Here is a 71,495-nt window from a genome sequence, read left to right as displayed (position 1 = left end):
GTCATTACTGATAGAACTAGAGGGAATGTTTTCAAGCTGCGGCAGGAGAGGTTCAGGCTGAACATTAGGAAATATTACTTCTCAGAAAGAGTGGCCAGGCACTGGAATGGACTGCCCAGGGAGGTGGTGGAGTCACCCACCCTGGGGGTGTTCAAGGAACGTCTGCAGAAATCCCTGCTGAAATCCTGACCTCTGCCACAGGTGGCTGAGTGACACAAAAGCTGTGTCCTTGGTTCCCGGCCTTACCTTCACATGCTGTTCATCTTGCTCTGCAGCTCCTGTTCTGAATAGTCTTCTTATATTCCCATGTGATGTACCCTGAAATACATCATTTAGTGAGTCTGAACAAAACCTAAGACATTAATTGGAACTGTGAAGAAATGCTTTTTGCACTTTACTTGGAGGATGTTACATGCTATACCTTCTTTTCTCAATTGTAACACATGATTTTTTATAAAAAGAAACATAGCAAGTCAGCTCTTCAGTGTGCACATTGATGAAACTTGGTGAAATACAACTTTAGAAAAAGGTAATTTGAAAATTTAAATATTCTTATCAGAATCTCTGCTATTAGTTACCGTTCCAATGTTCTGATTTGATGATGATTCTCTCAGAGCTGTTTTGTCACTCTCCACCTCAAATGCACTTCAAGTGCTTTAGGAGCATCACTGGAATTTTGAATAAACTCGATATATTTTAGGAAAGCTGCTACAGATGCACGACTGCAGTACTTTGGAAAAATATAATCTTGATTGAACGCTGAACAGTGTTATTTAATTATAATCCAGGTAATTAAATTAATTAAACCAAGGGAATCACCTCCCAGTCAGTCAGCTCCCACCAGGGAAATCGCTTCCCTGCCAAGCAGATGCAACCAACACAAGCTGCTACATCACTCTAGGGCCCCACTGAGTCTTCCCAAGGGGTCTCCAAAGGCTTCCCTGTTGACTTCTGGGAACCTGGAAACACTCACATGGAAACCAGTGCCCCCTAATGTGCCCCAGAGGTTTCTCAGGGCCCTGCAATTAGCTCTACAGACATCCAGACATGCCCCAGAGCAAGTATGTGTACTGTAGGGAGCCCAAGAGACATTCCAGAGTATGCTAGTACTCCTCAGTGCGCTCAAGGGTTCTTCACCTGTCTCTAAATATGCCATACTTGACTTTGTTTTCTCTTCTGGAGCTTAGTTCTCAGCTTTGCTTTCTCATGCCATTTATCATTCAGTTTAGAGATTATTTTAACTAAAATATTTTAATCCACCATATTTTCTGAAAACTAAGAATTGATCCCGCTCAAGGAAACAGAAGAGAAAAACATCACCCACAGGCTGCAGATATTTACCTCGACTTCTCTACATGCCATCCGCAGTGTGCTTTTCAACTCACCTTGCACAGTGACCCTGGCTTTTGTTTCAGAGTCCTCTGTCTCACAGGTGTACTCCCCGCTGTCCTTGGCGGTAGAGTCATGGATGATCAGAATGGCCCCAGTTCCCTCCTGCTGCAAGTCGTACTTCTGGCTTTTTCTGATTGCTTTGCCATCCTTGTACCACCTGATGTTCACATCTGGTTTCGACAGCTCACGGCTCAGGCTGATGTCCTGCCCTGCTGCTGCTGTCTTATCCTCCAGCTGTTTTGTTACCTCAGTAGGTTTTTCTGAAAGAAAACATGCTTTTTGAGTAACATACACTTAGGGTAGGATGCCTCTCTCAAAATACACGCATCTACATGCTGGAGATAAGTTAGAGAGGCACTTGCAACAGACGCCATCCTACAGCCAGCAGTAATCTGTAAAGTACAGACAATAGAATTCCAGGCACCATTAATTCTCTCTTAAATCTACCCCATTGAGGATGATGAACCATGTCTGAAAACTGCCTCTTCCTTCTCTCCACTGATCACACTGGGAGCCTCAGATAATGCTCTCAGATGCACATGTTCTAGATAGGAATTTGTTGTACAGCTAGATGATGTGAAGGCCATCCCTTCAGCTTATACTTAGAGGATATTGCTCCCACAGTTCCCTCAACAGATCATTCCTGATTTACTGTTAATGGAACAAGCTGTAGTGAGATGCCCATTTCCAACACTACCCCAGTGCTCTGGGTAGTTCTCACATTTGTGTCAAATGGTTCCTCCTTTTACTTATATTTAAGTGAAATTCTCAGTGCTTCAAGGTTCAAGTAGAAGGTTGCTATTCACTTTAACCATATTATTAGTTAGCTCTCATGACAATCTTATCAGAAGACAGTTGAAGGAATCAGACCCCAGAATCTCTCCCATCTCATTACCTTTCACAGACAGAGAGGCTTTGGAGGTTAGACCACGGGCAATAAAAACGACTTCCCCAGAGTCAGTAGGAGTCACACTTTTGATAAGGAGAGTCTCTTACCAACCCACGTTAGAAGCTTTAAATCGCCCACCACTTTCCACTCTGCTTCCATTCAGTGTCCACTTGAACTCATCAATGCTTTCATGGGACAGAATGCATTCAAAAGTGCCATCTTCTACCTCCTGGATTTCATTGTTTTTCAGCCGTTTGCTAATGCCAATATTCAGCTCTGGAAGATAAGAGATAGGTTAGTATGAGGTTTAGATGGAGAAAAGGCATTCGTGACCAATGTGAGTAGCAGCACTGGTGTTTGAACTCAGGATTTGCAGATCATGGCTGCGTTCCTCACTGATGTATTCTCTAAGACATTCTCCTCTCAGAATTACCAGAAAGCTATAAAAAAAAAAGAGACGTGAATCTCTTGGCTTTGCTCTGGAAGAACTACAAGGAGAGCAGCTCAGTCCATGGAGCACAATGAAGATTCAATGAGCTACAGAGGGAAAAACCTAACAGAGAGGACAACTCTAGGATGCTGCGTGAGAAAAAGGGTTTTGCCTACGACAAGACATTAAATGTTTCTATTAGCTAATTTGTTACCATCCTACCCCTACTGGTGTTCAAACCATTTCTCCATTTTAGGGATGTTTAGAAAGGAAACATTTCCAGGACATTCTTGACGTGTTTTGTGATTTTCATGGCAAAAGGAGATACATTTACTTCAAAAGCAATGGGAATTTTCCAGACATCACTGCGCTAAATTGCAGAAATACAGTTCTATTGTAGAAACTATTAAGGCTCGTGGGGGAATAGGTGTAAGACATAGTGACCACACTGAATGTGCTTTTAGCACTCCTTCACTTTCCACAGTACTTAGCCTGAACGCCGACATTTGACTTGGCAACATCAGTGCCAATATCACAGGTATAGAAACCTGCATCTGACTTCTCGAGGTCATGGAGAAGGAGACATAGGGTCTTCCCAGACTGTAGCAGCTCAAACTTGTTGCCAGAAGTGAGCACAACACCGTCCTTTTTCCACACTGGTTTGACCTTCTCTTTAGAGACTTCGCATTCCAATTTAATCACACCCCACTCCTCAACAAAAGCATCATTCAAACACTTCATGAAGACAGCAGGCTTCTCTGCAATTAAACAGGAAAAACAGAACAACGTGATACAGAAGTTGAGACATTTCCAGTTGTGTTCAGATTTTTAAAGAGGTATCAATAAATCTTTACCATTACTGACGACACCAATATAGAACGTAAAGTGGTTTCATGTCTGTTGACTGAATACGCTTTATGGAATTCTCAAGTATTCAGTAGGAGAATACAGGGAACAGGAGGGACAGCCTGCATTGCCGTGGGTGGGACTGATATCATATGAAAAAATTGGGATGTAGCTCTTCTAAAGCTGGAGAGCTGGCATTGCCCTCACGTGGAGCAGAGCTCATACAGCAGGCCACAGGATTAAGAGGATAAGCTGCTGAACACTTTTGATTTTCCTCTTTATTGACTCCTTTTATCTATCTTCTATTTCACACATCAGAGGTTTACACTGGGGAAAAAAGATCCACCAAATGCAAAAGAAAGGAGAAAGAGGAAATCCTTCAAACTCTGAGCGCGTAGAGTAAAAGAGCTTAATTACTGGGGAGAGCAGATTAGAATCACAGTATCCTTAGAATTGGAAGAGACCCTTAAAGGCCATCTAGCCCAGCTCCCCTGCAATAAACAGGGACATTCACAGCTAGATCGGGTTGCTCACAGCCTGGTCATTAGTCATTCCAGAGGCAAAACACACACTGAATGATCTCTCCCTGCAGTCATAAATCCTTGGAGACAACAGCATTGACACTGCATGGCACTGAAGCAGTAAAAAAATTTGCTCCTGTAACTCTCCTTGTGTTAAGTAAAATGATGATAAAAAGCAATGGAATGCTTTGGCAGGACACCAAAACCATCCTCCTTCGTTGATATCTGCTGCAATGGAACCTTCCACTGGAAGAAAGCCCCTGATGACTTGTCACCCCAGAGAGGTGAGCTTTAGAAGCAGGACTGCTGCACAACAGAATGAACTGGAGCTCCTTAGCATCTCTTACATCCAGGAGGGCTGTGATCAGACCCACCTCTCACCTTCAGGCACGCGCTTTCTGACACCTTGTCTGACTTCACTGTCACTGGGCCAGCATCCTCAGGCTTAACCTGACTCATTGTCAGTGTGCAGCAGTTGCCAACGTTCTTGATGTCATTGTAATTGTTGGTGTAAAGGAGGTTGCCATTCAGGAACCATTCCACATCCTCGTCATCATGGGACAGCTCGCAGGAGAAGACAGCAGAGCTCTCTTCTTCAATTTCCACATCCTGCAGGTGCTTCCTTACTTCTACATCGTGGGCTGTAGGGAAACAAGGTGAACTGTTACCACTGTTACTATAAAGCATACTGGGATGTGGTAGAATGGCTGGACTAGATAATCTTTGTGTAATCTTCTCAGTGAAGTTTATACATTTGCAAAGTTAGCAGGAGAGAACGGCAGAAATCAACCTCAAGAAGAGAAATCTGAGGTGAAATAGGACATGGAAGAGGCCACCCTCCCTGCTCATACCTTCAGCTGTCAGCGTGGCCTCAGTCTCTGCAATTCCTGCCTTGCACTTGTACACACCAGCATCATTGAGCTTCAGCTTCAGAATCTGGAGCTCTGCTGAATGCTTATCCCTCTTGATCTTGTACTTCTCAGAGGGCTCGATGGGTGTGTGGCCCTTGAACCATTTCACAACCTTTGGAGAAGGCCTGAAGTCACAGGACAGGATGACAGAATGACATTCCAAAGCTGTCTTGTCCTCCGACTTCCTGGTGATTTGTATATGGTAATCTGAAAAGCAGGGGTGGAAGAGAAGAAAGGATGAGGACAATTGGAAGAAGAGGAAAGTCTCTTGCATCTATTCCATTCCAATTAATTTCATGTTCACAATGGTTCTTTGAACAACTCTAAAGATAAAACAAATGATTGTCTATAGGGAAGGCCATTGATTACATTTCTATAAAGTAATACTGTATAGTATCTACCAAATGCAAGCTCCAGCTCTTGCTCTGTGCTTATTAAATTGCTCCCAGTTGAGGCTTTTATTCAAATAAGAGTGACTTGAAAATATAATAAGTACTTTAGGATGTGAATGGAGACTCTTACACTGGGGACAACAGGAGATAAAAAGCCTGCAAATTTCTTTCAGATAAAATCAATGACAAACTGCATCAAATTTAGGTGCTACCAAACTTAAACTTGTCTACTTCAGAAATACAATTAATTTCACCTGATTTGACTTCTTTGGTATAGCCAAGGACAAAACCTCAGCTCTGTAGATCTGAATAGTAAGCACATCACAACTATTCATACAGATCTTTTACTGAGACGCAGCGGTCTCATTTAGTGTCCAATGACTTTGAACTGGAAATGGAGCAGAACCTCCAGACACACACACAATATTTCAAAGACCCCAGTGAAGGAAGACTGGACATTAATTAATTCTTCATCTTCATGATATAAACCAAGCCAGGATATGTTACCTCTAACAAGCAGATTGGCTGTGGATTTGGATCTGCCAATTGAGAACTGAATGGTGCCTGTCATATCAGTGGTGGTTTTCAGTATGGTCAGCCGGTGGATGGTGCCTTCTTGCTGCATAATCAAGTTTCCGCCAGCCTGTAAGACTTCCCACGTAGATACCACCTGCGAGGTTTCACAGAAGGAATGGATACCTCGCATTCAAATTTGGCTTCTTCAGGCTCAGTCACATCCTCATCACACAGCTCCTTTACTAGATTAATGGATTGCTCTTTAAGAAAGATGGAACAAGAGAAAGCAGAGATTTAGAAGGAATGTAAAAAACCCTTACATTATCACCCTACTTACTCATGTCAGCATTACTGCACATGAACACTACACCTATCAGCTCAAAATGCCTTAAAACATCATTAAAAAATACTAGAAAGAAAGGAATGTTGTTAAGAAGTCAGACAATAAGACTGACAACCTGAAGAGAGCCCAGATCTTTTGATTCTTACTCCAACATCCAAATCAAACCATGACCTTCCCATCCCGATATCAAACTCCTCGCATTACAAAATGGAAAAGAGGTTCAATGAAACACGGACATTGATAATTACTTTGGTTAAATACAGCAACTTAGCTCTGAACAAGTTTTCTCCTAGTAAAGGTCTCTGTAGCTCAAACGTAATGACTCTACTTAAGAGAAATTCATTTTCCAGAATGTTCTTGCCCTTATAATTGTAACAGTGGCAAAGCTGGGGACTGAACTCTTGAGTAGTGTGCTAACTCAAATGTCTCCCTTTTCTTTATCGCACTTAACATCATATATATACCCTAACATTGTATATATTAGAAAAAGAACCCTGTGCTCTTTTACAACAGACAGAAAAAATGAAGAAAAAGTCAAGCTATGTTTTTTATCCCTCAACGTTCAAACACAAATCTCAAGTCTAGAGGTAGAAAATCAACCTCCTAAGAAAATAATCTGTTTTACTTAGCAAAAGTAAATCCCAAAAGACAAGCTGGATACTTTGTGGGCAGAAAGGTAGGTAGGTAGGAGTTTTTATTTCTGTGAAAGGTCCTGGTGGTGTTTAATTTCTTAGACATTAAAGCAAAGGATGTTAGCTGGTTTATAATATAAGATAATTTAAGCAAAATCGTCATCAGAAGCTTAATTACCTTTAACTTTAAGATGGGCACGAGATTCTGCCTTTTCTGCTACAGATTTGATTTCTGCTGCATCCTTGACTTGGACACGTGTGTAAGTCAGAGAGCAGGTCTTTCCTGAAGCAGAGAACCACAGAGTCACTAAGGCTGGAAAAGACCACTAAGCTCATCTAGTCCAACCGCCAACTCATCCCTACCAAACTGTGCTCTTGAGAGCAAACCCACAACTACACTTGGCTTCCTTGAGCAAAGAGCTCTGAGGCACATGGCCAGGCAGAGCATCATCCAACTGGTTTCACAGCATCACTGCCTGTTCTCTCATGTCAATGAAACCACCCATTCCACCCCAACCACATCCCACCAAAGCTGCTTAGTGCTCCCAAAGCGAATGCTCACCAGTTGATTCCAACTTGAAGGTCATCTGGCCAGCAGCCTCGCAGATGTATTCTCCAGCATCTTTCTTCTCCAGCTGCTCCACAACCAGACGCCGTGTTTTGCCCACAGATTCCATTCTGAACTTTCTGGAGGAGGCAAGCAGTCTTCCATCCTTGTACCATTTTACTTCAGTTGGATCCTGTGCTACTTCACAGCTCAGGGAGGCACTTGCTGCCAGGGCAGCACTCACCTCTTTCTGCACCTTCTCCTGGTTTATAAACACAGGTTTTGGCTCTGAGGGATGAAAAGGAAAAGTATTGACTGAGGGACTGAAATGAGACCATCTTGCAGGTTTGTATGTACAGGTTGGAACAGGTTTAGGTTACCACTTGTGCCCAAACTAATAGCCTTCACTAGAGAATATCAGCTCTTCTGTTGAAACAAAGTGTCAAATCTAGGCAAGAAAGAACCCAGGAACTGAAGGAACCAAGAGGGTCCTTGAACACCAGTCCCATGGTTGCAAGTCACTATGCAAACATATTGAACCCAAAAGAACATCTGTCCTGCAGGCAACCAAAACCTGAGTTCCTTTTACTTAAGACCCACTGTGAAACATCAAAACACATAAACGTGTGATAGTCAAATCACTGGCTGCCTTTTCATGACCCAGAACAGTACTCCTGGCTTCCTGAACAGACTCCTCATGGCCTCTACCATTGCCACAACTGTGACTGTCAAAGGCACAAAGGAAATATGCTCACCAACGCAGTCCTTTCTTCTTTGTGTGTGATTTGCAGCTATCTATTTTGCTTTGAGCTCTGGGAATAGTCAGCTCTACCAGGTCTCTTACTGTGAGGAGCAGACTCACCTATCCAGATGCAGCCTCCAACATAAAGGCATAGTAAAATGTCAGTGTACTACTAGAAGTTCCTGCTTCTCCTGCCATGAAAGGCTGCACGTACAACATGCACTCCAGCCTCACTGCACATACTTAGCTTAGTCAAATGTTTCTGTGAACAGGAATTACAGTTTGGGATCTCAGGCACAGGAGAGATTTGAATAATATCTTGAATATTGCTTCCACTGTACATATATCAGTAATTATTATTCTACAGACAGACTGAAACAGCACTTTGTGCGAGACTAAAACCAAATACTTTCTACAAACCCAGGCAATCAAGTCTAGGGAAAAAACCTCAGCACAGACTACTGCAACTGGATCACTGTATAATAGAAACTAGATTTTACTTTACTGTTCTCTGCTGTATTTCAGACAACACCTGTCTCACCTGTGACATGAATCTTGAAGGTGAGTTTCTGGCCAGTAGCCTCGCAGCTGTACTCCCCTGCATCTTTCTTCTCCACCTGGCTCACCACCAGCCGACGCTGTTTGCCCTCTGACTCCACCTTGAACATCTTGCTCCAGGTGATCAGTTTCCCCTCCTTGTACCACTTCACCTCCGTCTTCTTCTGGGCCACCTCGCAGCTCAGCGTGGCATTTTGAGTCAGTACAGCCTTCCCCTCCTCTTGTACCTTGTCCTTGTTTGTAAACACGTCTTCTTTCTCTGCAGGGACATCACAACAGCCACACCGTTTTGCTGTAGTCTGCTGCAGAGCTTACTCCATTTCCCCATTTTCACTATACTTGCCCTTCACAGGGAGCATCGTGATGCCTCATTATGACAGGAAAACACTTTTCCCTCTATTTTGCCTTGGGAAATGATAGGCATATCATTTCATATCATTTCATATCATATCATATAATTTCATATCATTTCACATCATATCACAAAGCTAAAGATTTTGCAGTCTGACAGCAGATTTGGACATGAGATTTAGAACACCTGCATGCACTGCTGAACCTCCTCCCTTCTCTTTTTTTCTTCTCGTGTCTCTCTACATTTCCAGTAAATCAGAAGGGAACAGCCCTCTAGAACAGGTTGCCCAAGGAGACTGTGGATGCTCCATCCCTGCAGGCATTCAAGGCCAGGCTGGATGTGGTTCTGGGCAGCCTGGGCTGCTGCTTGGCAACCCTGCATAGGAAGAAGGGGGCTGGAACTGGATGAACACCGTGGGCCTTTGCAACCCAGGCCATTTATGAGTCTGATTATTGGCATTTTCCACCTCATTGTGTCATTCAAATTTTGTAACCAGATCTCTTCAACCACCTCCCCTTTTCTCACTCCTTGCATGCCTGGTGTGCTCTTGCACTGTAACCCTGCAGACACCAGATGACTACAAGAGCTGCACAAGTTACCCTCCTTGCCTATTGTTTGTTGCAGTAATTCATTCCTGGATGGAGAAGCACATGTAGAAAAGTGTTGCTATGACACTAGATGACAAAGAAAGTCCTATAGCCAAAATGTTTTGCACCAGAGAGGCTGTCAGTTGATCCTCCAAATGCAAGACACACAAAATGAACCGTTCCTTTCTCACTGGGATTCCAAACATTTTCTCACCTCTGACTTTCACTTGGAATGTTGCTTTGTCATCTTTTGTTTCACAGCTGTAGCTCCCTTGGTCTTTCAGGGTCACATTTTTGACCATGAGCTTGCGGTGCGTCCCCTGGGAGATGATGGTTGTCTTCTGGTCCTGATTCACCTCTGTTTGATCTTTCTACATACGACAGCTCCGCTTGCAGCTGACACCTCACACACCAGCTCCAGGTCTTCAGAAGGTCTGACTGATATTTCTGGAGTTGTTTTGGGCTTGTTGACAAAATTAATGGCTTCATCTGAAGAAAAAAAGAGAAAGTGGTTTACATCCTGACTCAGGCTTATTCAGCACAGCATGAAGATACAGTTAGAACTGACTGTAATGTCTCTGCTCATTACATTTGGGTGATCAAGTTTCACCTCTGGTGGTACTCACATACAAACGTCTGCTTGATTCTCCTGTGTAAGGAAAGAGTAAGTTCTATGCAGACAGTTCTTATTTCTTTTAATCAATTCTGTATTCTGCACACGTTCTTCTGAAGCTAAAATGAAGGCAGATAAGTAACGTGTTTGCAATGCATGAACAAACCTATTCAACACTTTGTCTCTAAGCTAACAAGCAGAGTTTGATGAGCACATAAGTATTTCATACCCTTCATTTCATCCAGACACAACCGGCCTGAGGGGCAAGCTGATGGCTGTCAGCTACAGGCAGACCTAGCTTAGTACTGCATTTCTTACAGCAACAACTGTTGCTTTCAGTCACTGAATATACCAAGGCCAATTGCTATGCCAGGCACATTTATGGCATCAGTGAACAAATAATGAGTTAAAAATTGTAATAGACAGGAGTCATCTATTCTTGTAAAACTAGGTGACCAAAGAAGAACAGTCCCTCTAGAGTCAAGCTGTGAAGAGCTAATAGCATCAATCAATATCACATAGATAGATTACTTCCCTGCCCTAAGACCATCTTGTGACCATTTGGTGCTCCTAATTAAGCCCTCTTGATGGCTTTTTTGTCTGAGCCATGTGACATTTTGTGATAGGAGTTACTGCTAGTGTTCCCTTCACCCTACACCAAAGTAGGAGGTATCCATTCTCAGGGAATCATGCAGGCTTCCTCTGTATTTGATGCTCAGAGACAGCCCCAGAACTTTTTAAATCTTAGCTTAGCTCTCATCCAATAATGTTCATCAAACAGTGCAACTTGTCCTTTGGGGATGCCTTTGTTCTGCATCAACCAGTTCCAACGGAGTCTTCTTGGCTTGTTTTAGAACAGTTTTTCAACAGATAAAGCCAGGGTCTTTGAATTACAAAGTGAAATTGCAGAATGCATGATTCTCAACCAAACAGAACGGGAGGTGGGATGCAGGGTGAATACCTGAGCCAACACCACCTGCAAGCAACCCTTCAATATCTTAGGAATCTCTAGCCATCCCAAATCCAGTGTTGTGCTTGATCTATCATCTCTGCTGAGTTTTTAGACTGCTGATGGTGAGCATCATGGTGGTGATGGGTGAGCAGTCGGACTAGAGGGTCTTAATCAACCTTAAGGATCCTGTGATCAGAGGAACGTGAATGTGCTGTTAAAGATCACAAGAGCTGCACTGCAGCATGAGCATACACAGCGAAAGGTTTTCAGTAGAGCTTCGGTTCATAAATGAGGACTGGGTTATGGAAAATAGGCTCAAGAAATAAACCAGAAAACAGATCTTAACGCCAGGTTCTGTGAATGCAGCCAGCTGAATTTCACAGATATTGAATTTCAATGACAATTTCTTGTGTTATTTTACCCACCAGCTCCACCCTGAACAGGAACATGTCAGTGACAAGCATTACTCCTCCAGGCTTGACCTGACAGTGCTTTACTTGCACTATGAGCTAATGGCTGTGCTTACAGCACCTCAGGGAGACACCTCAGAGATCACAACGTCCTTCGGGTACAGCAGGAGACACTCAACTCTCCAAATGTGGAGTTTAATTTGTCAAAAGAGGAGACAGGATTCCCATGCTAAGAACTTAGGACCATTTCAGTCATAGGTTTAAAGATGATGTAAGTGCTGAGGCAATAGATGAACTAGAAGAATGAAGCCCAGATGTCAGGGCTCAAGTCGTGACTCCAGCCCCAGCTGCAGCTAAGGCTGTCTTGAATTCATCACAACACAGTTACATTATTTGCTCATACTGTGGATTTGCATAGGAACAACAGGAAGGTCAGAATTGCTTCAATAGAGCTATGCAATCTTTGTCCTAAATACTGGAAACCCACAGGGTTGGACAAATCAAATGAATTAAGTCTGAAGTGCTTTACATGGATTGTGATCCCATGTTTGCCTCACAAACTTACCTGAGACTTTCCAATCAAAAATCAGAGTGTCATCTCCAGTTTTGCAGATGTATGTTTCCTCATCTTCTTTCGTTACAGGTGAAGCCAGAAGATTATGCAGTTTCCCTTTATCTTCCATTGTGAACTTGTTACTAGTCATGATTTCTTTGCCATTTTTGTACCACTTCACCAGGACATTGCAAACAAATTGAACCTAAAAGATGGAGATATCATTCAGGACCGAAAAGAAAAAAAGAATTCCTTTATGGAAATTAATTGGAGCGCAAAAGTTAGATGATGAAACTGGCCCCTATTAACACACACTGGAATAATTGACTTCAAAGATTCAAAATCTCACCACTGTCTTAGCCAAAAGTTTAAGCCTAAGGCCACGGTCCTATTTTACTGCGGGTAATGGAGTTTGTTTTCCAAATTCTTGTTAACATATCATTTCAAAACAGCGCACACAGCTGAGTTGGGTCTGTTGAGACAGCGCAGTCAGAGCTGCTAAAATCAAGTCCGGATTTTGCATGCATTTGTTCTGCAGTTGCAAGAACACGCATGGATAATACAAATTCAACAACATTCTACAGAACGCCTGTCTTTTAGGAGCTCGAGAGCCAGCTGATGGACACTGGGATCACTGAGATCCTAGCAATACATTTAACTCCATCCTATCATACTGTCAAATTTCATTCATTTTTTCAGGAACTGTCTCTTATCATTGTAGTCCCCTCACCACTGCTGGATGTGAGCCCAGCCACACAAAAGCAGCTGCTGGTTTTCACTGCAGATACTGCAGGAAGGAGAAACAGCCTCCGGACTGGACCAGCTGAGCGTGGTCCTACCAGGATTTGCTCCAAAGGTCTTATTACCAGTAGTGCTTCCTGATGAAATACATGGGGGTCCTCCTTTGATTCCAACCCCAACCCACCCCACCATGCCCCCTGATAACATCCATCAGGGCCACATCTCCACAGTTCCTGAAAACCTCCAGGGATCCCACCACCTCCCTGAGCAGCCTGTGCCGGTTAATTCTGGGGGCAGACCTGCCAGTATGAAATATTATGCTAACATGACAAAGAGAGAGAAGAAAAGCAAAATTAAAACTAGCTGACAAGCCTTGGCAGGAAGTTCTGCTCTCCATCAATTTAGTCCCTGTGACTCTTCACAGGTCTCTTCTACATTTTGGATCACTGCAACAAAAAGAGCTGTTGACATCATCTCTCATGGCCACCCTGAGAGAAGAGCAGGAAGGCTGGGATGCTCTTTTTCCTATCTTTCCCTTGACTTCCTCTATATCTTAGGGACGAATCACAGGACAGAACACAGAAATCAAATGGCTCTACAAAGCAGATTGGCCAGTTCAAGTCAAAACAGCCACTGAAAACACCCCAGATGCTGTCTGACAACAGCTGGACTGTCGGGGAGTCAGGTGAATGCAGTCTGCTGGCCCTGGGCAGGAAGAGGACAGCCCAGACTGTCACATACCTTTCACTGAAAGCTGATAGAGCATTTTATCCCCCTCACAGATGCACTGACAACTTCCAGCATCATCCATTGAGACGCTGTGAATTTTCAGGGTGTGTTTCTTCCCCACAATGTGCAGTTCCTATTTTTCACTGGCCTTGAGCTCCTTCCCATCCTTCATCCACTCCACAGTAGCGCCTGTGTCTGAAAGCTCAGCCTGCAGTTTGGCTTCCTCACGCAGCCGAGCGCAGATCTTTTCTACATCTTTGCTCTTATTGGCAAATCTCACTGCAGCACCTGTCAGGAGCAAAGGCCTCATTATTTCAATTTAGATCAGGCTAACGTGGTCAATGTTTGCTGCAAGATCCCTAAAAAAGTATCACCTTCTGTTCCTGCACTCATCATTGTGTCAGTGCTGAGCAATTCACGATATTTCATTTGGTCTTCTTGCCGGATTTACTAAGTAAAAATCAACCAAACATCTCCTTCTACTGATTAATAATGCTCTAAACATGCTTCTGCAGAGGTTTCCACCCAATGACAAACAGGTCCTCCCATCATGAATGTTTATTTGTTCTATTTGGTCATGCAAAGCTGATTGATAGAGATATTATTGGAATGATTGCTCCCCTACTTCTAAACTATTCCAGTGCAATCAGAAAGGCTGTCTGAACCTGGAGCTGAAAGTACTGCTCTATGGTGATGCAGTGGTAAACCTGCTGACTGAATGCACTGGCCAGTAGCTGTGAACTGCAGACATTCATCAGCTGGCATGAAGCAATCTGGTTCAGATACCAAGCAGCTGGGTAGACTGGCTTACCCTACACTCAGTGCTATCATGTTTAGGTCATTACCAGGACTCACATCAGTCCATGGGATGCAATTTCAGGTATTTGGTACAGGCAGTGAATGCCTGCAGCCCGAGTTCTAATCATCAGATCACAGCAACTATGCCTTGACTGTAAGAGGAAAGGAGAAGGATCAAGGCAAACACCTCTCACTCTCATCTTGGTGCTGACATCAACATTTTCGGCAACAAATTTCACTTCTGCTCCACCATCATTCTTGGTGATGTTCTTTATGATTAGGCTGTGAGTAGTTTGGGTTCTCTTGATGATGCAGGTCTCGCTTTCCTGTAAGACTTTACCAAGTGCTGCAACACATTGTTGTAAGATCAGTAGTAAACATGGCATCCCCTCCAGGTACAGCTTCACCAGTTGTTAGGGGGAATTTCACAACCAGGACTGGTCCTGAGGAAGAACATGGAATGCTCTTTAGATGCAAGTCTGGTATCTCATTTAGAGATGGAAGATTAAATCATAGCTACATTTCTACTTCTCCCTTTGCATGAGTGCTAGAAGAAGCACTTCTGTGCTTAAGATCTGTTACAGAAAGTTCTGCCTCTTGCACATGTGAGATATCAAAAGATAAGGATATTCATGTCTCTGTCACAGAAACAGAACTTGTATCACTTTAGTGGTAGCTGGAGGTTGATAGGAGATAGGAGAACTAGGAATAAAGGAAAGCCTTTGGTGTGTTAATGAACTGCTATCCTTAAAGTCAAAGGAAACATCTTTAGGGAACCAACACAGCTGCTCAGCACACACTGACCCATTTCCATTGGGGTTTTTGTGCTTACCAAGGTGCACGCTTCCTGGGAATTCCAGAGACGGGCTCTGTCCATGCGCATTGACTGCAGACACTCGGAACTGATCATCAGCCTCTTCAGACAGATTGCTCACCGTGAACTCTGCGACGGGGACATGAGACTCGTGGCACCTCACCCACGTGAAGCCAGTTAGTTTATTGCCTTCCACAATGTAGCCATCGATTGGAATGGGGCGGTGCATCTTCGGAGGGGACCATGCCAGCGTCACTGACGTTTCTGTTTTATTTTTCACCACGGGGTCAGCTGGGGGCTGGGTGGGAGGTTTTCTGGGAGCTGAACAGAAAGAAATACAGAAATATTAGCATAAGGTCATGTAGGCTGGAAAAGACCTTCAAGATCAGCAGACTCAACTTTCAGCATGACCTACTGAGTCCCACCATTAACTACTGTGCTACCTGAGGACATACATGACAAGCTTATTCCTGCAGGTATTTGCATAGTGAATATATTCACCCTCTGGTTGCTTTGGAACATTTTAGAGGTTAAAATCCCATCAGACTTTTTCACTGTGTGCAGCCACTGATACAGGCAGGAGGCTGGGAGTTACCTGATGGGCTCTAGTTACAGACTACTGACACAGTAAAGGATTGATTTCATTTCATTTTGGCCATCAAAAAGTTTGGAGTCTGGTTTAAGTCATCCATCTAGACTCCAATTATAATCATATGGAGAACAGCGCATTTAGGAGAACTCATCTCATCTTAATAAACCTGAATGAAATCACAGAATCATAGGATCACGGGAGGGCTTGGGTTGGAAGAAACCTTCAAGATCATTAAGTTCTAAACACCCTGCCATGGGCTGGCAGCCCACTAACCAGCTCAGGCTGCCCATCACCCATCCAACCTCGCCTTCAACACCAAGGACAGGCATCCACAGCTTCTCTGGGCAGCCTGAAATGGAAGCAATGAGCCACATGTTGAAGATACTCAAACATTCATGACTGTAGAGAGAGCCAAATACTCCATACATATTGCCTGCCTGGTCAATGGTATTAAAATGCCAACAACAGACTCATCCAGCTCATTGAAAATGGTGTGAACAAGGCGTACAGGATTCTTCCAGCAGCGAGTTAGATCTGCAAAGTGTAAAAATAGGAAATCTCAATGCAATGCAATTTTCCCTCATAACATAAATAGACACATAACTGTTTTGGGGTGCACTGTTACCAGCCTGTCAGTTGCTGTTGGTCAGTGCTAGATTCCAAAGGTCCCACTAACACAGCATGAAGCTGAAAGCTAGACGCTGGAATCAGATCTCCTGACCTTACCATCAGAAACTGAGATGTCATATTTTGCTCAGAGGTGCCTGCTTGTAGGAGGGACAGCTACCGAGCTTTTTCTGCACCAGGAACCAGCTCCAGCTTCAGGATTTAAACAGCAGTCAGAAATTAAACTGAGCTTTGTCACCTCCATCAAACAGAAGGAGTGGTTGGGTGGTACAGCTTTCCAAATCACTTAGAAACTGTCACAACAATCAGATGCCTACCTTTTCTTTTTGAACTTGTTAATACATAGAGCTTAATAGCATCAGAATGCCCCAAGCACTTCAGATAACACGACAGCTGTAAACCCTTCTTTAAGGATTCCTTTGTTTAACCACTGAGTAACTGTAATTCAGTGGTGCTGGTGGGAGAAGGGAAGTCCTAATCTTCCCAGATGGTGAATAGAGCTGATGTTCACATGCAGACTGGTGCTGCAGCACAGCCAGAAACCACTCATTTGGGAAACACAGCACCAAGAAAATAATGGGAATAGCTTCATAAAATCAGGCAGCTTCACCCAAATTTCATGTCAGGTCCATTATTCTTCCTATTTTCAGGAAGAAAGGTTTTCCCTTTTTCTTGTAGTTTCATTTTCTTTTCCTTTCATGCAAGCAGCTTTGTAGCTTAAAAAATTGTTTTCTAATCACCTCCTGGTGTGGACAAATCACACAGGTTCGACTCCATGTTTTACATAGTTAGCATTTTATATTTGTTCCAGTATGGAACTGTACAGCCATAGAATGGCCTGGGTTGAAAAGGATCTCAAAGATCATCCAGTTCCAACCCCCTGCTATGTGCAGGGTCGCCAACCACCAGACCAGGCTGCCCAGAGCCACAATCCAGCCTTTCCTCATAGGAGAGCTGCTCCAACCCTCTGATCATCACAGTGGCCCCTCCTCTGGACCCACCCCAACAGCACCACAACCTTATTGTCCACAGAAAGCATATAACCCTCATTCAATTGCCCTTCCACTCAGCTTAGAGCACTACTAAAACCAGCATCTTCACCTTAGCTCATCACACTGCTGCAGTTCCTTTTACAAGGATTTCACTGGCAAAAATTAAATCAAAGCCATCACAAGGGATTTAGCACAGTTACGTGTTACTGGCTACGAGAGCTGTCAGCACAGTCACCTGTCAGGCTTTGCTGCTGTTCTCTTTATGTAGAGGCACAACAAGGTTCAGACACCTCACAGTGCAATTCTCACTTGGACTGTAAAGAAAAAGGAGGCTTGAAAAGCAGCGTGTGGAAAACAAAGAAACAAGAATTAGAACAACAGTGGGGCCATGGCACTTGTAGGAATTGTTCTGCCTTTAACAGCAGAGCTTTTCAAGAAGTATGAGGGCATTGCAAACCAGACCAGTTTGGACAGATTAACAACTGCAAGTAGTGGGTTCCAAAATTCCAGACATGAAATCAAAGATAGAAAAACTCTTCACATTTTCATCTCTCAATTTTTCGTACATTGTGCATTACAGTGCAAACAAGTCTTCACATACAACTTGGAAGCCAAAGACAAGTCTGACAAAACAGACTGCACAAAAATGATGGATAATTAACAGAGCAAATTGCTCTTTCAAAAACAGAGTTTATGTCTTCTGGTCATAACACTTCAGAAGCCTCAGAGGCTTCTTCTCCTTTGTATATTTTCATTAATCTTAGATTTTGTTTTCATTCAATGTGACCTCACTAAACAAATATTGTCTAAGACCATGAGTATCACATAAATGTGCAGATCTCAAGCTGCTCACTTATCTAGTACCCTTGGCATGATGCTTTCTTTTCCTCAGCTGATCATCTAGATTGTGCCTGTTGATTGTGCAACAACAGCCTGTTGGTCTCGATTACCTGTGAGAGGCTCTAAATTTGGCCAGGAAAAATCATTTGAGGACAAGTAATTCTCTTGGAATCAGTAAGGCAGTCTTCCCATTCTTTCTTACCAGCACCCATCTTACATGTTAATAAAGGATTCTGGAAATCAGTTTGAAGATCAAGAAACAATTCAGTTCAAGCATATGCAATCACAGGATTTGTACGTCACCTGCAAAAGTCATTTTATTCTATCCACAATCTCATCCTACATGCAGTTCCTTAGAGGGTTCCTTAGGCACACCAACCCCATGCTCCTATTACAGACCCTTGCATAAGACAGGTGATATACCTACAAGATTATCTACAGCTTAGACTATGAAAACAGGGAGTCTAGCTAGAGAAAATTATCTACCTGTGCTTCTGAGCAATCTGTTAACCACTCTCACACAGTTCAGGCCATTCCAAACAAGATGCAATGACATGTCAGCCACAGAAACAGCTTGATTTTAAGGAGTTTGTTTGGACAAGCCCCTGTTGCATACGGTGGTCAAACATGCATTACTTGGGGGCACATTGTATTTGATTTAACAGATACTCTTACCTTTGGCTTTGCACAGAGTCCAAAGTCTATCAGCTTCAAATTGTCAATCAGCAGATTTTCCCGGTGGATGAGAAAGCAGTCAGGAATGATTTCCACCCAAATGCCCAAGGAAACATCTTTTCTCTTATTTCCTGCTGTGGACAGTGGTTCCCAGTCTACTCAAAGCTCGCTCACCCTCGCTGTCTCAGAGATCTTCACTGACTGCTGGCAAGTTCCCATCTTCCAATATCCCAGGTGGGAAATACTAGCTTGTATCTGTTGGAAAGGACCTGGGGACTAGGCGGACAAGTGGTGAGAGACCACAGGCTGAATGCAAGCCAGCAGTGTGCTCTGACAGAAAAGGAGTACAACAAGATCATCAGCTGCATTAAAAAGCAGCACAACCAGACCAGGACAAGTCATTCCTGCTTCAACACTCACTGGACCACATATACAATACTGTATCAGGTTTTTGGCCAGGAAGGATAACAACCTGAAACAAACTCTGTGGATGACATCCAGCCTGTGCAGGGGGCTGAAGCTCCCACTCAGAGAACAGAAGCTGGGGAGAAAGATGTTTGTTCAGGGTGCAGAGGAACCTCATGGCAGCTTCTCAATGCCTACGGGGTGGGGAGAGGGGGTGCGTATGAAGATTGACTGAGGCTCTGGCCAGCAGGTCACGATGGGATTGTGACAGGAAACAGTCATACACCTAAACAGCAGACTAGATAGAAGGAAATAGCTTTCCAAGCACTGAACATATTACCCAGAGAGAACATGCAGCCTCATCCCTCGCAGAAAGTGATGATGAGAGTGGGAAAAGCTCTTGAGAAACTTGGTCTCACGATTCCCAGAGCAGCAGGTTCAGGCACAAATCTCTACAAGTCACCTCCACACCCAGTTCCTGTCCAAGCCCATAAAACCATCAGCTTCTCAGCTGGAAGCCAGTTGCTTCTAAAACATACAATGATTCATTTTTCAGAGGGGAAAGGTTCCTTAGATAGAGGGATTTCATAAGATGCCTAGGAAAATGCTCGTGCTGTAATGATTTGCTTTACTGAGTGATACCAGCAGCTTACAAAATGCCAAGCTCTAACCTATTGGTGAGGAAATATTCAAGCCTTCCAGTACCTAACCTGTACTTCAAGACTTCAGTGACAGAAAATCCATTGGATGGGGCCAGAGGAATGCATCTCACCCCATACCCTCTGTACAGCCACCATTTGTTTAAAGGATCACTCTTCCTTGAGGCACAAAACTAGAGCAGGTTACACAACAGACTGACACCACAAGGGCTTCTCTCGAGATACAAACTGCAGCAAAGAGCATCACAAAAATGTGAAACCAACACTCAGATCAGATCTGTGTCTCTGCTCCGCTCATTAGGAGCATCATGTTTTACTCCCCTTTCAGAGGAAGATACTTCTTCAAGGATAACAAAATCCAGCTCAGCTACAGAACACAGTACCACATAGCAATAAATATCTAACATTTCCTGTAGGGAAAGAATCCTAAGCACAAGTTATTGTCAGAGTTTCAGCTGGGACTGAATTATCTTCTTCAGTGTCTGATATAATACTACGTTTTCATTCTAGAGAAACAATGGAGATAGCGCAGTGATGCTTACAGTTGCTGCCAGGCAGCGTTGTACAGAGCCACAGTCAATCTCAGCTGAGAGCCCAAGGAAGTGAGAAGGAACAGAACTAGGACAGCTGACTTAAACTGGCCAAAGGATATTCCATACTATATGACATATTGTGGAAGGAGTTTTGAAGGGGGTATAACTTCATGTAAATCTCTTCCACTACTAGGAGGCTAACTGGACACTGATTGGTAGGTGGTGAGCAATTGCTTTTGCATTCATCATAACTATTATCCTTTTCTCTATCTCAGTACATAATTCTATCTCAACCCATGAGTTCTACTTTGTGTTACTTCTCCCCCCTTCAGTTCTCTCCTGCAATCCACTGGAATGGAGTGGAGTACTGTAACTCTCTCTGCCAACAGAAAAATAAAAACACATTCATTATTATTTATGGAAGACTGACTGCAGTTCAGGCTCACTGGTTTGAGGTCTCTGGGCATAACCCTGACTGTGAACAGAAGCAATTGCTGAAACAGTCTGTCAAAAAAAGACTGGAGCTTCCTCTTCCAAAAGGCGGTCCTTAGAAACAATGCAATCAAACAGCTTCCCTGTAAGATAAGGTTATCTGAAAATGCATTTAGAGAGTATCAGAGAAAGATAAGTAAGAAAGACAGCACAGAAAGCAGAAACTATTTCTTACCTCTATGACTATAAATATTTCTTTGATGTCTCTCTTACGTGATCCAATGGGCAAACATGTTGATGACTTCAGTTCTTCATGGCATCAATTTCTGTTTTAGCATGAGGCAAGTCATCCTTAAGAGACCATAAAAGCAAGCGATGAAACCGCTAACTACTGTGACATACCAGGTACCACATCTGACTGCTGTGGAACAGAACAAGCACATATGGGACAGTACACAATTCAACATCAACTCAGCAATGACTGACATCACTCCCATAGAAATTCTGAAACAGAGCTGTGAAAAATGAAAAGTAAAACATTCAGCATTTTCATTGGCATTTTGGTAAAGTTGCTGTAATAATGTAACAATAATGTAATGTAATGTAATGATGTAATAACTTCCTCCATTTTAAAGCCAGAGAATACTGCCCTCTGAACAACCAGCAACAAGATTTGTGGTGCTCTGTTAAACTTTTTCCAGCTCTACAGCATCTTTCAAAAGGCAATGGGACCAGTAGGCTGCATTCGTATGTACCATCCCACCTGCCCCCGTGTTCTTGAGAACTCCACAACTCCAACAGAAGATATTCTCATATTTAAATGCCTTTTGGCTTACCCCTACAGTAACTTTCTCCATGATTTTTAGTGCAAATTTTTCACCAGTAAGAAGATGCCGCCCGAGTTTTACCTTGGCAAAACCACCTACAAATCAAAACACAGATGCTTAAAGTTGAGTGTGAATTCTTCTCTAATATAATATTACAATTTCCAACTGGTTTAAAAAACGAATTTCAAATTTATACAAATGAAACCTGACTTAGAGAACTGACAAGAGCTGTTAATCTATTCTCAGATTAATTCTAGAGTGGTGAGACAGACTGTTAGGCGTGCTGTTTCTGTACAAAGATGACACTTACCCGTTCCAACTGTTTCATGGAATTCCTAGTACTTGAGAATTTCCTCGTAGTCACTGACAGACATCCTGAATGTGCAAGAACTGAAGATCCTCCAAGCACGTGCAATGAGGAAGTGCCAGCAGTGTTCACATCCTACTTAGGACATATTCTTAGAGGCAGAAGGGACACTCGTGGCAGATCCAGCAATGCTCATCTTCTCACCAACGTGCATCCCCCTCTCACCCAGCAACAACAAAACACAGTGCATGAAGCTGGCTTCACTTAGGTTAACAATATGGAACATCCCTCAGGGCTTTGTGCAACACAGCAGTAGCAGGGCTGGACTACAGCTTGAGGAAGCAGTGGAAGCCTTTCCCTGTATGGTTACAGTGTCCCTGCACGCACCCCACAGCCAGAGCGTTGCAAGCTGAGCTGTCTTGATGTTTCTTGTACTCATCCCAATCTCTGCGAATGAAAACTCAGAATTCAGTCAAGGCGTTGATTGAGCACGAGCGTGCCTTTATTCAATAGGAAAAAGGAGGGGGTGTGAGGTCTGGAGGAAAGATGGGACTCATTCTCTGTTGTCTGACGAGAGTGTCTCAGAAGTCGTGCTGTTGCCCGGAGCCTGGGACTCTTGGCCTGATTCTACCTCCCCCTCCAAGATGTTTGGCTTCTCCTCTGTAATGCTGACCTGAGCCTGCATGGTTGTGCTGCTGTCGGGGCACTCGTGCTGTGCTTGGGCTGGGCTGTCCTCGAAAGGCACTCGGTTCAGGCTGGTGCCTGAGGAGTCTGGCAGGCTCAGGTCAGCAGCTTCAACAGGTATGGGATGAACGAGAGCTTCAACGATGATGGCATTCTTCTCTTTATAACTGATGTTATACGGAAGGCTTTCATATGAACTGCAGCATCCTGTGCTTAGTAACAGTTCTTCATTGATGGAATCACAGGATGCTGCATCGTAACATGCCTGGCGTCTTGGAGATATACAAGGGCTCGGGTCACCTAGGAAGGAGTAGACGCACAGCAGTTAGTGTCAAAGTTTCACAAGATGAATCATGAAACAGGTTCTTGACATTTGGCTATGCAGTGATGGTGGGCAGAAGCAAATAGGCTTCTAGCAACAGTGTCACTGTCTTGAAAGTGATCCTCGTGCAGGTCCAGCTCTTGTGTTGACAAGAGACTCATTTGGGAAAGACAGGGGTCAACTGAAGATGTCAGGCACAGGCTTGAATGCCAGAAGGATGTACAAGCCCACTGAAAGCATGAATTCTACCTGTGTTGCTGACAAGCAGTGTTTTGAAAGCTGGATTTGCATGCTTACCTGCCAGGACCAAGACTTCAGCTTCAGAGGGCTCCCTGGCACTGCTCTGCAGTTGGCGTTTGGCCACAGGGGATGGTTTGCCCAGGCAGAAGCAGGAACGCCAACTGCAAGCTGCTGACTCTGCCCTCTTACTGGGAGAACTCATTCTGCAGAGAAAACAGAGCATGCTGTCAGTCGTGGTACAGGGTGAGGGAAGAGCTGCACCGAACCCTTGCCAATAGTTGCCTGTTCCTGGCAATGCCTGGTTTCTGCTGAAACACAGCTTAGAAAAGCGCTCTGTTTCAAACAGCAGAGGATGCTTCCATTCCTACAGCTCAGCCCTCAAGTCCTGTTGGCTAAATACCTCTCAACGATGTCAAGCAGGGACATGGATCCCGAGAATGTTGGAGGCTCAGGCTGCTTCGCTCTCCTGGGGCAGGCCTTCAACAGGGAACGAAGGCAGGAGATGAACTTGCCCCGTTTCTTTGGCTCTGCGCAACAAAACAAAAAAACAAGTTCATTTCAGCCCTGGCTCGGTTGGACGAGGCCGAGTGCAACACATTCAACAGAACACGTAACAACAGAAAGCATGTTCCCAACAAAGACACGCAAGAACGGATTTTCCCCATCCCTGGAGGTGCCCAAGGAGCTTAATGCAGTTCTCTTTCTAAGCTTGCTCAACTCGGGCATTAATGAACCCCCTGAAAGCCACGTTCAGACCCCATTTTACTAACCCGCATTGTCAAATGTAAAATACGCACCTGGCTTTGGCAACGAATGTAGGATGGACTCGGGCAGTTTTCCCCTGATGAGTTCCACGCACTCACCAGGGAAAAAACCAACCTGTAATAAGAACAAAAAGACAGGTGGGCATTAGCCCAAGCCCAGAGCCAAAGGGAAGGTCCTCTGACACCGACACAGGGCAACTGTTTGCATCCAGAAGCCATCCTGTGCAGGCAGAGCAGCTCCAACCGGAGATTCCCGACTCTACTGAAGCTGTGCTCTCTAGTCAAAAATGTGTGCCTACCTCAAAGCCACGCTTGCCTCTCCAAAAGGGGCTCATCTCCTTTGGTGGCATATCAACAACGCACACGATGTCTCCAACATGCAAAAGATTGAAACATCAATCCCAGCTTCAGCACAGCTAAAACAAAAGCCTTCTTCTACGACACAAAATATGAGAGTATTCCCGAGGCGTTCACACTCTGTACTAATTCTGTGCACAACAACAAGGAACGCCTGGAACTGCTTACCTCCAGAGAGAGCTCATCCGGCCCCTGGGCGACATGGCTCCTAATAACATGGGCTGCCGCAATCGCTGGTACGTTTAAAGATGACATAGCACGCACCAGCTGCGGCTCCCGCATGTTATCAGCCTGCAAAACAGAGCACAGGCCGTGGTCAGGAGATGAGGACAAACCAGGAGGATTTCAAGGTGAGGAGCACATCTGCAAAGAAAGCTGCAGCAAATGCGCTCCGTCCTTATCAGGAGCACTTCAGAAGGAGCTGCACGTCTCATCACAGTTATTTCCCTTTCTGGCGTGCATTGCCAGGCCATGCAAAGATGCATCTCTCTCTACCCAGACTAATCAGCAATGGCACTGGCACAGACAAGTGGCCAGGCCCTTTTTGGCCCATTCTTTCCTGCAGGAGAGTACACCTGCAGCTCCTTCTAATGGCTCAACACAGGGAAAAAAGACCGGCCAGAGCTTCATACTGTACCTCCGTCGCCGCCAACTCAGGCTCACGGCTGATCCCACTGCACGCAGCACCCATCACAGCAAGTGTGAACAGCTGGAACAGAGCAGAAACACACTTCTGTTTTCTCTATTCACACAGCACAGTATGGACAGACTTCTTCAGAGCTACCCGCGCATACCCTGCGGCAAAACCATGCGGGGGGACAAAACATGGCACGTACCTGGCAGTGAGATCACCTCAAGCTATCTGCAGCAGTTCCTTGTCGCTTTGCTCGGATGAAATGAGAGCAAAAGCTGCACCGAGGCAGTGGGCGGAGGGTGAGGAGAGTAGAGAGAAAGAGCAGGTCAGTGAGCAGGGCTAAGACATCCATGGAATAACACACACAGCACAACCGTCCCATCCACTTGCTGCAAGACATGCTGAGTCTCAGGCTACGTGATGCCTGTCCGCCCAGCAACTTTACAATGCTTCCGCTACTGAGCAAAGACAATGGAAGAAGCACGGGACAGGTGCCAACTTTACTGATACCCCCTTTGGAACGTGTGTACCGGGGAAAATTACGTCTGATGGTCAAGAGTAAGCAATACGGTGCTGTGAGCTCAAACAGCCAGCAGTTCTCAACACCTCACTGCCCACCCATCCATCCCACGTCAGCTCAGCTTACCTACAAGCTGCTGCACACGACGGTGAGAAGAAAAAGCACTAAAGATACTAACTAAAGCCACTAACTAAAGGCACTAACTAACTAACGGCACTAACTAACTAAAGGCACTAACTAACTAACGGAACTAACTAACTAACGGCACTAACAACAGTAACTAACTAACAACGCTAACTAACAACGCTAACTAACTAACAAAACTAACTAACAAAACTAACTAACAAAACTAACTAACAAAACTAACTAACAAAACTAACTAACAAAACTAACTAACAAAACTAACTAACAAAACTAACTAACAAAACTAACTAACAAAACTAACTAACAAAACTAACTAACAAAACTAACTAACAAAACTAACTAACAAAACTAACTAACAAAACTAACTAACAAAACTAACTAACAAAACTAACTAACAAAACTAACTAACAAAACTAACTAACAAAACTAACTAACAAAACTAACTAACAAAACTAACTAACAAAACTAACTAACAAAACTAACTAACTAACGGCACAAAAGGCACAAGAACAACAAGACAACCAACCACTCCGACCACTAGCTCACCCACAAAGGAACACAGAACGCACCGCTCCTCCCCTCATTCCAGCCGCTTATGACATCACCAATGGCCAACAGCCTGGTCCACCATGACCCCCCACAAGGCGGGGAGCCAAGACCACGTGGTCACATCTGATTCCAACACGGCACCACAACATTCCAGGACTCAGTGTGGGCTTGGAATTCTATCCTGGTGTGGCAGCGCAATGGGAGGTGTTAGGGCACAGCTGAAGAGCTGACAGACAACGGACGTTTCCAAAGGAGGGTGCCAGATTAACTCTCAGCATTCTCTTGCGGGGCTCTTAGGAATGCTTCAAACCCATTTTCACTGCCTAGCTCATTTCTAGAAAGTCCAATTGAGAAATGCTCACTTTGTCTGGGGAACGCCTCTATGCATCATGAATGAAAAATAAAATAAAATGGGCACGCGACCCTATGAAACTTACCTCTCTGCTCTTGCTGTCAGCCAGACACCTCAGATGAGCATGACGTGTCCCGGCTCCTGAATGAAGATTCACCCAAGTCTGTGTTCCTCTCTGCTCCATCTCTGGGTCTAAAAGAAACACAGACAGAGATGATTACAAGATCCTTTGTGCAGACGAAAGACAAGGGTGCACATGAATTCTGTTTAGCAAGAAATACTACATTCCCAATGGTAGTACTTGAATCCTCATTTGGGGCTGGAGCTCAACAGGTCAACACATCAGAAATAACACAAAGTGCATCTGGAAGACGTGTCTCAAAGCCCAGAAAATCCAACACGGGAGGGGGCTGGACAGTGGACCACAAGTGTCCATTTCCATTGCAGCTCCCTGTAGAGAACAGCACCAATCAGCAGGCGTGAATCAATTCATTCACAAGCTGCACAATGACTCTGTTCTTTACATGATAAAGAAACACACAGAGATTCCTGACCAAAAAGTTGGGAGTTAATAACGACCAAAGAGGTTCCTGTTCCTACGCCTCATCCTCTCACCCCAACTCCTGGGTGATGCCCACAGGCTTCAAGTCAGCTCTCAAATCCATTGAACTCCAGTCACAGAACTCCATCAAAAAGGATGTCACACATGTGACACTTACATACATTTTGCATCAGAAACAGTGACGCCAGCAGGAGCAGAGAGGTGACTGTCCCCCTGTACTCAGCACTGGTGAGGCCACAACTCTAATTCTGTGTCCAGTTTGTGGCCCCTCACTGAGAAAAAGACACTGAGGCATTGGAACGTGTTCAAAGAAGGGCAACAAAGCTGGTGAGGGGTCTGGAGCACAATGGGGCCATATGAGGAGAGGCTGCAGGAGATGGGAATGTCCAGCCTGGAGAAGAGGTGGCTCAGGGGAAACCTCATTGCTCTCTATAACTTCCTGAAGGGAGGTTGCAGTGAGCTGGGGGTCGGCCTCTTCTCTCGTGTCATTACTGATAGAACTAGAGGGAATGTTTTCAAGCTGCGGCAGGAGAGGTTCAGGCTGAACATTAGGAAATATTACTTCTCAGAAAGAGTGGCCAGGCACTGGAATGGACTGCCCAGGGAGGTGGTGGAGTCACCCACCCTGGGGGTGTTCAAGGAACGTCTGCAGAAATCCCTGCTGAAATCCTGACCTCTGCCACAGGTGGCTGAGTGACACAAAAGCTGTGTCCTTGGTTCCCGGCCTTACCTTCACATGCTGTTCATCTTGCTCTGCAGCTCCTGTTCTGAATAGTCTTCTTATATTCCCATGTGATGTACCCTGAAATACATCATTTAGTGAGTCTGAACAAAACATAAGACATTAATTGGAACTGTGAAGAAATGCTTTTTGCACTTTACTTGGAGGATGTTACATGCTATACCTTCTTTTCTCAATTGTAACACATGATTTTTTATAAAAAGAAACATAGCAAGTCAGCTCTTCAGTGTGCATATTGATGAAACTTGGTGAAATACAACTTTAGAAAAAGGTAATTTGAAAATTTAAATATTCTTATCAGAATCTCTGCTATTAGTTACCGTTCCAATGTTCTGATTTGATGATGATTCTCTCAGAGCTGTTTTGTCACTCGCCACCTCAAATGCACTTCAAGTGCTTTAGGAGCATCACTGGAATTTTGAATAAACTCGATATATTTTAGGAAAGCTGCTACAGATGCACGACTGCAGTACTTTGGAAAAATATAATCTTGATTGAACGCTGAACAGTGTTATTTAATTATAATCCAGGTAATTAAATTAATTAAACCAAGGGAATCACCTCCCAGTCAGTCAGCTCCCACCAGGGAAATCGCTTCCCTGCCAAGCAGATGCAACCAACACAAGCTGCTACATCACTCTAGGGCCCCACTGAGTCTTCCCAAGGGGTCTCCAAAGGCTTCCCTGTTGACTTCTGGGAACCTGGAAACACTCACATGGAAACCAGTGCCCCCTAATGTGCCCCAGAGGTTTCTCAGGGCCCTGCAATTAGCTCTACAGACATCCAGACATGCCCCAGAGCAAGTATGTGTGCTGTAGGGAGCCCAAGAGACATTCCAGAGTATGCTAGTACTCCTCAGTGCGCTCAAGGGTTCTTCACCTGTCTCTAAATATGCCATACTTGACTTTGTTTTCTCTTCTGGAGCTTAGTTCTCAGCTTTGCTTTCTCATGCCATTTATCATTCAGTTTAGAGATTATTTTAACTAAAATATTTTAATCCACCATATTTTCTGAAAACTAAGAATTGATCCCGCTCAAGGAAACAGAAGAGAAAAACATCTCCCACAGGCTGCAGATATTTACCTCGACTTCTCTACCCCAGTGTGCTTTTCAACTCACCTTGCACAGTGACCCTGGCTTTTGTTTCAGAGTCCTCTGTCTCACAGGTGTACTCCCCGCTGTCCTTGGCAGTAGAGTCATGGATGATCAGAATGGCCCCAGTTCCCTCCTGCTGCAAGTCGTACTTCTGGCTTTTTCTGATTGCTTTGCCATCCTTGTACCACCTGATGTTCACATCTGGTTTCGACAGCTCACGGCTCAGGCTGATGTCCTGCCCTGCTGCTGCTGTCTTATCCTCCAGCTGTTTTGTTACCTCAGTAGGTTTTTCTGAAAGAAAACATGCTTTTTGAGTAACATACACTTAGGGTAGGATGCCTCTCTCAAAATACACGCATCTACATGCTGGAGATAAGTTAGAGAGGCACTTGCAACAGAGGCCATCCTACAGCCAGCAGTAATCTGTAAAGTACAGACAATAGAATTCCAGGCACCATTAATTCTCTCTTAAATCTACCCCATTGAGGATGATGAACCATGTCTGAAAACTGCCTCTTCCTTCTCTCCACTGATCACACTGGGAGCCTCAGATGATGCTCTCAGATGCACATGTTCTAGATAGGAATTTGTTGTACAGCTAGATGATGTGAAGGCCATCCCTTCAGCTTATACTTAGAGGATATTTGCTCCCACAGTTCCCTCAACAGATCATTCCTGATTTACTGTTAATGGAACAAGCTGTAGTGAGATGCCCATTTCCAACACTACCCCAGTGCTTTGGGTAGTTCTCACATTTGTGTCAAATGGTTCCTCCTTTTACTTATTTTTAAGAGAAATTCTCAGTGCTTCAAGGTTCAAGTAGAAGGTTGCTATTCACTTTAACCATATTATGAGTTAGCTCTCATGACAATCTTATCAGAAGACAGTTGAAGGAATCAGACCCCAGAATCTCTCCCATCTCATTACCTTTCACAGACAGAGAGGCTTTGGAGGTTAGACCACGGGCAATAAAAACGACTTCCCCAGAGTCAGTAGGAGTCACACTTTTGATAAGGAGAGTCTCTTACCAACCCACGTTAGAAGCTTTAAATCGCCCACCACTTTCCACTCTGCTTCCATTCAGTGTCCACTTGAACTCATCAATGCTTTCATGGGACAGAATGCATTCAAAAGTGCCATCTTCTACCTCCTGGATTTCAGTGTTTTTCAGCCGTTTGCTAATGCCAATATTCAGCTCTGGAAGATAAGAGATAGGTTAGTATGAGGTTTAGATGGAGAAAAGGCATTCGTGACCAATGTGAGTAGCAGTACTGGTGTTTGAACTCAGGATTTGCAGATCATGGCTGCGTTCCTCACTGATGTATTCTCTAAGACATTCTCCTCTCAGAATTACCAGAAAGCTATAAAAAAAAAGAGACGTGAATCTCTTGTCTTTGCTCAGGAAGAACTACAAGGAGAGCAGCTCAGTCCATGGAGCACAATGAAGATTCAATGAGCTACAGAGGGAAAAACCTAACAGAGAGGACAACTCTAGGATGCTGCGTGAGAAAAAGGGTTTTGCCTACGACAAGACATTAAATGTTTCTATTAGCTCTTTTGTTATCATCCTACCCCTATTGGTGTTCAAACCATTTCTCCATTTTAGGGATGTTTAGAAAGGAAACATTTCCAGGACATTCTTGACGTGTTTTGTGATTTTCATGGCAAAAGGAGATACATTTACTTCAAAAGCAATGGGAATTTTCCAGACATCACTGCGCTAAATTGCAGAAATACAGTTCTATTGTAGAAACTATTAAGGCTCGTGGGGGAATAGGTATAAGACATAGTGACCACACTGAATGTGCTTTTAGCACTCCTTCACTTTCCACAGTACTTACCCTGAACGCCGACATTTGACTTGGCAACATCAGTGCCAATATCACAGGTATATAAACCTGCATCTGACTTCTCGAGGTCATGGAGAAGGAGGCATAGGGTCTTCCCAGACTGTAGCAGCTCAAACTTGTTGCCAGAAGTGAGCACAACACCGTCCTTTTTCCACACTGGTTTGACCTTCTCTTTAGAGACTTCGCATTCCAATTTAATCACACCCCACTCCTCAACAAAAGCATCATTCAAACACTTCATGAAGACAGCAGGCTTCTCTGCAATTAAACAGGAAAAACAGAACAACGTGATACAGAAGTTGAGACATTTCCAGTTGTGTTCAGATTTTTAAAGAGGTATCAATAAATCTTTACCATTACTGACGACACCAATATAGAACCTAAAGTGGTTTCATGTCTGTTGACTGAATACGCTTTATGGAATTCTCAAGTATTCAGTAGGAGAATACAGGGAACAGGAGGGACAGCCTGCATTGCCGTGGGTGGGACTGATATCATATGAAAAAATTGGGATGTAGCTCTTCTAAATCTGGAGAGCTGGCATTGCCCTCACGTGGAGCAGAGCTCATACAGCAGGCCACAGGATTAAGAGGATAAGCTGCTGAACACTTTTGATTTTCCTCTTTATTGACTCCTTTTATCTATCTTCTATTTCACACATCAGAGGTTTACACTGGGGAAAAAAGATCCACCAAATGCAAAAGAAAGGAGAAAGAGGAAATCCTTCAAACTCCGAGCGTGTACAGTAAAAGAGCTTAATTACTGGGGAGAGCAGATTAGAATCACAGTATCCTTAGAATTGGAAGAGACCCTTAAAGGCCATCTAGCCCAGCTCCCCTGCAATAAACAGGGACATTCACAGCTAGATCGGGTTGCTCACAGCCTGGTCATTAGTCATTCCAGAGGCAAAACACACACTGAATGATCTCTCCCTGCAGTCATAAATCCTTGGAGACAACAGCATTGACACTGCATGGCACTGAAGCAGTAAAAAAATTTGCTCCTGTAACTCTCCTTGTGTTAAGTAAAATGATGATAAAAAGCAATGGAATGCTTTGGCAGGACACCAAAACCATCCTCCTTCGTTGATATCTGCTGCAATGGAACCTTCCACTGGAAGAAAGCCCCTGATGACTTGTCACCCCAGAGAGGTGAGCTTTAGAAGCAGGACTGCTGCACAATAGAATGAACTGGAGCTCCTTAGCATCTCTTACATCCAGGAGGGCTGTGATCAGACCCACCTCTCACCTTCAGGCGCGCGCTTTCTGACACCTTGTCTGACTTCACTGTCACTGGGCCAGCATCCTCAGGCTTAACCTGACTCATTGTCAGTGTGCAGCAGTTGCCAACGTTCTTGATGTCATTGTAATTGTTGGTGTAAAGGAGGTTGCCATTCAGGAACCATTCCACGTCCTCGTCATCATGGGACAGCTCGCAGGAGAAGACAGCAGAGCTCTCTTCTTCAATTTCCACATCCTGCAGGTGCTTCCTTACTTCTACATCGTGGGCTGTAGGGAAACAAGGTGAACTGTTACCACTGTTACTATAAAGCATACTGGGATGTGGTAGAATGGCTGGACTAGATAATCTTTGTGTAATCTTCTCAGTGAAGTTTATACATTTGCAAAGTTAGCAGGAGAGAACGGCAGAAATCAACCTCAAGAAGAGAAATCTGAGGTGAAATAGGACATGGAAGAGGCCACCCTCCCTGCTCATACCTTCAGCTGTCAGCGTGGCCTCAGTCTCTGCAATTCCCGCCTTGCACTTGTACACACCAGCATCATTGGGCTTCAGCTTCAGAATCTGGAGCTCTGCTGAATGCTTATCCCTCTTGATCTTGTACTTCTCAGAGGGCTCGATGGGTGTGTGGCCCTTGAACCATTTCACAACCTTTGGAGAAGGCCTGAAGTCACAGGACAGGATGACAGAATGACATTCCAAAGCTGTCTTGTCCTCCAACTTCCTGGTGATTTGTATATGGTAATCTGAAAAGCAGGGGTGGAAGAGAAGAAAGGATGAGGACAATTGGAAGAAGAGGAAAGTCTCTTGCATCTATTCCATTCCAATTAATTTCATGTTCACAATGGTTCTTTGAACAACCCTAAAGATAAAACAAATGATTGTCTATAGGGAAGGCCATTGATTACATTTCTATAAAGTAATACTGTATAGTATCTACCAAATGCAAGCTCCAGCTCTTGCTCTGTGCTTATTAAATTGCTCCCAGTTGAGGCTTTTATTCAAATAAGAGTGACTTGAAAATATAATAAGTACTTTAGGATGTGAATGGAGACTCTTACACTGGGGACAACAGGAGATAAAAAGCCTGCAAATTTCTTTCAGATAAAATCAATGACAAACTGCATCAAATTTAGGTGCTACCAAACTTAAACTTGTCTACTTCAGAAATACAATTAATTTCACCTGATTTGACTTCTTTGGTATAGCCAAGGACAAAACCTCAGCTCTGTAGATCTGAATAGTAAGCACATCACAACTATTCATACAGATCTTTTACTGAGACGCAGCTGTCTCATTTAGTGTCCAATGACTTTGAACTGGAAATGGAGCAGAACCTCCAGACACACACACAATATTTCAAAGACCCCAGTGAAGGAAGACTGTACATTAATTAATTCTCCATCTTCATGATGTAAACCAAGCCAGGATATGTTACCTCTGACGAGCAGATTGGCTGTGGATTTTGATTTGCCAATTGAGAACTGAATGGTGCCTGTCATATCAGTGGTGGTTTTCAGTATGGTCAGCCGGTGGATGGTGCCTTCTTGCTGCATAATCAAGTTTCTGCTAGACCGTAAGACTTCCCCACATAGATACTACTTGGGAGGTTTCACAGAAGGAATGGATATCTCGCATTCAAATTTGGCTTCTTCAGGCTCAGTCACATCCTCATCACACAGCTCCTTTACTAGATTAATGGATTGCTCTTTAAGAAGGATGGAAGGAGAGAAAGCAGAGATTTAGAAGGAATGTAAAAAACCCTTACATTATCACCCTACTTACTCACATCAGCATTACTGCACATGAACACTACACCTATCACCTCAAAATGCCTTAAAACATCATTAAAAAATACTAGAAAGAAAGGAATGTTGTTAAGAAGTCAGACAATATGACTGACAACCTGAAGAGAGCCCAGATCTTCTGATTCCCAGTCCAACATCCAAATCAAAACATGACCTTCCCACCCCGATATCAAACTCCTCGCATTACGAAGCCGGGGACTGAACTCTTGAGTAGTGTGCTAACTCAAATGTCTCCCTTTTCTTTATCACACTTAACATCATATATATACCCTAACATTGTATATAGTAAAAAAAACAAACAAACTCTGTGCTCTTTTCAAACAGCATGAGAAAGTGAAGAAAAAGACAAGCTATGTTTTTTATCCCTCAACGTTCAAACATAAATCTGAAGTCTAGCGGTAGAAAATCAACCTCCTAAGAAAATAATCTGTTTTACTTAGCAAAAGTAAATCCCAAAAGACAAGCTGGATATTTTGAGGGCAGAAAGGTAGGTAGGTAGGAGTATTTATTTCTGTGAAAGGTCCTGGTGGTGTTTAACTTCCTTGACATTCAAGCAAAGGATGTTAGCTGGTTTATAACATAAGATAATTTAAGCAAAATGATCATCAGAAGCATAATTACCTTTAACTTTAAGATGGGCACGAGATTCTGCCTTTTCTGCTATAGATTTTATTTCTGCTGCATCCTTGACTTGGACGCGTGTGTAAGTCAGCGAGTAGGTCTTTCCTGAAGCAGAGAACCACAGAGTCACTAAGGCTGGAAAAGACCACTAAGCTCATCTAGTCCAACCGCCAACTCATCCCTACCAAACTGTGCTCTTGAGAGCAAACCCACAACTACACTTGGCTTCCTTGAGCAAAGAGCTCTGAGGCACATGGCCAGGCTGAGCATCATCCAACTGGTTTCACAGCATCACTGCCTGTTCTCTCATGTCAATGAAACCACCCATTCCCTCACATCCACATCCCACCAAAGCTGCTTAGTGCTCCCAAAGCGAATGCTCACCAGTTGTTTCCAACATGAAGGTCATCTTCCGGCCAGCAGCCTCGCAGATGTATTCTCCAGCATCTTTCTTCTCCAGCTGCTCCACAACCAGACGCCGTGTTTTGCCCACAGATTCCATTCTGAACTTTCTGGAGGAGGCAAGCAGTCTTCCATCCTTGTACCATTTTACTTCGGTTGGATCCTGTGCTACTTCACAGCTCAGGGAGGCACTTGCTGCCAGGGCAGCACTCACCTCTTTCTGCACCTGCTCCTGGTTTATAAACACAGGTTTTGGCTCTGAGAGAAGAAAAGAAAAAGTATTGACTGAGGGACTGAAATGAGACCATCTTGCAGGTTTGTATGTACAGGTTGGAACAGGTTTAGGTTACCACTTGTGCCCAAACTAATAGCCTTCACTAGAGAATATCAGCTCTTCTGTTAAAACTAAGTGTCAAATCTAGGCAAGAAAGAACCTAGGAACTGAAGGAACCAAGAGGGTCCTTGAACACCAGTCCCATGGTTGCAAGTCACTATGCAAACATATTGAACCCAAAAGAACATCTGTCCTGCAGGCAACCAAAACCTGAGTTCCTTTTACTTAAGACCCACTGTGAAACATCAAAACACATAAACGTGTGATAGTCAAATCACTGGCTGCCTTTTCATGACCCAGAACAGTACTCCTGGCTTCCTGAACAGACTCCTCATGGCCTCTACCATTGCCACAACTGTGACTGTCAAAGGCACAAAGGAAATATGCTCACCAACGCAGTCCTTTCTTCTTTGTGTGTGATTTGCAGCTATCTATTTTGCTTTGAGCTCTGGGAATAGTCAGCTCTACCAGGTCTCTTACTGTGAGGAGCAGACTCACCTATCCAGATGCAGCCTCCAACATAAAGGCATAGTAAAAAGTCAGTGTACTACTAGGAGAAGTTCCTGCTTCTCCTGCCATGAAAGGCTGCACGTACAACATGCACTCCAGCCTCACTGCACATACTTAGCTTAGTCAAATGTTTCTGTGAACAGGAATTACAGTTTGGGATCTCAGGCAAAGGAGAGATTTGAATAATATCTTGAATATTGCTTCCACTGTACATATATCAGTAATTATTATTCTACAGACAGACTGAAACAGGTCTTTGTGCCATACTAAAACCAAATACTTTCTACAAACCCAGGCAATCAAGTCTAGGGAATAAACCTCAGCACAGACTACTGCAACTGGATCACTGTATAATAGAAACTAGATTTTACTTTACTGTTCTCTGCTGTATTTCAGACAACACCTGTCTTACCTGTGACATGAATCTTGAAGGTGAGTTTCTGGCCAGCAGCCTCGCAGCTGTACTCCCCTGCATCTTTCTTCTCCACCTGGCTCACCACCAGCCGACGCTGTTTGCCCTCTGACTCCACCCTGAACTTCTTGCACCAGGTGATCAGTTTCCCCTCCTTGTACCACTTCACCTCCGTCTTCTCCTGGGCCACCTCGCAGCTCAGCGTGGCATTTTCTGTTGGTGCAGCCTTCACCTCCTTCTGCACCTTCTGCTTGTTGATAAAGGCATCCTCTGCTTCTGGAACTGGAAAACATTGGGTAAAATAGACATTAGATATGAACAGCTTGTGACTGGAAGATATTTAAAGTTGCTTCTGTGTCGTATTGGGCCATTTCCTGGAGCAACACTGCTTCACAGTGTTTATCACACAGCTGGGACTCCTAATTTTCAGATTTCTTCGAATGAAGACAATGACAGATCTATATATATAGATATATATATACCACACCTACACCCCCAAATCTGCTACAACTCCATATTCTCCCCACATTTGCCCCCGACAGCCCCCAGTAGCCCCATATCACCCTAAGGCCCCCACAACCCTCTATCTCTCCATACACCACCCCTTAAAGCCCCATACCTGCCCATATCCTCCAATAGCTCCCCACAACCCCTACACACCCTCAGAGCCCCCTAGAGCCCCTAGTCCTCCTATGGCCCACCACAGCCCCATATCCCCCCTACAGTCCCCCTCAGCTCCTTTTACAGCCCCTGCACAGCTCTATAGAACAGTCTGATAGAACTACCTCTAGTAGAAGCAATCTCCACACAGAGATCCTTTCCCAGTGGCACTCAGCCCTTCAGTGGGGTCTAAGAGAGCTGCAGCCAGACTCAAACACAACTGCTCACACAGCTCAGCTGCCTTCACCTGTGCTCCTGACGCTGACACATTGCAGCCCCACATCCCCCTCTGCCCCCCCACAGCCCCACACCCCCCTGTCCTCCCCGCACTCCCCATCAGCCCATCCCACCTCAGTGCTGCCTCTGTCTCTTCTCTCCTCTCCCCGTCCCAGCGCCGGCCTCCCCCGGCCTCCCATTGGGCAGCCGCAGCTCCGCCGGCTCCGATTGGCTGAGCTGCAGTGCGCGGGAGTGGCCGTTGTGGGGGGGGGCAGAGGGGGATGTGGGGACTGCTTCCCAGTTGAGACGACCTCAGCTTTCTGGTCAAGGCATCGACATTGGTGAGTTTTCCTTTGCTAATAACTTTTGACTAAAAAATAACAAAAAATATAAATAAATAAATGCCACAACACAAAGCAGAACACACACACAAAAACCCACAAAAACAAGGAACTTGGATTTAATGGATGCTGAAGATTCAACACCTGTGCATTTGTCATGTGAGTTACTTATTTCTTTTGCCCTTAGTTTGGACACAAATGGCATTATTTTCTTCACAGTAACAGAAATGGGAAAAGGAACTGAACTTCTGAAGTTCAAACTTCTGGGTTGTTTTTTTTCTTTTTCTTCTTTTTTTTTTTTGCCTCTTGGAGACACCTGTATTTGGTGGTGGAATGGAATTCCCCCATCCCATTTTAGTGCAGATTTTGTTGTGCTCGATGTGGAATAAACCCTACCCAGCCTGTTCCGCACCGTTCCCTCTGTTTGCAGTACGTAGCCTTTCAGGAGTGTTTATTTGTCATTTCTTGTTCTATGTGACCCTCTGTTTGGCTGACTTTCTTTTTAATTCCGTGCTTTAATCAAGCATGTTGTGAGCTTGTTAGTGCACCAATTATTCTGGAGGGCCAGACTCAATAAAATGTCAGGCTGAGAAGTTGTTTGGCTGTGTTATGTGGGACAAGACCAAATTCATATAGAATCCAGCCCCAGAGAAAAGCAAATGTAGCCAGCAGGACTTGAGGGCTGAGCTGTAGGAATGGAAGCGTCCTCTGCTGTTTGAAACAGAGCGCTTTTCTAAGCTGTGTTTCAGCAGAAACCATATAGTGCTGGGAACAGGCAACTATTGGCAAGGGCTCAGTGCAGCTCTTCCCTCACCCTGCACCACGACTGACAGCATGCTCTGTTTTCTCTCTCCAGACCAAGTTCTCCCAGTAAGAGGGCAGAGTCAGCAGCTGGCAGTTGGCGTTCCTGCTTCTGCCTGGGCAAACCATCCCCTGTGGCCGAGAACCAACTGCAGAGCAGTGCCAGGGAGCCCTCTGAAGCTGAAGTCTTGGTCCTGGCAGGTAAGGGTGCAAATCCAGCTTTCAAAACACTGCTTGTCAGCAACACAGGTAGAATTCATGCTTTCAGTGGGCTTGTACCTCTTTCTGTATTCCTGCGTTCGAGCCGTGCCTGACATCTTTGGTTGACACTTGTCTTTCCCAAATGAGTCTCGCAAGCTGCTTGAAACCTGCTTGACAGGCAGCACCAAGCCTTTGCCTCCTTGGATAGTGAAAGTTTACACTAACTGCTGTGTATCTACTCTTTCCAGGTGAATCCATCCCTTGCCAGTGCAGGAACACCCCGGCAAGTAGCGATGATGCACGGTGTGCTTCCATCAATGGAGTGCAGTTAGGATGCATGAGTCACTGCAGTTCCAAGGACAGCCTTTCACGTGACAGCAATGATGGAGAGGAGGAGGTCTGACCTATTCAGTTTTGAGCCTCTCCATGCAGGAAAACCTTGCGGTTCTGGAATGTCTTCACCTACGAAGGTAGTGAGGGATTTGGAGCACAAACCTTACGAGGAGCTGCTGAGGGAACTAGGATTGTTCAGCTTGGAAAAGAGCAGGCTCAGGGGAGACCTTATAACTCTCTATAACGTCCTGAAGGGAGGTTGTAGTGAGCTGGGGGTTGGCCTCTTCTCTCGAGTAATCAGTGATAGAACTAGAGGGAATGGTTTTAAGCTGCGCCAGGGAAGATTCAGGCTGGACATTAGGAAATATTACTTCTCAGAAAGGGTAGTCAGGCACTGGAATGAACTGCCCAGAGAGGTGGTGGAGTCACCGACCATGGGAGTGTTCAAGAAACGTTTGGATGTGATGTATGGAATATGATTTATCCGGGAAGTATTGGCAATGGTTGGACCAGATGATCTTCTAGGTCTTTTCCAACCTTGATAATTCTGTGATTCTGAGCTGAGAAGCTTTTCTTGCTCAAGTCCTGCTTCCAAGTTTAACCACCTATGGGGAAGTAGATGTCACTTTTCTAGTGTCCTTCAATTCCGTGTCCGCATTTTCCTAAAAGTAAAAGAATTTGGAGGTAACCAGCTGCAGTGAAGTGAGCGATTTCAGTGCCTGTTTCTGATGGTGGCAATGAGTTCAGAGGTCATACTTAATTGACGATTCCTGTTTCCATTCTGACAAAGGCTGTAGTTGCAGCTGACTTCCTGAGGCTGCCATACGTAGTGGTGATGCACCCTTGGGCTTCTTGGGGATCTGCATGACTCCCACATTACCTTTTTGTGTCTTGCAGGTCAGCTGGTGCTGGAAGCGGCCGGTATCTGAGCAGGAATGAAGGTGAGTGCAGGAGCAGCTGCTGAGGGGAGGAAGGAAGTCCATGCTAATGAGCTCTGAAGCATCTGCAGGTATGGTACCAAAGGAGGCTGCAGTGATGCAGGGGGCTCCCCAGCAGGAAGCTGGCTGATCCAAATGCTTGCTGAGAGTTTGGAAGCCCAAACCCTAATGGTCTCTGTAAGGGTGGCTAATAAAAAGATGTTAACCAAGATGGTGGTAAATAGTCAAAGGTTGTTAGCAAAGGAAAACTCACCAATGTCGATGTTTTGACCAGAAAGCTGAGGCAGTCTCAACTGGGGAGCAATCTCCAAGAGATGCTGCCTCAGTGGTGGTCAGCCTTTAAATGAGGTCTCAGAGGAGGTGGAGTCGAGGTCCACCCCTTCTGTGAGCACAGCTCCATTACTCTCACCTGTGCTCCCGCAGCTGGCCCAACACTTGCCTCAGCTGATTAATCAGAGGTTCAAGGTGTGATTTCCCATACAATCTCTAAGCTGAAGGCAGCATCTCCTTGATCTGATGGTGGTGTGCCTGAGTGAGGGAGTGATCCAAGCTGGATGCAGAAGAGTCATCTTAATTTCTCTGCTATTTTACTTCAGATGACACCTATTGGGTGTTGGTTTCTTAAAATTTGGATCTAGGAGGTGGCCTCTCCCTTTGCTTCTGGTGAAAGCTGCAGCAGGAGTAGAAGACAAAGAGGTTTTCTTGGTGGCAGCAACACCAATTATTTGATTCAAATGTAGAACTGTGATGAAAATGCTGAAGAACAGATCTTCCTCAAAGACATGCTTGATCATATAAGGAATGAGCATGTGATCCAAGACAGCCAGCGTGGCTTTAGCAGGGGAGGGCCATGCCTAACCAATCTGGTGCTCTTCTATGATGGAGTGACGGCATTTTTTGGACAAAAGGAAGGTAACAGATTTCATTGACCTGGACTTGAGCGAGATCTTTGACATGGCCCTCCACCACATCCTTATCTCTAAACTGGAGGGATGTGGATTTGACAGGTGGACCACCTGGTGGATAAGGGATTGGTTGAAAGGCCACAGACAGAGGGTGGTGATTCATGGTTCGATGTCCAGGTGAAGGCTGATAACAAGTGGTGTCATCCAGGAGTCTGTCTTGGGACCAGTGCTTTTTAACATGGTTATCAGAGACACCAATGATGCAATGGAGTGCACCCTCTGCTGTTTGCTGAGTGGTGCGGCTGATGCAGTGGAAGGAAGGGATGCCATTCAGAGGGAGCTCAACCGAGAGGTTGGCCTAGGTGAATCTAATGAGGTTCAAGACAGCAAAGTGCAAGGTTTTGCACTTGGGCTGGAGGAATCCCAGGCATTTCTACAGCCTGGGAGGAGCAGTCCTTAAGAGAAGCCCCGCAGAGAAGGACCTGGGGGTCCTGGTGGATGAAAAACAGAACGTGAGCCATCAGCGTGCTCTTGCAGCTCAGAGAGCAAATGGTCCCCTGGGCTCCATCAGAAGAGGGGATGGCCAGCAGGGACAGGGAGGCGATTGATCTTCATGATCCTTGAGGTCCCTTCCAACCCGGGCCATTCTATGATTCTGTGATTACACTCACTGACAGAAATAACGGCAGCTGTACAGAAGCTGGATATATTTTGGGACAGTTCTTGTAACCAGCTGATTTTAAGACCTTGCCCAAGTCGTGAGTCTTAATTGCATGTCAGAAGAAAGCTGGGAAAGTGGTTATTGCTCATTCTTTCTCATTTGCTGATTCTTTCTTTAGTGTTCCTTTTCCAAAGGAGATTCTGGTGATGGAAGCAGTTGAAGAAAGAACCAAAGCAGCTCTTGCCAAGAGTGCTTGAAGTCCCTGTGGAGAGAAGCAAAGAACTTGGGCTTCCTCTGGGATGCTCCCCACCATGTCTCAGGAAGGAGACAACTGCTGTTCCACTTTCTGCTCTGTGTGTGGAAAGGTACGTCTGGGTTTCTTCTGCTTGTTTTTTCTTTCTTTTTCTGGCTTTGAAGGAGAAGGGGTGGAGCAAAGGGAGACCCACTGGTCATTTGTTACCTGAAGAACAGGATGGATTTTACATTCATTGTGAAAAACCTGGGCTAGTAGCATGGGCATGTTTCAGGCTGGACTCTTCTTTTGCTGCTTGGTTTCCTTTTGGCTACAGGGAGACAGCTGTCTAAAGGTGTGTTTTCAAACCCACTCTCCAAAACCATGTTTCATTGTTGCAGGTGGTTCAGTGTGCTCTTGCAGTGCAGATGCTGTAGTTTGCTGTAGAATCTGAATGGTTTCTGTTCCTAGGAGAGGACTGGGAGGAGGTAGTGAGAAGAGAATTCAATGCCTGAGGTGTATCTTAGTGAGAAATGTTGGCATGAGGTGCTGAAAGTCTTGAGCTGTCAAAGGCCAGTGAGGCTCAGACTCCTTAACCTGCTGGAGCAGGGTGGAAGCAAGGAGTGGGCACTGCCGTCCCACAAGCGGCACTTGGTTCTGGTCTTCCAGGTCTGTGCTGGCCTGGATTTCTTCTGAGAAGTTTGTTGGAGCTGCTTGGAGTAGTGAAGGGTGGGGAAGAAGTGCTGCTCAAGAGCTAAGGCTCGGCTTGATCATTTTGGATGGATTTAACCATGGTATCTGAAGACATAGTTTCCATCAGAATGGTCCCAGCATTGTGCAAGTGTCTCAGCTGAAGCCCCTGAGCAGATGTGTGAGACCACCCGCCTCCTCCAGATGAGCCATAGGAAAGCTGACTGTGCCCAGTAATTACAGCTTCTGCAGATTGAATGTGCTTCCAAGTGTTTTCCTTAGTGATCAATCATGTCCCAGCACTCTGATATTCCATCTCTGTCACAATCTGGAGTATCTCTGCAAACCTTGGGTGCTCATTCCCACCAGAGTTTCTTCCTTTCTCTCTTTAGAATCAGTGTGGTGCAGTTCCCTGTGTTTGTGAGCAGCAGCCAGCAGGCTGCAAGAGATCCAATGGCAGCTTTCAGCACACAGAGGGATGTGATGGGGACAGACTGTCCTTACCGCCATGCATAAGTGAGTTTTTACCGTCCTCTCTCAAGAAGTATGAAAGAATAGAGTTTGAATGATACTTGTGAGCAGGTGCTGTGCTGTAGGGGATGTCAGGTAACCATTCCTATGGGGGTGCGGGAAGGAGCAGTGAAAGTGATATATTAGTTTGTGTTTTGGCTGTTAAAGAGGAGTTCCATTTCTGGAAGCAAAACTATGGGCTAAGATGGAAAACAGAAGGGAGAAGGCTGATACCTGGATAGTGGGCTGAGCTTTGGTGACTGCAGCCATTTGCAGTAGAAGTTTTGCTGTTTTGCACAGTGGGGTTCAGAATGGGAGCTGATGATGAATGGGAGCTGCTCGAGGGACAGACTTCCATGTACAAGTTCCAGTGCCTCAATGACTTTCTTGTAGCGAGGAACCCCAAACTGAACATAAGACTTGAGGCGCAGCCTCCCCAGTGTTGAGTCCAAGGGGATGATTACCTCTCTGCTCCTGCTGGCCACACTATTTCTTAGACAGGCCAGGATGCCGTGGGCCTTCTTGGCCACCTGGGCACACTGTTGGCTCATGTTCAGCTGAGCATCGACCAACAGCCCCAGGTCCATTTCCTCTGCACAGTCCTTCAGCCACTCAGCCCCAGGCCTATAGCGCTGCATGGGGTTATTGTGGCCAAAGTGCAGGACCTGGCACTTGGCCTGGGTGTACCACATCCCATTCACCTCAGCCCAGTGAGGTTGATCCAGCTTATCTAGATCCCTCTGAAGGGGCCTCCCTTCCCTCAGGCAGATCAACACCACCTCCCAGTCAAAAGACAAAAAGAGAAGAAAGCAGAAATGAAGAAGGCTTCTCTGAGAGCTGCCCCTGCACCTGCAGAGGTGAGTCCTTGTTATGGACAGACACAGCTCTTGTTGTCAGGGCCTCCATCTGTGAGACATGAATGAGACTGTAAAATCCTGAGGGAAGTGGTGTCCTGGTTCTGTACTTGCTTTTTTCCTTTGCAGTTTTTGAAGTGTTGCACAAAATGAAGGAGAAATCTCTAAAGCAGGTGGTCGGGATGCTGGCATGGTGATGTTACTTAGTAATTAGTGCTATTATTTTGTAGTATATTAATAGTTTGCTAATAAACAAAAAACAAGGGGGGGAGGAAGGCGTTCTGATAACAGAGGATGCTGAGAAGGCAGAAACACTGAATGCCTTCTTTGCTTCTGTCTTTAGTGAAAAGGCTCTCCCTCAGAAATCCCAGACCCTGGAGGTTAATGAGAGAGTCTGGACAATAGGAGATTTCTCTTTAGTCAGGGAAGAGGTGGTCTGTGATTGCCTAGGAAACATTAATGTCCATAAATACATGGGATGGGTGCATGGGGTGCATCCACGGGTGCTGAGAGAACTGGTGGAGGTCATTGCTGAGCCGCTCTCTGTAATCTTTCAGAGGTCTTGGAGAACTGGGGAGGTGCCTGAAGACTGGAGGATGACCAATGTCACTGCAGTCTTCAAAAAGGGCAAGAAGGAAGAGCCAGGTAATTATAGGCCAGTCAGCCTCACCTCTGTCCCAGGGAAGGTGATGGAACAGCTTGTGCTGGATGCCATCTCCAGAGAACTGGGTGATAAGGAGGTTATCAGGAGTACTCAGCATGGGTTCACCAAGGGGAGGTCGTGCTTGACCAACCTGGTGGCCTTTTATGAAGATGTCACTAGCTGGGTGGACGGGGCTAGAGTGGTAGATGTAGTCTACCTTGATTTCAGAAAGGTTTTTGATACTGTCCCCCACGACATCCTTATAACAAAGCTGAGGAAGTATGGGATAGATGAGTGGACAGTGAAGTGGGTCGTGAACTGTCTGACTGGCAGAGTGCAGAGGGTTGTCGTTGGCGGTGCTGAGAGGGGATTTGATCCAGGTTTATAAATACCTGAGGTGTGGGGGCCATAGTGGCACGGCTGGTCTCTTTTCAGTAGTGCGTGGGGACAGGACTAGGGGTAATGGGCTGAAACTTCTGCATAGGAAGTTCCGCACAAATGTGTGCAAGAACCTCTTTACAGTGAGGCTGACGGAGCACTGGAACAGGCTGCCCAGGGAGGTGGTGGAGTCTCCTTCTCTGGTGATATTCAAGACCCGCCTGAACACCTACCTGTGCGACGTGGTGTAGGGAACCTGCCATGGCAGGGGGGTTGGACTCAATGATCACTAGAGGTCCCTTCCAACCCCTACAATTCTGTGATTCTGTTGGAAGGTGGGAATGCAAGAGAGAATATTGCGAGAAAAAGCTGTGGAGCGAGATAAATGGCATGAGAAAGCAAAGCTGAGAACTAAGGAAAGCTCCAGAAGAGAAAACAAAGTCCAGTAGGGCATATTTAGAGACAGGTGAAGCATCCATGAGTGCACTGAGGAGTACTAGGGTGCTCTGGAATGTCTCTTGGGCTCCCTACAGCACACATACTTGCTCTGGGGCATGTCTGGATGTCTGTAGAGCTAATTGCAGGGCCCTGAGAAACCTCTGGGGCACATTAGGGGGCACTGGCTTCCATGTGAGTGTTCCCAGGTTCCCAGAAGTCAACAGGGAAGCCTTTGGAGACCCCTTGGGAAGACTCAGTGGGGCCCTAGAGTGATGTAGCAGCTTGTGTTGGTTGCATCTGCTTGGCAGGGAAGCGATTTCCCTGGTGAGAGCTGAGTGACTGGAAGGTGATTTCCTTGGTTTAATTAATTTAATTACCTGGATTATAATTAAATAACACTGTTCAGCGTTCATTAAAGATTTCTTTTTTTTCCAAAGTACTGCAGTTGTGCAGCTGTAGCAGCTTTCCTAAAATATATCGAGTTTATTCAAAATTCCAGTGATGCTCCTAAAGCACTTGAAGTGCAATTGAGGGGGGGAGTGACAAAACAGCTCTGAGAGACACATCATCAGATCAGAACATTGGAACGGTAACTAATAGCAGAGATTCTGATAAGAATATTGAAGTTTTCAAATTACCTTTTCTTAAAGTTGTATTTCACCAAGTTTCATCAATGTGCACACTGAAGAGCTGACTTGTTATCTTTCTTTTTATAAAAAATCATGTGTTACAATTGAGAGCAGAAGTTATAGGATGGAACATTCTCCAAGTAAAGTGCAAAAGACATTTCTTCATAGTTCCAATTAATGTCTTATGTTTTGTTCAGACTCACTAAATGATGTATTTCAGGGTACATCATGTGGGAATATAAGAAGACTATTCAGAGCAGGAGCTGCAGAGCAAGATGAACGACATGAGAAGGTAAGGCTGGGAACCAAGGACACAGCTTTTGTGTCACTCAGCCACCTGTGGCAGAGGTCAGGATTTCTGCAGGGATGGGAAATCATCCCATCACTTAGTGCCTTACAAGGAGCTGAGAAGCTTTTCTTGCTCAAGTCCTGCTTCCAAGCTTAACCACCTACAATGAAGTAGATGTCACTTTGCTGGTGTCCTTCAATTCCGTGTCTGCATTTTCCCCAAATCAGGAGGTAACCAGTTGCAGTGAAGTGAGCGATTTCAGTGCCTGTTTCTGATGGTGGCAATGAGTTCAGAGGTCACAATTAACTGACGATTCCTGTTTCCATTCTGACAAAGTCTGTAGTTGCAGCTGACTTCCTGAGGCTGCCATACGTGGTGGTGATGCAGCCTTGGGCTTCTTGGGGATTTGCATGACTCCCACCTTTCCTTTCTGTGTCTTGCAGGTCAGCTGGTGCTGGAAGCAGCCGGTATCTGAGTAGGAATGAAGGTGAGTGCAGGAGCAGCTGCTGAGGGGAGGAAGGAAGTCCATGCTAATGAGCTCTGGAGCATCTGCGGGTCTGGTACCAGAGGAGGCAGCAGTGATGCTGGAGGGCACGTGGTGAGTGCGTGGACAGGGTGGCACAAACGTGTGCGTGTGCTGAGGAGTTGGGTTGCACACAGGTGCACACAAAGGGGTGTTTGTGGAAGGTGTAGGCACGTACGTGTTCCCAGGGGTGGTTTGCACACGTCTGTGAATACAAAGGAGGGCACACGATGCGGTGTGTGCATGGAGGTGTGCAAAGCAGGCAGGGTGGCACACGGGTGTGCATGTGCACATGGATAGGGGAAGGCTGGGGTTACAGGTTGACCTGTGCTGAGGTGAGTGGGGGCTCACGGTGTTGCTCAGTGGTAGATTTGTTTACACTGAGTGCTAACAGGAAACTCGCACACCCTTTTTGTTTCAGCTGTGCCAGCGCTGTGATCCCTTGCTGCTGGGATGTGCTGTTGGAAGGATGGTGTGCATGCCGAGCTCCCATCACTTCCAAGCCCTACAATTCTGTGATTCTGTGAATCAAGTGTAGAGCAAAAGGGATGTTTGGGCCAGGTGACTGTAAGAAGGCTGACTGCTTTGGATGGTGGCAGCTGATGGAAACAGGTGCTCTGGGGACCGTTCAGCTTTTAACAGAAGACAGGGGTCCTGCAGGAAGAACGACTAGGTTCTCAAAAGGCTTCAGACGTGCACACAGAGTACATCTGTCCTGCCGTGCCGTCTCTGCTTCTTTTTGATGAAAGCATTTTCATGACCACTTGTTGTGGCTGTTGCTTGTAGAAGGAGGAATGTTAGGTGCAGTTCTCACTGAGAACTTCTGCTAGGATTTCTGTGTAATTTGAATCATGAGTGTTAGCACAGTGAGTTGAAGGAGGGCCCCGGAAGCAAATTTGTTGCTGTTGAAGCACTGTGTGATGAGCAGGTGCGTGGTAAGACGTGCTGGCAGATGTTGAAGCCACTTTAAGATTGAGGTGAGAAGGAAAGGCGATGAAGGAGCTGATGGCAAAGAGCTTCCTTAGGAGGCTTGGTGCTTGCATGGGATTGTATCCGATCAACTTCTTGTGTGCTGGTGTCCATCTGTGGTTTGTGGAGCAGTTTTCATTCCAGGGTCTGTCTGGTAGGACTGTGGCTTGGGCCAGGCCAGGGCGAATCCAGTGTGCTTTACTCTCGTTCTTAGTGCTTGTTTTTGCTCAGGTGTCAATCCTCACAGAGCAAGGCCTGAGGGTGGGGTTTGCGGAGAAAGAGGACATGCAGGCCTTGTGTGACACCCACGGAGCTGCAGCGAGGCTGCATTGGTGTAAAACAAGGGAAATGCACAGAGATCTGAAGGTGGGTTTTGGGCTCGACTTATGCCAGAGGGGATGTGCGTGCTCCTTTACAATGTGCGTTTTCTGCCTACTGTATGGCAGGTGGGCTTGGAAAGTTGTTTCCGTGTTTCTGTTGTTGGGAGAAGCAGATATCAACTCTTCTCTCTATTGAAAGATTTAACAAAAGAGCCTCTCCTTGCTTCTTAGTGTATGAATCACAGAATCATAGAATCACCAGTGTTGGGAAAGACCTAAAAGAACAGTCCAACCGTTCTCTTATTACCAATAGCTCCCAATAAACCACGTCCTTCAACACAACATCCAGTCATTCCTTGAACACCCCCAGGTGGGATGGCTCCACCACCTCCCTGGGCAGTCCATTCCAGTGCCTGGCCACCCTTTCTGAGAAGTAATATTTCCTAATGTCCAGCCTGAACCTCTCCTGCCGCAGCTTGAAACCATTCCCTCTAGTTCTATCAGTAATGACATGAGAGAAGAGGCCGACGCCCAGCTCACTGCAACCTCCCTTCAGGAAGTTTTAGAGAGCAATGAGGTCTCCCCTGAGCCACCTCTTCTCCAGGCTGGACATTCCCAGCTCCCGCAGCCTCTTCTCATATGGCTCCATTGTGCTCCAGACCCCTCACCAGCTTTGTTGCCCTTCTTTGAACACGTTCCAATGCCTCAGTGTCTTTTTCTCAGTGAGGGGCCACAAACTGGAAACAGAATTCGAGTTGTGGCATCACCAGTGCTGAGTACAGGGGGACAATCGCCTCTCTGCTCCTGCTGGCATCAGTGTTTCTGATACATACATTCTCATGTATGTAAGTGTCACATGTGTGACATCCTTTTTGATGGAGTTCTGTGACTGGAGTTCAGTGGATTTGAGAGCTGACTTGAAGCCGGTGGGCATCACCCAGGAGTTGGAGTGAGAGGATGAGGCGTAGGAACAGGAACCTCTTTGGTCGTTATTAACTCCCAACTTTTTGGTCAGGAATCTCTGTGTGTTTTTTTATCATGTAAAGAACAGAGTCATTGTGCAGCTTGTGAATGAATTGATTCACGCCTGCTGATTGGTGCTGTTCTCTACAGGGAGCTGCAGTGGAAATGGACACTTGTGGTCCACTGTCTGCCCCCCTCCCGCATGCCCAGATCAGCCAAGTTGTCAAGGCCTGGCTCTTGGTTGGTGAATTGTGCCAAGGTCAGAGAGTTGGATTTTCTGGGCTTTGAGACACGTCTTCCAGATGCACGTTGTGTTATTTCTGATGTGTTGACCTGTTGAGGTCCAGCCCCAAATGAGGATTCAAGTACTACCACCGCAGGAATGGTTTAGATTGGAATTGGAATGCAGAAGGCTGAAGCCAGCAGGAGCAGGGAATCCATCATCCAAGGGCTTGGTGCAGCTCTTCTTTGCTCAGTTGTGGAAGCATCGTAAAGTTGCTGGGCGGACAGGCATCACGTAGCCTGAGACTCAGCATGACTTGCAGCAAGTGGATGGGACGGTTGTGCTGTGTGTGTTATTCCATGACTGTCTTAGCCCTGCTCACTGACCTGCTCTTTCTCTCTCCTCTCCTCGCCCTCCACCCACTGCCTCGGTGCAGCTTTTGCTCTCATTTCATCCGAGCAAAGCGACAAGGAACTGCTGCAGATAGCTTGAGGTGATCTCACTGCCAGGTACGTGCCATGTTTGTCCCCCCCGCATGGTTTTGCAGGCCGTGTGGCACCGTGTTTAGTAACACAGCCTCATGCAGCTTTGATGTGACCCTGGTCACGGGTGGGTTTCTCCACTGCCCTGCAGCTCAGCCCTCAGAAGGGCTGTCTCTCAGAATGGCCGCCCTAGACCCCATCCCCATCTCTGCTGCCCTCCCCGTCCCTTCAGCCGTTCCCGGTTCGGGCCGAGCGACACCGGGCAGGTGGGTGAGCGGAGCGGGGCAAGATGGCGGCAGGGAGTGGGGTGTGAGGGGCAGGGCGGGGCCTAACGGGGGCGGGGGGCGGGGCTAAGGGAAGGGGAGAGCGGGGATTGGTGGGAGAGGGAGCCAATAGGAGGTAGAGAGGAGTTGGGCACAGGGTGATGTTAACACCCCTTTGTGACGTCATAATGCCCCTTTGTGATGTCATAATGCTTCTTTGTTACATCATAATGCCCCTTTGTGACATCATAATGCCCCCTTTGTGACGTCATAATGCCCCTTTGTGACGTCATAATGCCCCTTTGTGACGTCATAATGTCCTTTTCTGATGTCATAATGCCGCTTTGTGATGTCATAATGCTCCTTTGTGACGTCATAAAGCTCCTTTGTGACGTCGTAATGCCCCTTTGTGACATCGTATAGCTCCTTTGTGATGTCATAAAGCTCCTTTGTGACATCATAATGTCCTTTTGTGACGTCATGAAGCTCCTTTGTGATGTCATAATGCTTCTTCGTGACGTCATAATGTCCCTTTGTGACGTCATAATGCCCTCTGTGACGTCATAATGCGCCTTATGACGTCATGATGCCCTTTGTGACATCATGAAGCTCCTTTTTGACATCATAATGCCCCTTTGTGACATCATAATGTCAGTTTCGGATGTCATAATGCCCCTTTGTGATGTCATAATACCCCTTTGTGACGTCGCAGTTCTCCTTTGTGACATCATAAAGCTCCTTTGTGACGTCGTAAAGCCCCTTTGTGACGTCATAAAGCTCTTTTGTGATGTCATAAAGCTCCTTTGTGACATCATAATGCCCCTTTGTGACATCATAATGCCTTTTGTGACATCATAAAGCTCCTTTGTGACGTCATAATGCCCCTTTGTGACATCATAATGTTCTTTTCTGATATCATAATGCCCCTTTGTGATGTCATAATACTCCTTTGTGACATCATAATGCTCTTTGTGACGTCATAAAGCTCCTTTGTGATGTCATAATGCCCCTTTGTGACATCATAATGTTCTTTTGTGATGTTATAATGCCCCTTTGTGATGTCATAATGCTTCTTTGTTACATCATAATGCCCCTTTGTGACGTCATAATGTCCTTTTCTGATATCATAATGCCCCTTTGTGACGTCATAATGCCCCTTTTTAAAGTCATAATGCCCCTTTGTGACGTCATAATGATTATTTGTGACGTCATAATGCCCCTTTGTGACATCATATCACCCCTTTGTGATGTCATACTGCCCCATATGAAGTCCAGACAGAGTCAAAACTTATGGACCTGCACGAGGATCACTTTCAAGACAGTGGCTCTGTTGCTTCAAGCCTATTTGCTTCGTCCTGCCGCCACTCTACTACCAAATATCAACAACCTCTTTCATGATTGAACTTGCAAACATTTCACACTAACCCTTGTGTTTCTATGCCTTCCTAGGTGATTTGAGCCCTTGTCAACCCCAATGATCCAAACCAAGTAGTGATGTGCAGTGTGTTTCCATCAATGGAGAGTTCTTATTAAGCACAAATCGCTGCAATTCGGATGACAGCCTTCCACATGGTAACAGTGATGGACACAAGGGGCTCATCCACGTTCATGCTCTCATATCTCCTGGCTCTGCTGAAGCTCCTGACCTGAGCCTGCCAGACACCACAGTCACCTGCCTGGATTGTGACCCAGCGCCTTTGCAGTGCTGCCCATCCCAAGCACAGCCCGAGTGCCCCAGCAGCAGCACCACCATGCAGGAGCAGGTCAGCATCAGTGAGGTGAAGCTGAGCATCTTAGATGGGGACTTAGAGTCAGGCTGCCAGTCCCAGGCACCAGGCAGCAGCACCAGCTCTGAGCCACTCTCATCTTGACAAGAGGAGTCCCATCTTCACCCTTGACCTCTCAAGCCCTCCTGTCTTTTATTGAATAAAGTCACTCTCATGCTCAATCATCGCCTTGGCTGCATTCCGAGTCTTCATTCACAGGGATTGGGATGAATGCAACAAACAGCAAGGCAGCTCAGCTTGCAATGCTATGGCTGTGGGGTTCGTGCAGGCAGAGCTCTGGGTTCCCATTTTGCATGGCTTTAGGATGTCTGCAGCATTTTGTATGGCAGCAAATAATCTCTACCATCCAGGTTGCTGCTCATGATAATCCCAGTCTTCCTGGCTGTCGCTTTGTGATACCTTTCAAAGCCTTTTGATACTCTTTGATGCCTTGGCTGCTCCCTAACACCTCTGTCCTCCTGCCATGTTGACTCATGTCTCCCACTTTGAAGCTGGCTTTGCAGATCATCTCCAGCCCTGTCATCATCACGCTGCAGCAGGAGGTGCTCACCTGGCCCAATGTCTGGCAGTACAGCTTGTCCTGCAGATGAGCAGCTGCCTCCTCATCTCTTCAGCTACAGTAGTTTTTCTCAGGGCAGTTAGATGCAGTCACGCTCCTCTGGATTTGGTGTGTTAAATCCATGCTGCATGGCAGCAGTCAGTGCAATACAAAGGTGTTCTGTGTGCCACAGCATTTCTCCAGGGGAAATGAATCCTAGCAACAGTCTGGAGGAGTCTGTGAGCCTGAGATGCTCAACCAATGAGAGCCATGAGAGCATCACCTGCATTGGGTTTAGGGCATAGAACAGAATTAATGTCACTGACTGGTGTGCAGTTTCTCCCTTGCCAACAGGGGATGTGCGCGCAGTATTGCAGTAATGAATAAGCACTGCTGCTATCGCTGCCATCTTTGCCTAACTAGAAATCTTTGACTTTGAGAGTTTCTCACACAAGGGGAGAGGGTAAGAAAGTAAAGAGGCACAGAAAACTAAGGAAAACTGCTCTTCTTTATCTTATCTATAAAAATTGATACAATTGATGCTGTCGTTCCTTTTTTTTTTTTTTTTTTTGTATTCTTAATTTTTTGCCAGTGTCAGTTAGATTGTTTTAAAATATCCACACACCAAAATCTGACTACCAAGCAAATGTAATGAAAATGAAATGAAGGTGAGTTAGCGGAAAGCACAAGGCCATATTATATTAGGCTCTAGCAAATTTACAGGCAGTCACTGCACGAAGAGGTAGATCTGAGTTGCACATTATATGATTCCCACAAAGAGTAATGAAATCTGAAGCTTTCAATATATTTCCCCTATAATCAAGAGAGAACGGATCCCCAGGGTCTGTCCCGCAGACGTCCTTTCCGTGGTCTCTGCTGCCACCTGCTGGCCAATACACGGAACTGCCATTGCTGGGCGTTTGGTGCCGCAGGAAGCACAACGCAGATCTGAGTTCTGACCGGTCTACGCAGCAAATCCGCCAATCTTTATTGCGATAAGCCCTCCACATGGCATTGCACACGCACTCGAACACGCAACAGGCACAGATTTCTCCTAACTCCTCGAGGAGCAGGCAAGCAGAACAACTGAGCGCAGCACTGCTTGTGATTGGGCCACCCCCATCATAGAGATGTGTGTTAGATCTTTTACCCACCCCTGGCTTTTTTGGCTACAAGGGCACACTGCTGGCTCATGGTCAATCTGTCGTCCACCAGGACGCCCAGGTCCCTCTCAGCAGAGCTCCTCTCCAGCAGCTCTTCTTTCTGCTTACACAAGGAAGATAGTCTTGTCAATGCAGAGAAATGAATCACAGTATCACAGAATGACCCGGGTTGGTAGGGACCCCAAGGATCATGAAGCTCCAGCCCCCCTGCCTGGAAGGGCCACCAAACTTCCATGTTTAGTAATGAAATAAATGAAATAAATGACAAAATTTCCTTTCAGAGAGTTGCATTCACACCTTGACTTAGGTTTGTACAGCTTGGGCATTTGGTCAGACGTGTACTGAAGTCAGGTTTTTCTTTGATTGAGAAAGCATTGAACTAGTTCCTCATTGATGTACAGTTCCTTAGAAATGGAGTAGTCCCCACTTCAGACCAGCTCCTACTGGATCCCATTTCCTGAGAGTCCCCCAAGAAATTCTGGAGGAATCAGTTTGCTTTCTAATCTACCAACTGTCTGATACTTTCAACACCTTGAATAAATTGCCAGTTGCTGACTTGTTTCTTTTTGTAAATCTGTTGATGCACGCACAAAAAATGGATCAGAGCACGGGGTCTTATCTGGAGATGGGAAAACAATTGGATAAACAGAAAATTGTTATTTGCAAGTTTTGCAGATCTGTAAGTGGCTTTTCAAGAGATTGTACCACTTCTGCACATTGATTGTCTGACAGTTTCCCTATGATTTTACTTAAAAATGAAGAAGCAATGAAAAGCTCTGAACTCTGTGGGTGTGCATGGCTGGCTCTGCCCTTCTCATAGAGGAGAAAATCAACATTTTCACCCCTGGTTCCTACACTTAGATAAAATCCCCTCCACTTACCTGCAATTTTCCTATGTGTGGAAACAGCCTGACCTCAGATGGGGTGAAGCAGCTTCTATTTGTCCTTTCTCATTATTGAGGAAATAATCTGTATTCTTGGTATCACATCATTCACATGAATACTGTGTCTGAACTCCACTTGTACCTGCCAAAGATCCTGCTACCTTTTCAGCTCAGTGAAGATTTGGCCTGCTATCTGCCCTGAATTGTAATGCCAAGTATTGGCTTTTATTTAGTTTTTCCAGCAACGTTTTGTTACATTGAAACCTGCTTTTCTATTTTAACTATCACCACCACTTTGCTGTGATCAGTGGAGATGAAAGTTTATCCTGTGGATATATTATGCCTTGAGGAAACAAATGACTCCCTGACACTCAACCATCTCTCATTTTCAATATCCTTAAACAATTCTCTCACTGACTTCCTGCTGTTCATCTTCATGGCATCTCGCTCAAGCTGAAACCCATCAGAAATTCAAAAAGGTGCCACTTATCCTAAAGACCGGGAGGTGGGAGCTGATTTTACAGTTCAGTGTGAAAGAACATGAATGAGAGGAAGCAAGTCTTGAGAAACAACTTCACCAGCTGGAGTCAAACAGGCACATCTGGAAAGGACTGTCAGATGCAGCTTTTTCACTTATCAATTCAGATCCAAGCATGACATTCAGAAGACAAACGCAAAGTGATGCTGAGGGAAATAGAGAACTGTGGTAGAGGTCATGAAATACTGAGACAAACACAGGGTTTAAAAAGAGATTTTCAATAAAAGAACTACATAATTTCAAGTTGTATATTTTTCTCAGGTTGTATTACATGTCTAATGTCTGGACTGTGGCACCAAAGAGGCTGCAGTGTTGTTCTCTGTAGGAAGAGGCCAGTAGTTGCCCCATGTCAGACAGAACCAGTTCAAGTGCTGGCCAAAGCTGAGTCAAGGAGTGATGCTGCTGGCACTTCTGTGATAACTTTGTTAAGGAAGGTTCAAACCACTGCATAGCATATGTGAGAGCTAAGAGCAAGAATGGTGTGAGACAAACAGCCCTGCAGTCACCAAGGTCAGTGAAGAAGGAGGAGAGGAGGCTTAGTGGACATGGTGGTGATGGACTGATGATTGGGCTGGATGATCTAAGTGGTCTTTTCCAGCTCTCATGATTCTATCATTCTGTGACAGGTGATGTTAGTTTTGTTGACAGGTTCAGCAAGGTGAACTGGGACCAGAGGTACATCCCAAAACCTTTGAGTTGCTGGACTGGAGATAATCTTCCCAAAATAACTAATGAAAATAGTAGAACCATAAAAGGAATTTCTTTATCACTATGAGAAAAAGGGAGGGATCCTTTGGCTAATGAAGGCCTGATTTGGCAAAGCCAGAGACAGTTTGCTTTGCACCACATTTATTTGACTTTCCAGAATGGTGTACTTACTTTCCAGGTATTTCTAAACAGTGATTTTTTATTTACAAACATGGCTAACAGCAGGTTAAAAATTCTTTCTTTTCTTTGTTTCCTTTCTGCTAAGAATGAATGAATTTAATGTAGTCTTTTTCATGCTTCCTTCTTTACGAAGGAGACAGCTGCTGCATCATGGCAAACAAACATTCAGATGGTTTGGAGAACAAGTCCTTACACAGACTACAGTGTACAGCAATATAGGGCACACACAGCAACATGCAAGTGTGTAGTCCAACCACTGACTCATCCCCACCACACCCACTAAATCATGTCCCTCAGTGCTATATCAGGGACTGCACCACTTCCCTGGGCAGCCTGTTCCAAAGCATTGCAACCCCATCTGGGAATCATTTTTTCCTAATACTGAACCTCTCCTGGCACAACTTAAGGACATTACCTCTGGTTCTACGACTATCAAAAAGAGAATTCAGTAGATATAAACAGAAACTTATCCACCTGATATCTGATAACAGACACTGGGGTCCTGTTTCCTTTCTGTTAACCTAATCCATGGCAATGAAAATTGGCACTAAAAATCTTCAGCTACAGGACAATGGCCTCAAGTTGCACTAGGGGAGTTTCAGGTTGGATAGTAGAATAAATTTCTTCTCATCAAGAGTAGCAGTGCACTGGAACAGGTTGCCCAGTGTGATAAAGTGTTTGCTCATTAAGACCAGGATGTGGTCTTAGGAAAATTGATGATCATTATGGTCCTTTTCAACCCAGGCCATTCTGTGATTCTATGATATGCCTTGAATAGCTGAGACAATGCATCCTTTCTTGTTTCCCTCTCTGTGTTACACAGAGACAAGACTGATGGTGAACTGCCAGCACTGCTGAGCAGAGATGCAGCTTTAGTCTTCATTTGTGTGCATGCTTTTCTACAGGCCCACGCACTGCTAACATCACAGAAGATGAAAGTGGTTTTAATCAGAGCAGAAAACGTGGAGAAAAATATCACACTGTAGCCAATAAAGAAAAACTTTCAGTGATACTCAGTTCAGAAGGCATTCATTCTGGCCTCCTTTGTAGTTTGTTTCGTTTAGGCTCTTTTTGTTGTTATTACTGTTGTTCAGTTTTCTGCTAGAAAGAGACTAAATGAATGGAAATTGATTGGTGTATCTTAAGTTATGTACAGGGATAATAATAATAATAATTCTATAATCAGTGATTCCCATCTCACAGTAACCTTGAAGATAGAAATGTCAACATGGATGCATGGATACACCACTGTATAAACGAGCATTGCAGTCATTTCAACTTTTACCTGTTGAAATTCTTTTGTGGAGTAAAATTCAGAAGGCAAAATCAGCCCAGTCAAAGACATGTCCCTGTAAGGTAGTCTCGTAGAGAGAAGCATGCCGTACTTGTTATGAGAGAAGAGTTGACGTCTACACTTGAAATGCCTGCCAATTTAAGCAGGCAAATCGATACTCATGGTATTGTCTTGCTGCTCAGCTTTTTCTGACTCCCTATGTAGACCAGCCCTAGGCAGAGAGGTAGGGTACATTCTTATGTGCATCCCATAGTTTTAGATATAGTCTCAGTACAGCTTTTTGACAGAGCAAAGTAACTCCTCAAACAACTACCTCCCATTCTTTCTTGAAATCCCATTGAGCACATTGTCTTTCGCTGGCCCTGCACAAGGGATTCTCTGAGAAATTTCAGGCAAAAATGTTAATTCCCAACAATCTCTAGCTAAATTTAATATAAGGGTAAGACTTGTACGGCATATCTACAGAATCACAGAAGCGTTAAGGTTGGAAAAGAGCACTAAGATCATCTAATCCAACCATCCAACCATCACTACCATGCCTGCTAAATCTTGTCTGTTAGTGTCACAGGGAGCATGAGTTGAGATGGAGAAGACAGAAAGGGAGTAGACGTGTTCAGGGTATTCCTGCCACCCTTTCTAATGACACAGCTGTGCCATTGGCAGTCCCAACTTCATATATGCAAACCAAACAACTTAGCCAGTGTTTTCCTAGCCATACTGAAAAAAAGTCTTCAGTATTCACAGAATTAAAGAATCATTAAGGTTGGAAAAGACCTCAAAAGATCAAGTCCAACCATCAATCATATTGCCAAGGAATACTGTGTTAGTAAGACAGTTCAATACCTACCATCTGTCTGTGGATTGCATCACAAGTGTCTGGATACAAAACCTACTGTGCCCTTACCCCATACCTTTCTGTTCCATTGCCTCCAGCAGTGGGTTCCTAAAATTTGCATTAGATATAATGTGAAAGCAGTATGATACTCAGCAAGTTGAACTTTGTAAAGCACCACAAGCATTAAAGGCATTCAGTAAACAGTAACTGCTGCTCCTGAGCATGGGCTCAGGTCCATTTTGATACTTAGGCTGGCTTTCGCAAAGGCTGAGGAAATTCTTTCCTTTACAAACAATTAGAGAAATCATGTGTGTATCCATGCACAGCCTGTTCTCCACCAAGGCAAAACGTAAGTCAATTGCTAGTACCACAAATCTTAGAAATGGCAGGCTTCCTCATCCTACAGTTTAATTCTTGGCAGTTTTGATAGATTTCTAAGGCAGAGGTAAATAATCTTGAAGAGTCTTTTAAGGTGATTGTGCCAGCATCAAACCACCCTCATTTAAATATACAAAGAAATCTAAGGTAGTATCACAGACCATGTCTGAAAGTACTTTAAAAGGAGGTGACTAAATTAGAAATGTTTTATTTTTACACTCTTTCAACACTCAGAATAATTTCTTCCCATAGATTTAAAATAGGATGAATAGGCCCAGTGCTTTCCAGCTAGGGATCTCTGAGGACCATTTTCAAAACGGTTACTACAGCTACAGAAATTTAATCTCATCCAAATTTCTTACTGCTGATGCTCTAAGAACTGCATAGATTCGATATGAAAAATATACCATTTGTTGCCTCCACTTTGTATTGGTTTCCAACCTGGATTATCCCCATCTGAACTTTGCTGTTTTTTATTCTAGTTGGCTACAGTACTGAATGGGAAAGAAAGGAATTCAGCAATGACATTCAGCACAAGTTTGGAACTCATTCAGTCATGACCCCAGTGGAAGAGTTCAGACTAAATATCTCAATGAATTTCACTGTTTCTTGTTTAAGTAGTGATTACATGAGGGCAATAGGATTCTATGTCCCAACTGTTGGCTGAGTGATGCACTTGACTATTAATCTAGAGTTACAATGCAGGTTAATGCTGTTATCTTTACAGCTCCTGCGAGAGTTGGGGTCTGGGTCAGGTGTTTAAAAAATGAAATGAAAAAAGAATTAAAAAAATATATTGAAAGCTTCAGATTTCCTTAATCTTTGTGGGAATCATATAATGTGCAACTCAGATCTACCTCTTCGTGCAGTGACTGCCTGTAAATTTGCTAGAGCCTAATATAATATGGCCTTGTGCTTTCCGCTAACTCACCTTCATTTCATTTTCATTACATTTGTTTGGTAGTCAGATTTTGGTGTGTGGATATTTTAAAACAATCTAGCTGACACTGGCAAAAAATTAAGAATACAAAAAAAAAAAAAAAAAAAAGGAACGACAGCATCAATTGTATCAATTTTTATAGATAAGATAAAGAAGAGCAGTTTTCCTTAGTTTTCTGTGCCTCTTTACTTTCTTACCCTCTCCCCTTGTGTGAGAAACTCTCAAAGTCAAAGATTTCTAGTTAGGCAAAGATGGCAGCGATAGCAGCAGTGCTTATTCATTACTGCAATACTGCGCGCACATCCCCTGTTGGCAAGGGAGAAATTGCACACCAGTCAGTGACATTAATTCTGTTCTATGCCCTAAACCCAATGCAGGTGATGCTCTCATGGCTCTCATTGGTTGAGCATCTCAGGCTCACAGACTCCTCCAGACTGTTGCTAGGATTCATTTCCCCTGGAGAAATGCTGTGGCACACAGAACACCTTTGTATTGCACTGACTGCTGCCATGCAGCATGGATTTAACACACCAAATCCAGAGGAGCGTGACTGCATCTAACTGCCCTGAGAAAAACTACTGTAGCTGAAGAGATGAGGAGGCAGCTGCTCATCTGCAGAACAAGCTGTACTGCCAGACATTGGGCCAGGTGAGCACCTCCTGCTGCAGCGTGATGATGACAGGGCTGGAGATGATCTGCAAAGCCAGCTTCAAAGTGGGAGACATGAGTCAACATGGCAGGAGGACAGAGGTGTTAGGGAGCAGCCAAGGCATCAAAGAGTATCAAAAGGCTTTGAAAGGTATCACAAAGCGACAGCCAGGAAGACTGGGATTATCATGAGCAGCAACCTGGATGGTAGAGATTATTTGCTGCCATACAAAATGCTGCAGACATCCTAAAGCCATGCAAAATGGGAACCCAGAGCTCTGCCTGCACGAACCCCACAGCCATAGCATTGCAAGCTGAGCTGCCTTGCTGTTTGTTGCATTCATCCCAATCCCTGTGAATGAAGACTCGGAATGCAGCCAAGGCGATGATTGAGCATGAGAGTGACTTTATTCAATAAAAGACAGGAGGGCTTGAGAGGTCAAGGGTGAAGATAGGACTCCTCTTGTCAAGATGAGAGTGGCTCAGAGCTGGTGCTGCTGCCTGGTGCCTGGGACTGGCAGCCTGACTCTAAGTCCCCATCTAAGATGCTCAGCTTCACCTCACTGATGCTGACCTGCTCCTGCATGGTGGTGCTGCTGCTGGGGCACTCGGGCTGTGCTTGGGATGGGCAGCACTGCAAAGGCGCTGGGTCACAATCCAGGCAGGTGACTGTGGTGTCTGGCAGGCTCAGGTCAGGAGCTTCAGCAGAGCCAGGAGATATGAGAGCATGAACGTGGATGAGCCCCTTGTGTCCATCACTGTTACCATGTGGAAGGCTGTCATCCGAATTGCAGCGATTTGTGCTTAATAAGAACTCTCCATTGATGGAAACACACTGCACATCACTACTTGGTTTGGATCATTGGGGTTGACAAGGGCTCAAATCACCTAGGAAGGCATAGAAACACAAGGGTTAGTGTGAAATGTTTGCAAGTTCAATCATGAAAGAGGTTGTTGATATTTGGTAGTAGAGTGGCGGCAGGACGAAGCAAATAGGCTTGAAGCAACAGAGCCACTGTCTTGAAAGTGATCCTCGTGCAGGTCCATAAGTTTTGACTCTGTCTGGACTTCATATGGGGCAGTATGACATCACAAAGGGGTGATATGATGTCACAAAGGGGCATTATGATATCAGAAAAGGACATTATGATGTCACAAAGGGGCATTATGACGTCACAAAGGAGCTTTATGATGTCACAAAAGGCATTATGATGTCACAAAGGGGCATTATGATGTCACAAAGGGGCATTATGATGCCACAAAGGAGCTTTATGACATCACAAAGGAGCATTATGATGTCACAAAGGGGCTTTACGACGTCACAAAGGAGCTTTATGACGTCACAAAGGAGCACTGCGACGTCACAAAGGGGTATTATGACATCACAAAGGGGCATTATGACATCCGAAACTGACATTATGACGTCACAAAGGGGCATTATGATGTCACAAAGGAGCTTCATGATGTCACAAAGGGCATCATGACATCAAAAGGCGCATTATGACGTCACAGAGGGCATTATGACGTCACAAAGGGACATTATGACGTCACGAAGAAGCATTATGACATCACAAAGGAGCTTCATGACGTCACAAAAGGACAATATGATGTCACAAAGGGGCATTATGACGTCACAAAGGAGCTTTATGACATCACAAAGGAGCTATATGATGTCACAAAGGGGCATTACGACGTCACAAAGGAGCTTTATGACGTCACAAAGGAGCATTATGACATCACAAAGCGGCATTATGACATCAGAAAAGGACATTATGACGTCACAAAGGGGCATTATGACGTCACAAAGGGACATTATGACGTCACAAAGGGGGCATTATGATGTCACAAAGGGGCATTATGATGTTACAAAGAAGCATTATGACATCACAAAGGGGCATTATGACGTCACAAAGGGGTGTTAACATCACCCTGTGCCCAACTCCTCTCTACCTCCTATTGGCTCCCTCTCCCACCAATCCCCGCTCTCCCCTCCCCTTAGCCCCGCCCCCCGCCCCCGTTAGGCCCCGCCCTGCCCCTCACACCCCACTCCCTGCCGCCATCTTGCCCCGCTCCGCTCACCCACCTGCCCGGTGTCGCCCGGCCCGAACCGGGAACGGCTGAAGGGACGGGGAGGGCAGCAGAGATGGGGACGGGGTCTAGGGCGGCCATTCTGAGAGACAGCCCTTCTGAGGGCTGAGCTGCAGGGCAGTGGAGAAACCCACCCGTGACCAGGGTCACATCAAAGCTGCATGAGGCTGTGTTACTAAACACGGTGCCACACGGCCTGCAAAACCATGCGGGGGGGACAAAACATGGCACGTACCTGGCAGTGAGATCACCTCAAGCTATCTGCAGCAGTTCCTTGTCGCTTTGCTCGGATGAAATGAGAGCTAAAGCTGCACCGAGGCAGTGGGTGGAGGGCGAGGAGAGGAGAGAGAAAGAGCAGGTCAGTGAGCAGGGCTAAGACAGTCATGGAATAACACACACAGCACAACCGTCCCATCCACTTGCTGCAATTCATGCTGAGTCTCAGGCTACGTGATGCCTGTCCGCCCAGCAACTTTACGATGCTTCCACAACTGAGCAAAGAAGAGCTGCACCAAGCCCTTGGATGATGGATTCCCTGCTCCTGCTGGCTTCAGCCTTCTGCATTCCAATTCCAATCTAAACCATTCCTGCGGTGGTAGTACTTGAATCCTCATTTGGGGCTGGACCTCAACAGGTCAACACATCAGAAATAACACAACGTGCATCTGGAAGACGTGTCTCAAAGCCCAGAAAATCCAACTCTCTGACCTTGGCACAATTCACCAACCAAGAGCCAGGCCTTGACAACTTGGCTGATCTGGGCATGCGGGAGGGGGGCAGACAGTGGACCACAAGTGTCCATTTCCACTGCAGCTCCCTGTAGAGAACAGCACCAATCAGCAGGCGTGAATCAATTCATTCACAAGCTGCACAATGACTCTGTTCTTTACATGATAAAAAAACACACAGAGATTCCTGACCAAAAAGTTGGGAGTTAATAACGACCAAAGAGGTTCCTGTTCCTACACCTCATCCTCTCACCCCAACTCCTGGGTGATGCCCACAGGCTTCAAGTCAGCTCTCAAATCCATTGAACTCCAGTCACAGAACTCCATCAAAAAGGATGTCACACATGTGACACTTACATACATGAGAATGTATGTATCAGAAACACTGATGCCAGCAGGAGCAGAGAGGCGATTGTCCCCCTGTACTCAGCACTGGTGATGCCACAACTCGAATTCTGTTTCCAGTTTGTGGCCCCTCACTGCAATAAAGACACTGAGGCATTGGAACGTGTTCAAAGAAGGGCAACAAAGCTGGTGAGGGGTCTGGAGCACAATGGAGCCATATGAGAAGAGGCTGCGAGAGCTGGGAATGTCCAGCCTGGAGAAGAGGTGGCTCAGGGGAGACCTCATTGCTCTCTAAAACTTCCTGAAGGGAGGTTGCAGTGAGCTGGGGGTCGGCCTCTTCTCTCATGTCATTACTGATAGAACTAGAGGGAATGGTTTCAAGCTGCGGCAGGAGAGGTTCAGGCTGGACATTAGGAAATATTACTTCTCAGAAAGGGTGGCCAGGCACTGGAATGGACTGCCCAGGGAGGTGATGGAGCCATCCCACCTGGGGGTGTTCAAGGAATGACTGGATGTTGTGTTGAAGGACGTGGTTTATTGGGAGCTATTGGTAATAAGAGAACGGTTGGACTGTTCTTTTAGGTCTTTCCCAACCCTGGTGATTCTATGATTCTGTGATTCATACACTAAGAAGCAAGGAGAGGCTCTTTTGTTAAATCTTTCAATAGAGAGAAGAGTTGATATCTGCTTCTCCCAACAACAGAAACACGGAAACAACTTTCCAAGCCCACCTGCCATACAGTAGGCAGAAAACGCACATTGTAAAGGAGCACGCACATCCCCTCTGGCATAAGTCGAGCCCAAAACCCACCTTCAGATCTCTGTGCATTTCCCTTGTTTTACACCAATGCAGCCTCGCTGCAGCTCCGTGGGTGTCACACAAGGCCTGCATGTCCTCTTTCTCCGCAAACCCCACCCTCAGGCCTTGCTCTGTGAGGATTGACACCTGAGCAAAAACAAGCACTAAGAACGAGAGTAAAGCACACTGGATTCGCCCTGGCCTGGCCCAAGCCACAGTCCTACCAGACAGACCCTGGAATGAAAACTGCTCCACAAACCACAGATGGACACCAGCACACAAGAAGTTGATCGGATACAATCCCATGCAAGCACCAAGCCTCCTAAGGAAGCTCTTTGCCATCAGCTCCTTCATCGCCTTTCCTTCTCACCTCAATCTTAAAGTGGCTTCAACATCTGCCAGCACGTCTTACCACGCACCTGCTCATCACACAGTGCTTCAACAGCAACAAATTTGCTTCCGGGGCCCTCCTTCAACTCACTGTGCTAACACTCATGATTCAAATTACACAGAAATCCTAGCAGAAGTTCTCAGTGAGAACTGCACCTAACATTCCTCCTTCTACAAGCAACAGCCACAACAAGTGGTCATGAAAATGCTTTCATCAAAAAGAAGCAGAGACGGCACGGCAGGACAGATGTACTCTGTGTGCACGTCTGAAGCCTTTTGAGAACCTAGTCGTTCTTCCTGCAGGACCCCTGTCTTCTGTTAAAAGCTGAACGGTCCCCAGAGCACCTGTTTCCATCAGCTGCCACCATCCAAAGCAGCCAGCCTTCTTACAGTCACCTGGCCCAAACATCCCTTTTGCTCTACACTTGATTCACAGAATCACAGAATTGTAGGGCTTGGAAGTGATGGGAGCTCGGCATGCACACCATCCTTCCAACAGCACATCCCAGCAGCAAGGGATCACAGCGCTGGCACAGCTGAAACAAAAAGGGTGTGCGAGTTTCCTGTTAGCACTCAGTGTAAACAAATCTACCACTGAGCAACACCGTGAGCCCCCACTCACCTCAGCACAGGTCAACCTGTAACCCCAGCCTTCCCCTATCCATGTGCACATGCACACCCGTGTGCCACCCTGCCTGCTTTGCACACCTCCATGCACACACCGCATCGTGTGCCCTCCTTTGTATTCACAGACGTGTGCAAACCACCCCTGGGAACACGTACGTGCCTACACCTTCCACAAAAACCCCTTTGTGTGCACCTGTGTGCAACCCAACTCCTCAGCACACGCACACGTTTGTGCCACCCTGTCCACGCACTCACCACGTGCCCTCCAGCATCACTGCTGCCTCCTCTGGTACCAGACCCGCAGATGCTCCAGAGCTCATTAGCATGGACTTCCTTCCTCCCCTCAGCAGCTGCTCCTGCACTCACCTTCATTCCTACTCAGATACCGGCTGCTTCCAGCACCAGCTGACCTGCAAGACACAGAAAGGAAAGGTGGGAGTCATGCAAATCCCCAAGAAGCCCAAGGCTGCATCACCACCACGTATGGCAGCCTCAGGAAGTCAGCTGCAACTACAGACTTTGTCAGAATGGAAACAGGAATTGTCAGTTAATTGTGACCTCTGAACTCATTGCCACCATCAGAAACAGGCACTGAAATCGCTCACTTCACTGCAGCTGGTTACCTCCTGATTTGGGGAAAATGCAGACACGGAATTGAAGGACACCAGCAAAGTGACATCTACTTCATTGTAGGTGGTTAAGCTTGGAAGCAGGACTTGAGCAAGAAAAGCTTCTCAGCTCCTTCTAAGGCACTAAGTGATGGGATGATTTCCCATCCCTGCAGAAATCCTGACCTCTGCCACAGGTGGCTGAGTGACACAAAAGCTGTGTCCTTGGTTCCCAGCCTTACCTTCTCATGTCGTTCATCTTGCTCTGCAGCTCCTGCTCTGAATAGTCTTCTTATATTCCCACATGATGTACCCTGAAATACATCATTTAGTGAGTCTGAACAAAACATAAGACATTAATTGGAACTATGAAGAAATGTCTTTTGCACTTTACTTGGAGAATGTTCCATCCTATAACTTCTGCTCTCAATTGTAACACATGATTTTTTATAAAAAGAAACATAGCAAGTCAGCTCTTCAGTGTGCACATTGATGAAACTTGGTGAAATACAACTTTAAGAAAAGGTAATTTGAAAACTTCAATATTCTTATCAGAATCTCTGCTATTAGTTACCGTTCCAATGTTCTGATCTGATGATGTGTCTCTCAGAGCTGTTTTGTCACTCCCCCCCTCAAATGCACTTCAAGTGCTTTAGGAGCATCACTGGAATTTTGAATAAACTCGATATATCTTAGCAAAGCTGCTACAGCTGCACAACTGAAGTACTTTGGAAAAAAAAGAAATCTTTAATGAACGCTGAACAGTGTTATTTAATTATAATCCAGGTAATTAAATTAATTAAACCAAAGAAATCACCTTCCAGTCACTCAGCTCTCACCAGGGAAATCGCTTCCCTGCCAAGCAGATGCAACCAACACAAGCTGCTACATCACTCTAGGGCCCCACTGAGTCTTCCCAAGGGGTCTCCAAAGGCTTCCCTGTTGACTTCTGGGAACCTGGGAACACTCACATGGAAGTCAGTGCCCCCTAATGTGCCCCAGAGGTTTCTCAGGGCCCCACAATTAGCTCTACAGACATCCAGACATGCCCCAGAGCAAGTATGTGTGCTGTAGGGAGCCCAAGAGACATTCCAGAGTATGCTAGTACTCCTCAGTGCACTCATGGATGCTTCACCTGTCTCTAAATATGCCCTACTGGACTTTGTTTTCTCTTCTGGAGCTTTCCTTAGTTCTCAGCTTTGCTTTCTCATGCCATTTATCTCGCTCCACAGCTTTTGCTCGCAATATTCTCTCTTGCATTCCCACCTTCCAACAGAATCACAGAATTGTAGGGGTTGGAAGGGACCTCTAGTGATCATTGAGTCCAACCCCCCTGCCATGGCAGGTTCCCTACACCACGTCGCACAGGTAGGTGTTCAGGCGGGTCTTGAATATCTCCAGAGAAGGAGACTCCACCACCTCCCTGGGCAGCCTGTTCCAGTGCTCCGTCAGCCTCACCGTAAAGAGGTTCTTGCACACATTTGTGCGGAACTTCCTATGCAGAAGTTTCAGCCCATTACCCCTAGTCCTGTCCCCACGCACTACTGAAAAGAGACCAGCCGTGCCACTATGGCCCCCACACCTCAGGTATTTATAAACCTGGATCAAATCCCCTCTCAGCACCGCCAACGACAACCCTCTGCACTCTGCCAGTCAGACAGTTCACGACCCACTTCACTGTCCACTCATCTATCCCATACTTCCTCAGCTTTGTTATAAGGATGTCGTGGGGGACAGTATCAAAAACCTTTCTGAAATCAAGGTAGACTACATCTACCACTCTAGCCCCGTCCACCCAGCTAGTGACATCTTCATAAAAGGCCACCAGGTTGGTCAAGCACGACCTCCCCTTGGTGAACCCATGCTGAGTACTCCTGATAACCTCCTTATCACCCAGTTCTCTGGAGATGGCATCCAGCACAAGCTGTTCCATCACCTTCCCTGGGACAGAGGTGAGGCTGACTGGCCTATAATTACCTGGCTCTTCCTTCTTGCCCTTTTTGAAGACTGCAGTGACATTGGTCATCCTCCAGTCTTCAGGCACCTCCCCAGTTCTCCAAGACCTCTGAAAGATTACAGAGAGCAGCTCAGCAATGACCTCCACCAGTTCTCTCAGCACCCGTGGATGCACCCCATGCACCCATCCCATGTATTTATGGACATTAATGTTTCCTAGGCAATCACAGACCACCTCTTCCCTGACTAAAGAGAAATCTCCTATTGTCCAGACTCTCTCATTAACCTCCAGGGTCTGGGATTTCTGAGGGAGAGCCTTTTCACTAAAGACAGAAGCAAAGAAGGCATTCAGTGTTTCTGCCTTCTCAGCATCCTCTGTTATCAGAACGCCTTCCTCCCCCCCTTGTTTTTTGTTTATTAGCAAACTATTAATATACTACAAAATAATAGCACTAATTACTAAGTAACATCACCATGCCAGCATCCCGACCACCTGCTTTAGAGATTTCTCCTTCATTTTGTGCAACACTTCAAAAACTGCAAAGGAAAAAAGCAAGTACAGAACCAGGACACCACTTCCCTCAGGATTTTACAGTCTCATTCATGTCTCACAGATGGAGGCCCTGACAACAAGAGCTGTGTCTGTCCATAACAAGGACTCACCTCTGCAGGTGCAGGGGCAGCTCTCAGAGAAGCCTTCTTCATTTCTGCTTTCTTCTCTTTTTGTCTTTTGACTGGGAGGTGGTGTTGATCTGCCTGAGGGAAGGGAGGCCCCTTCAGAGGGATCTAGATAAGCTGGATCAACCTCACTGGGCTGAGGTGAATGGGATGTGGTACACCCAGGCCAAGTGCCAGGTCCTGCACTTTGGCCACAATAACCCCATGCAGCGCTATAGGCCTGGGGCTGAGTGGCTGAAGGACTGTGCAGAGGAAATGGACCTGGGGCTGTTGGTCGATGCTCAGCTGAACATGAGCCAACAGTGTGCCCAGGTGGCCAAGAAGGCCCACGGCATCCTGGCCTGTCTAAGAAATAGTGTGGCCAGCAGGAGCAGAGAGGTAATCATCCCCTTGGACTCAACACTGGGGAGGCTGCGCCTCAAGTCTTATGTTCAGTTTGGGGTTCCTCGCTACAAGAAAGTCATTGAGGCACTGGAACTTGTACATGGAAGTCTGTCCCTCGAGCAGCTCCCATTCATCATCAGCTCCCATTCTGAACCCCACTGTGCAAAACAGCAAAACTTCTACTGCAAATGGCTGCAGTCACCAAAGCTCAGCCCACTATCCAGGTATCAGCCTTCTCCCTTCTGTTTTCCATCTTAGCCCATAGTTTTGCTTCCAGAAATGGAACTCCTCTTTAACAGCCAAAACACAAACTAATACATCACTTTCACTGCTCGTTTTACCTGACATCCCCTACAGCACAGCACCTGCTCACAAGTATCATTCAAACTCTATTCTTTCATACTTCTTGAGAGAGGACGGTAAAAACTCACTTATGCATGGCGGTAAGGACAGTCTGTCCCCATCACATCCCTCTGTGTGCTGAAAGCTGCCATTGGATCTCTTGCAGCCTGCTGGCTGCTGCTCACAAACACAGGGAACTGCACCACACTGATTCTAAAGAGAGAAAGGAAGAAACTCTGGTGGGAATGAGCACCCAAGGTTTGCAGAGATGCTCCAGATTGTGACAGAGATGGAATATCAGAGTGCTGGGACATGATTGATCACTAAGGAAAACACTTGGAAGCACATTCAATCTGCAGAAGCTGTAATTACTGGGCACAGTCAGCTTTCCTATGGCTCATCTGGAGGAGGCGGGTGGTCTCACACATCTGCTCAGGGGCTTCAGCTGAGACACTTGCACAATGCTGGGATCATTCTGATGGAAACTATGTCTTCAGATACCATGGTTAAATCCATCCAAAATGATCAAGCGGAGCCTTAGCTCTTGAGCAGCACTTCTTCCCCACCCTTCACTACTCCAAGCAGCTCCAACAAACTTCTCAGAAGAAATCCAGGCCAGCAAAGACCTGGCAGACCAGAACCAAGTGCCGCTTGTGGGACGGCAGTGCCCACTCCTTGCTTCCACCCTGCTCCAGCAGGTTAAGGAGTCTGAGCCTCACTGGCCTTTGACAGCTCAAGACTTTCAGCACTTCATGCCAACATTTCTCACTAAGATACACCTCAGGCATTGAATTCTCTTCTCACTACCTCCTCCCAGTCCTCTCCTAGGAACAGAAACCATTCAGATTCTACAGCAAACTACAGCATCTGCACTGCAAGAGCACACTGAACCACCTGCAACAATGAAACATGGTTTTGGAGAGTGGGTTTGAAAACACACCTTTAGACAGCTGTCTCCCTGTAGCCAAAAGGAAACCAAGCAGCAAAAGAAGAGTCCAGCCTGAAACATGCCCATGCTACTAGCCCAGGTTTTTCACAATGAATGTAAAATCCATCCTGTTCTTGAGGTAACAAATGACCAGTGGGTCTCCCTTTGCTCCACCCCTTCTCCTTCAAAGCCAGAAAAAGAAAGAAAAAACAAGCAGAAGAAACCCAGACGTACCTTTCCACACACAGAGCAGAAAGTGGAACAGCAGTTGTCTCCTTCCTGAGACATGGTGGGGAGCATCCCAGAGGAAGCCCAAGTTCTTTGCTTCTCTCTACAGGGACTTCAAGCACTCTTGGCAAGAGCTGCTTTGGTTCTTTCTTCAACTGCTTCCATCACCAGAATCTCCTTTGGAAAAGGAACACTAAAGAAAGAATCAGCAAATGAGAAAGAATGAGCAATAACCACTTTCCCGGCTTTCTTCTGACATGCAATTAAGACTCACGACTTGGGCAAGGTCTTAAAATCAGCTGGTTACAAGAACTGTCCCAAAATATATCCAGCTTCTGTACAGCTGCCGTTATTTCTGTCAGTGAGTGTAATCACAGAATCATAGAATGGCCCGGGCTGGAAGGGACCTCAAGGATCATGAAGATCAATCGCCTCCCTGTCCCTGCTGGCCATCCCCTCTTCTGATGGAGCCCAGGGGACCATTTGCTCTCTGAGCTGCAAGAGCACGCTGATGGCTCACGTTCTGTTTTTCATCCACCAGGACCCCCAGGTCCTTCTCTGCGGGGCTTCTCTTAAGGACTGCTCCTCCCAGGCTGTACAGATGCCTGGGATTCCTCCAGCCCAAGTGCAAAACCTTGCACTTTGCTGTCTTGAACCTCATTAGATTCACCTAGGCCAACCTCTCGGTTGAGCTCCCTCTGAATGGCATCCCTTCCTTCCACTGCATCAGCCGCACCACTCAGCAAACAGCAGAGGGTGCACTCCATTGCATCATTGGTGTCACTGATAACCATGTTAAAAAGCACTGGTCCCAAGACAGACTCCTGGATGACACCACTTGTTATCAGCCTTCACCTGGACATCGAACCATGAATCACCACCCTCTGTCTGTGGCCTTTCAACCAATCCCTTATCCACCAGGTGGTCCACCTGTCAAATCCACATCCCTCCAGTTTAGAGATAAGGATGTGGTGGAGGGCCATGTCAAAGATCTCGCTCAAGTCCAGGTCAATGACATCAGTTTCCTTCCTTTTGTCCACAAATGCCGTCACTCCATCATAGAAGAGCACCAGATTGGTTAGGCATGGCCCTCCCCTGCTAAAGCCACGCTGGCTGTTTTGGATCACATGCTCATTCCTTATATGATCAAGCATGTCTTTGAGGCAGATCTGTTCTTCAGCATTTTCATCACAGTTCTACATTTGAATCAAATAATTGGTGTTGCTGCCACCAAGAAAACCTCTTTGTCTTCTACTCCTGCTGCAGCTTTCACCAGAAGCAAAGGGAGAGGCCACCTCCTAGATCCAAATTTTAAGAAACCAACACCCAATAGGTGTCATCTGAAGTAAAATAGGAGAGAAATCAAGATGACTCTTCTGCATCCAGCTTGGATCACTCCCTCACTCAGGCACACCACCATCAGATCAAGGAGATGCTGCCTTCAGCTTAGAGATTGTATGGGAAATCACACCTTGAACCTCTGATTAATCAGCTGAGGCAAGTGTTGGGTCAGCTGCGGGAGCACAGGTGAGAGTAATGGAGCTGTGCTCACAGAAGGGGTGGACCTCGACTCCACCTCCTCTGAGACCTCATTTAAAGGCTGACCACCACTGAGGCAGCATCTCTTGGAGATTGCTCCCCAGTTGAGACTGCCTCAGCTTTCTGGTCAAAACATCGACATTGGTGAGTTTTCCTTTGCTAACAACCTTTGACTATTTACCACCATCTTGGTTAACATCTT

At 45.7% G+C, this 71,495-nt stretch overlaps 1 protein-coding gene and 4 long non-coding RNA genes across 7 annotated transcripts in view; 1 reads left to right on the top strand and 4 right to left on the bottom strand.

Moving 5' to 3' along the window:
- Positions 1-1,573, bottom strand: part of LOC146754248 (uncharacterized) — a 2,467-nt gene extending 894 nt beyond the window's left edge. Inside the window, exons 1-2 of the long non-coding RNA XR_014938874.1 lie at positions 1,386-1,573; positions 247-318 (exon numbers count right to left, since the gene is read on the bottom strand). This is a non-coding gene — a long non-coding RNA (uncharacterized LOC146754248). The remainder of the gene's footprint in view (positions 1-246; positions 319-1,385) is intronic.
- Positions 1,574-26,839: 25,266 nt separating this feature from the next.
- On the bottom strand, positions 26,840-29,323 carry LOC146754247 (uncharacterized). Its single transcript, XR_014938873.1, has 3 exons — positions 29,147-29,323; positions 28,016-28,087; positions 26,840-26,915 (listed from the first exon to the last, which is right to left on the bottom strand). It is a non-coding gene; the product is annotated as an uncharacterized LOC146754247 (long non-coding RNA).
- Positions 29,324-31,697: 2,374 nt separating this feature from the next.
- On the bottom strand, positions 31,698-33,804 carry LOC146754246 (obscurin-like). Its single transcript, XM_085527493.1, has 4 exons — positions 33,795-33,804; positions 32,691-32,957; positions 32,214-32,480; positions 31,698-31,726 (listed from the first exon to the last, which is right to left on the bottom strand). Exons 1-4 carry the CDS (start codon positions 33,802-33,804, stop codon positions 31,698-31,700), a joined length of 573 nt encoding a protein of 190 aa, XP_085383619.1.
- An 8,824-nt stretch (positions 33,805-42,628) lies between these two features.
- On the top strand, positions 42,629-51,659 carry LOC146754245 (uncharacterized). Of its 2 annotated transcripts, XR_014938871.1 has the most exons (6): positions 42,629-42,792; positions 44,198-44,285; positions 45,949-46,020; positions 46,461-46,615; positions 49,452-49,524; positions 51,210-51,659. It is a non-coding gene; the product is annotated as an uncharacterized LOC146754245 (long non-coding RNA). The 2 variants fall into 2 exon arrangements; XR_014938872.1 differs by lacking the exon at positions 44,198-44,285.
- Positions 51,660-63,705: 12,046 nt separating this feature from the next.
- On the bottom strand, positions 63,706-69,235 carry LOC146754244 (uncharacterized). Of its 2 annotated transcripts, XR_014938869.1 has the most exons (4): positions 68,688-69,235; positions 67,216-67,303; positions 65,481-65,552; positions 63,706-65,040 (listed from the first exon to the last, which is right to left on the bottom strand). It is a non-coding gene; the product is annotated as an uncharacterized LOC146754244 (long non-coding RNA). The 2 variants fall into 2 exon arrangements; XR_014938870.1 differs by lacking the exon at positions 67,216-67,303.
- Between the last annotated feature and the right edge of the window lie 2,260 nt (positions 69,236-71,495).

This window comes from Coturnix japonica, chromosome W, assembly GCF_054131305.1.
Source record: "Coturnix japonica strain WE chromosome W, WE-NBRP24, whole genome shotgun sequence".
In the NCBI taxonomy this organism is placed as follows: Eukaryota; Metazoa; Chordata; class Aves; order Galliformes; family Phasianidae; genus Coturnix; species Coturnix japonica.
Note: the sequence above shows the minus strand (reverse complement) of the source record. Positions and strands in the feature narration are given on the sequence as shown.

Coding starts and splice junctions, on each gene's coding strand:
- LOC146754246 (XM_085527493.1), bottom strand. Junction 32,481..32,690: donor GGCCACGCTGACAGCTGAAG/GTATGAGCAGGG, acceptor GTTTCCCTACAG/CCCACGATGTAGAAGTAAGG. Junction 31,727..32,213: donor CGCGCGCCTGAAGGTGAGAG/GTGGGTCTGATC, acceptor CCAGTAATTAAG/CTCTTTTACTGTACACGCTC.